The sequence below is a fragment of the Balaenoptera physalus genome (genome assembly GCF_965194825.1).
Source record: "Balaenoptera physalus genome assembly, chromosome: 15".
Classification (NCBI taxonomy): domain Eukaryota; kingdom Metazoa; phylum Chordata; class Mammalia; order Artiodactyla; family Balaenopteridae; genus Balaenoptera; species Balaenoptera physalus.
Genome location: NC_138894.1, coordinates 31,372,444 through 31,444,057, shown reverse-complemented (window position 1 = coordinate 31,444,057; position 71,614 = coordinate 31,372,444). Strand labels below are relative to the sequence as shown.

General features: G+C 42.1%; 2 protein-coding genes across 12 annotated transcripts in view; one reads left to right on the top strand and one right to left on the bottom strand.

Annotated features, from left to right (window-relative positions):
• The window catches only part of M1AP (meiosis 1 associated protein), a 96,840-nt gene extending 81,296 nt beyond the window's left edge, over nucleotides 1-15,544 (bottom strand). For 5 of the 7 annotated variants that reach the window (XM_082428059.1, XM_082428060.1, XM_082428063.1 and 2 more), the window contains exons 1-2: nucleotides 7,455-8,056; nucleotides 2,839-3,130 (exon numbers count right to left, since the gene is read on the bottom strand). In XM_082428059.1, coding sequence (XP_082284185.1) covers nucleotides 2,839-3,130; nucleotides 7,455-7,639 — 477 coding nt within the window. In that variant the 5' untranslated portion in view covers nucleotides 7,640-8,056. The other 2 variants (XM_082428064.1, XM_082428065.1) reach the window with 2 other exon arrangements.
• A 3,037-nt stretch (nucleotides 15,545-18,581) lies between these two features.
• Nucleotides 18,582-46,173, top strand: SEMA4F (ssemaphorin 4F). Of its 5 annotated transcripts, none has more exons than XM_082428048.1 (14): nucleotides 18,582-21,905; nucleotides 24,158-24,309; nucleotides 24,944-25,003; nucleotides 25,210-25,308; nucleotides 29,996-30,089; nucleotides 40,022-40,141; nucleotides 40,252-40,403; nucleotides 40,947-41,125; nucleotides 41,358-41,505; nucleotides 41,633-41,855; nucleotides 41,996-42,105; nucleotides 42,220-42,380; nucleotides 43,552-43,610; nucleotides 43,848-46,173. In XM_082428048.1, the coding sequence occupies exons 1-14, from the start codon at nucleotides 21,755-21,757 to the stop codon at nucleotides 44,456-44,458; spliced, it is 2,319 nt and encodes a 772-aa protein (XP_082284174.1). In that variant the 5' UTR covers nucleotides 18,582-21,754; the 3' UTR covers nucleotides 44,459-46,173. The 5 variants fall into 5 exon arrangements, with proteins under 5 accessions (XP_082284174.1, XP_082284176.1, XP_082284175.1 ...); XM_082428051.1 differs by lacking the exon at nucleotides 18,582-21,905 and adding an exon at nucleotides 21,921-23,579; XM_082428050.1 differs by lacking the exons at nucleotides 25,210-25,308; nucleotides 29,996-30,089 and adding an exon at nucleotides 39,276-39,366.
• The last annotated feature ends 25,441 nt before the right edge of the window (nucleotides 46,174-71,614 follow it).

Here is a 71,614-nt window from a genome sequence, read left to right as displayed (position 1 = left end):
GCATGCAGGCTCAGTAGTTGTGGCTTGCGGGCTCTAGAGCACAGGCTCAGTATTGTGGTGCATGGGCTTAGTTGCTCCGTGGCATGTGGGATCTTCCCGGACGAGGGATAGGCGCCACTAGGGAAGCCCATAAAACCATTTACATTTAATGTAATTATTGGTATGTCAGCCTGTTGATTTATTTGTTGCTTTCTGTTTGTTCCCTCAGTTTTTCATTTCTCTGTTTTCTTTTACCTATCTTCCTGTGGGTTAATTGAATATTTTCTTAGAATTCCATTTTGATTTATCTATAGTGTTTCTGAGTGTATCGCTTTATATAGATTTTTTAAGTGGTTGTTTTAAGTATTGCATTATACATATACATCCTTATCACAGTATACTGGTGTCAATATTTTACCATTTTGAATGAAGTGTAAAAACCTTAATTTCCTTTAAGTCCTTTTATCCTCCCCTGTTTATAATGTAATTATCCTAAATAGTTCCTCTATATACACTAGCACTAACAACCATATCAGACAATGTTATAATTTTTGCTTCAATTGTCAAATATAATTTAGAAGACTCTATAGAAAGTCTATTATCTTTATTCATATTTTATTCTTTCCATTCTTCTTTCTTCCTTCCGGATATTACAAGAGTCTTTCTTTTATAATTTCCTTTCTGATTCGAGAACTTCCTTTAGCCATTCTGTTAAGGTAGGTCTGTTGGTGACAAATTCTTAGTTTTCCTTCATCTGAGAATATCTTGATTTCTGATTCATTCCTTAAGGATATTTTCACTGGATACAGAGTTCTAGGTTAACAGCTCTTTTCTTTCAGCATTTGAAAAATGTGACACTTCCTCTGGCCTTCATGGTTTCTAATGAAAAGAATCTATCATTACTTGATTGTTTCTCCCTTATAGGTAAGGTGTCAGTGTCCCGCTCTCAAGAGTCTTTCTTTGTCTTTAGTTTTTAGAATTTTGATTATGATGTGTCTTAGAATGGATTTCTTTGTGTTTATTCTGTTTGGGGCTCCACCAGCCTCTTGAATCTTTAGGTTTATAACTTTTGCCAAATTTGGGAAATTTTCAGTGATTATTTCTTTAAGTATTTGTCCAGCTCCACCCTCCTGTCCCTTTCCTCTTGGACTGTGATGACATAAATGTTAGCTCTTTGTTATAGTCTCACAGATCCCTGTGGCTTTGCTAATTTTTTTTTAAAGTCTCTTTTCTCTCTGTTGCTCAGATTGGGTAATTTCTATTCTGTTTTCAAGTTCCTCTGTCCTCTCCATTTTGCCCATCCATAGTAGATTTTTGTTTTTAAAATTATGGGTATTGCATTTTTCAGCCTAAAATTTCTATTTGGTTTTTCTTTATACTTCTATTTCTTTGGTGAGACTTTATATTTTTCCATTTGTGCAAGCACGTTCATAACTGCTTGTTGGAATATTTTTATGATGGCTGCTTCAAAAGCATTTTCAGATAATTCTAACACCTGTGTCATCTCAGTGTTGGTGTCTGTTGTCTTCTCATTCAAGTTGGGATTTTCCTGGTTCTTGATAATCATGAGTGATTTTTGTGTGTGTGTGTGTGTATTCTGGACATTTTGGGTATTATGCTGTAAGACTCTGGATCTTGTTTAAATCTTCTGCTTTAGTAGGCCTATTTTGATACTGCACCAATGGGAGAAGTGAGGTTTCCTGTCACTTCTCTGTCAGGTTGGGGTGTGACTCTATTTGGCCTCTAATTACATCCCAGAAGGGAGGGTGCCTTGTTACCTCTGGGTGGGGGTAGAAGTTCAGGTTCCTCAAAGGCCCCCCCACTGACACCCTGGGGGTAGGTAAGCTTCACTACCATTAAGCGTTCCACTAGGAAAAATGTCCTAAAAGTCCTGGCTTCCTACTAGGCCTTCACTGACACCATCCTGCCTTGGAGATAAAAAGATGCCTCACTGCCACTTCCCACATGGCCTCCTGTGACACCACCTCAATAGGGAGGGGGAGAGATAGAAACCTTGTTAATGTTGGATGGGTTGGAGGGAGTCCAGGCTCCCACATGGCTTCCATGGACACTATGTGGGAGGAGGTCTTATTCACACCAGGTAGGAATCAAAGTCCTGGCTCTCCATGAGGTCTTTTCTGACTATCCCAGCAGCATGGCTGCCTCAGGAAGAGGATTTACTAGAACCTCTGAAGTCTTTCCCACCCCTGAGCTTCTGAACTTTGTAAAGGGGAGAAAGTGAAGATCTGAATTTGTTTGAGGAGGAAAAGAGATAGTTGTCTATGTGTGAGAGAGCTTTGTAAAAGCATTGCCCTTAGCCCAGCCTTTGCCTTCTGAAACCCTAGGGGGAGTTTCACCTGAGTCCTATGTGGAAGTATAGAGAAAAAATATTTTCATATTTCTGCACAGTTGGGGCTTTCTGAGCAAAAAATCCTGGAACCTGAGTTAAAGGACAAGTCTTAGAAACTTAAAGGGTGATAGAGTAGCCAGAGACCTCTAAAGAAATTTAGAGATTTACTTCCCTGTGTTTACATTTCAAAGAGGGATGAAAGAGGTCAGTTGCTTACATTCCAAAGGACTGTAAATGCCAAAGTTTCTCTTCCTCTCTCAGGAGTGGAGGTGGGGGGTAAGATGTGGCCTATATACACTCCCATATTAATAATTTTGGGGTTCCTCTTCTGCAGTACAAATCCCCCATGTGTAGGATGACATCGGGCTCTTTCTGTTGCCTGTGGGGTATGGGGTATTGGGTATGGGGAATGGGCACAGTTATTACTGTAAGAATAAAAACTGTGATCTCTGCTCCAGAAACCTCATATCTGCTCTCAGGATAAAATGAACAAATATAGATATACTCACCACAAAGGGGAGGATGCACTCATGCTGATTTTGTACAACGTATAAGCTGAAGAGGGACATGCGGCTGGGGCCCATCAAGCAGCAGGCTAGAGAGAAAAAGTTCTGCAGAGCCTCACAGAGGTTGGAGCAGAGGTCAGCCCAGGATGGTAGAGCGATATGCACAATGAGAAGCCTTGGAGGTTGCTGGTAAATCTGCGTGGAATTACACGGCCCTTTACTAGTAGTTTGCCCATGATACATGGCAGCCAGACCAGGGGTGGAACTGTAGCCACCACTTAGATATTCTCTACACCTATAGGGAAGAAAAGAGAAATCACTGGCTTTCATAAAACTGAAAGTTGAAACAATGAACACAGGTCTAGGGGACTAAGTCCAGAAAGGAGTCAAACTAGGTACTAACTCAAGCTTCTCTAGGCTATCCCATCTTAACAGCTGCCAAGGGATCTAGATGTTTGCCTATAAAGGCTGAGAATGCTTAGAGATGTTGAGTGGAACTAATCAAAAAGTCAAACTTCAGTCTCAAAGTAAGCTATTTGCCCTCATGACTTTGTTTCTTTATTGGCATTGTACTATATTATAATTTGTTTCTATGACTGCCTCTCATAATGTATTGTGAGCTTCCCAAGGACAGAGAACCTGTCTTGTCAACTCTATTTATCAAAGCTTAGCAAAGTGTTTATTTGGTACATAGTAATTCTTAAAAATGAAAATATAACCACATTTTCCCCTTCAAAACCCACTCAAGACCCTTTATGACTTGACCTTCAGCCTTATTAGAGGCTTTGTTTACCTCAAGTTTTTTACTGAAATAAAACCAAATATACCATTCACTTCAGTGCATTTGCTCTTGCTGTTTTCTCTACCTCCAACATCTTTGCTTTCTTTCTTTACTTACTACTTACACTTATCCCCAGGGCTCAGATTTGGAAAGGAGAACAAATGAGAACTTGGAACAAACATCAGGAATGAGACGGGAACATCATTATAAATCCTCAAACATGGAAAAGATTACAAGAGGATATAATGAACAACTTTATACCAGTAAGTTTAATAAAATGGACAATTCCTAGAAAACCATATTTAACCAATACTAAATCAAAAAGAAAATTTAAAAACCTAAATAGTCTATAACCACTGAAAAAATTTAATTGGTAGTCACGTATGTTCCCACAAGTAAACTACAGGGCCACATGATTCCACTGATGAGTTCCATATTACTCTCAAAGACCAAGAATTTCAATCTTAAACAAATTCTTGCAGAGAATAGGAGAGGAACACCACTCATTTAATTTTACGAGGTTAGCATGACCTTTGATACTAAAATCAGATAATTTTTTATAAGAAAAAAAATTATAGGACAATCTCATCCATGAACTTTAAATGTAAAACTTACATTTTTAGATGTAAAAATCCTAAGCAAAATAGAAGCAAATTGAAAAACAGCAACATATAAAAGGAATAACACATCATGACCAAGTTGGGTTTATCTCAAGAACATAAGGTTGGCATAGCATTAGAAAAAGTCACTGTAATTCATCACGTTAAAATATTAAATGAGAAAAATTATATGATCATCTCAATAGATGCAGAAAAACAATTCATACATGATAAAGAATCAGTCTTAGTAAACTAGGAATAGACGATAGGAATAATCTGATAAAATATGTTTACAAAAATCTAGAGCAAATATCATTCTTAATGGTGAGGCTGAAAGTGTTCCATCCAAGACAAGGAGACTGTTATCATCACTTCTATTCAACACAGTAGTGAAGGTAGCAATAAGGCAAGACAAATAAATAAAAGGCATTGCAATGGAAGAAATAAAACTGTCATTGTTTGCAGATGATATGACTGATTGTTTATATAGAAAATCTAAAAGAATCTACAGACTTTTATAATTTCATTCTTTTCCCCAAAGGTCTCATCTTTTATTTAATTTTATTCTTAGAGATCTGTTTTTTCTAATGTTAATTTATAATGACATCTTCTTAAAATCCATTTTTTGTTTTGTTGCTAATGGATAGAAATAAAATTGATTTTTGTATAATGATGTTGTATTTCACAACACTGCTGCACTCTCTTACTAGTTATAATAATTTATCTGTAGATCCTTTTTGTTCACAATCATTCATCTGTGAATAACGACATGCACCAGGATACATGAACAAAGTCAGATCATAGCAGCAAAAAGACTATTCATAATAGTCTTATTCACAATTACCCCACATTGCAAACAACACAAATTTCAATCAACATTAGAATGGATAAATTCTGCTATATTCACACAAAGATGACAATGAATGAACTAGAGTTACGTGCAACGACATGGATGGCTCTAAGAAACATAATACTGAATAAAAGAGCAAGACACAAAGAATACATATAGTATGATTCCATCTACATAGGTTTTAAAGACAAGCAAAAATATATTGTTTAGGAATGTGTACATTATGCTAAAACTATTTTTAAAGAACAAGGAAATGATTATCACAAAAATTTAGGTAGTGATTTTCTCTAGAAAGGGAGGAGGGCATTATTAGAAGGGACAAAAGGGGAGGTTCTGGAGTGTTGGCAATGTTCTATTTCTTGACCTTTATTGTGGTTACATGGGTGTTCACTTTATAATTATTAAAGTATATATTCATATCTTATGAAATTTTCTCTAAATATGTTATATTTAATAATAAAAATATTTCAAAAAGAACATTAGGACAATCATAAAAGAATATATTTTTTAGATTAAAAAAATATGTCTACACCTCTGGGAACTGAAATGATTCTGTACTATTGTGTTTTAGCTAAAGAATGCAGGGAAAATAAAAGCATCTTTGATTTCCCCTGGGTCTAAGAGAAAGATATCAATATTTATGACAATTTTCAGAAACACTTTGGAATTTAGGATTTTTATAAGTGATCCAAGAATGCATAGATAGATGTGTTTCTCAAAATGAATCTGTGAAGTTATTCCCCTTCAGACTTTCCTTCTTGGATAGTGGAAGTCAGCATTTGTTCATTCAACAATTTTTTATTGAGCTCCAGTTGTGTGCTGTGTACTGCTGAACAAATAAATAAATGAATATGCTAATCTACTGAGAGTAACCTTGAACTAGAAATTCAAATCAATGAGTAATATATTTACCAAGAAAGCACATATCATAAGTATCTCTTAACTATACTTTTAAATTAAGTACCTAAGACCAATGCAATGCTGAATTTCAGGCTGACACACAGACAGATTCACAGACAAACAAGCACCCAGACAAAGGCCTTATTTGATGTAGAATGAGCTTCTATGTCCCCGGTCCACCTTCCCTCACATCTGAAACTCTTGTCATTTTAGAGTATAGGCACTTCTTATTTTGCATGGTTCCAATATACACAAATCTCGGTTACTACAATTTAGTTAATTAAAGTCAATCCCCCATCAACATGGTTCTAATTTCAGTTACCATGGAATATTAACTATAATTACATAAAAGTACAAACCACAGCTAGCTCTTTAGCCCACAAATCACTACATAAATAAGAGATACATATCATGATCAGTGATCAATTATGTCACTTCTTTCAAATTCTGTTGGTGACTGGTCACTGCAGATCTCTTATTCAGGTTAAGTACAGACAGCAGAGTGTAGTTTTACTTCCTTGTTTCCTAGTGATAAACCCACATTGACATCTTACAAAAATAGATAATTGAAAGAGGGAATTGGCCAAAGAAGATGAAAGTGTAGCCAAGAAACAACAAGTGGTAAGGCTGAAAGTGAGAGTTGAATTGAACATAAATGAACAGAAGAAAGAGCTAGAAGAAATAGACTCTAGACAGGCAGAGAGAGGAATTTAGTGAGGTGAACTTATCAACATAAATGAGGAAAGTGGTTATGACAAAAAGTATGAAGATGTCTCAGAAAAAGTGCCATCGGCAAAAAACTTCATATAAAAGGAACTCTTGGAGATGTTTTACAAAATTGAAAGTGCAAAGGATAAAATGTTGGAAGCTCATCCAAACTTAGCAAGGAATATAACATTTTGGTAAGGCATAGAAGAGATGCTTGCTTGAGATGCTTGAGAAGAAGACAAGCACAAGCACTATTCAAACTATTCTTGATAAGTTTTTTTACAAAGAAAGAAATACTTTCTCAATGTTTCTAATGTTTTCAATGACAGTGTGCTAAACAGATTCTCGTTTTATTATTTTTCAATTCTCTGTACATTTATAACTGACAGTAAGAGAATTTCTAATGTTTTGACAACAATTTTGAGAGATCCCGGAACAGATGTAATTGTTCCCATTGATTATTAGGATCACTTTGAATGGTTTCAGCTTCCACAGTCATTTTTAGATCCCACACTTGTGTGCAATTCCAACACTGTTCTTTAAATGAGGTAAAAGGCAGCTCTCTTCCTTATACTGTCAAACATGATCAATTAATGCACCTGATGTGTCTGGGCATAGTCTTAAGCAGCACCTGACTATTTGCGATCCTATGCTCTCCACTTTTGACAAGAACGCCCACTTATTGGTGTCCCCCTTCAAACTGGTTAAATCTCGGCCTTGAACCACCAAAAACCCTTCAATGGCTTCCAATTACACTTGGAACAAAATCTGAAATCCCTACCCTGGCTCCGAAATTCTGCATGTGTCTCCTTCCCAACTCTCCATCCTCATGCCATGCCCTACCCGGCCAACCCCCCTCCCATCCTCCACCCTCCTAGCCCCTGGCACGCCCTTCAGCTCCACAAAGGCGGTTGGCCTCTTGCTGTGGAAGAGCAAGAAAGATTTTCGTGGGCCCTCCAATTTCATTTCCGCCCCCCTCACGTAAGGAAAAACATAAAACAAAACCCCTTTTCTTCGGCCCTAAGGTTTCACTGTTTTCTTTGGTCTTTACAAGTTAATATATTTCATGGGCCCCCCCAAAGTGTCGTGGGCCCTCAGCACGACGCCTACGCTGCCTGACGGATTGGCCACCCAGCCCCCAGGCCCGGGAGAGTCGGCGGAGGAGACTCGGCTCTGCCGCTCCTGTCCTCAGAACCGCTTGCGGAGGGCGGGCTCGGACGCGGCGGACCTGGGCCTCCGGGCGTCAGGCCTCCCCAGCAGCTGCCCATGTCCGCTCGCCAACACCCTCCCCGCCAGCATCCGCTTGAGGGCCGGCCCGAGATCGGCCCAAGTCCTTCCTGCGAGGCGCTGCCCGTGGCCGTCCTCCCTGCCTGCGGCCCTCAACCCTGCTCCTACCCCTTTCTTCGCGAAGGCAAAGCCGCGGCTACCTGGCCCTTCCGGCTCTCCACGTCCGCCTGCGCTGCGAGGGCGCCCCCTTCAGGCCGGGCGGCTCATTGCGGGCGCCGCCTCAAGGTCCACCTCAGACTGCACCTCAGGCCCGCCTTCTTCAAGGCCTGGGTGCCAGGGGAACAACCCTTCTTCGGTGCTAAGGCAGAGTTTTGGATTTCTGTTGAGAATATTATGCTAAACCTGACATTTCGTCAAGCTACCCCTGCCCCATGAAGCATTCCAGTGGTACCCCCATCATGTTCCTGGGCTTAACCTTTCTCTTCCACATCATTCATTCACTCATTCAGTCAGTCACTCTTTTTTTCTTCCAACTTTATTGAGATATAATTGACATACAGTACTGTATACGTTTAAGGTGTACAGCATAATGCTTTGACTTATATACATCATGAAAGTTTTACCACAATAAGTTTACTGAACATCCATCATCTCACATAGATGTGAAATTAAAGAAATAAAAAACATTTTTTTCTTGTGATGAGAGCTCTTAGGATTTACTCTCTTAACTTTCATATATAACATACAGCAGTGTTATTTATATTGTACATTACATCCCTAGCACTTATTTATCTTATAACTGGAAGTTTGTACATTTTGACTGCCTTCATCCACCACCACCCACCCCCACCCGCCTCCAGCTCTGGTAACCACTAATCTGAGCTCTTCTCTATGAGTGTGTTTCTGTGTTTTTGAAGTATAATTGACCTTCAACACTATGTTAGTTCCTGTTACCCAACATAGTTATTTGGTATTTCTATACATTTCAAACTGAACACCACAATATATCTAGTTACCATCTCTCACTGTAGATAGATATTACATAGTTATTGACTATTCCCCACACTGTGCATTTCATACCTGTAAGTCATTTATTTTGCAACTGGAAGTTTGTACCTGTTACTCACCCTCACCAATTTCTTTCCATGCCCCCCCCCCACCCCCGTCACCTCTGGCAACCACCTGTTTGTTCTCTGTATCTATAACTCTGTTTCTGTTCTGTTATGGTTGGTTGTTCATTTGTTTTGCTTTTTAGGTTCCACATATAAGTGAAATCATAAAATATTTGTAATTTTCTGTCTGACAATATTTCACTTAGCCTAATACCCTCTAGGTGCATCCATGTTGTTGCAAGTGGCAAGATTTCATTCCTTTTTATGGCTGAGTAATATTCCATTGTATATATGTGTGTGTATATCTATCTATCTATCTATATCTATATCTATATATATATCTATAGATATATATCTATATATGGCATCTTCTTTATCCAGTCATCTATTGATGGGTTCTTGGGTTGCTGCCATATCTTGGCTATTGTAAATAATGCTACAATGAACATAGAGATGCATATATCTTTTCTACTTAGTGTTTTCATTTTCTTCAGACAAATACTCAGGAGTGGAATTGCTGGATTGTATGGTAGTTCTATTTTTTATTTGTTGAGGAATCTCTATACTGTTTTCCATAGTGCCTGCCCCAATTTACATTCCCACCAACAGTGTATAAGGGTTCCCTTTTCTCCACATCCTTGCCAACACTTGTTATTTGTTGTCTTTTTGATAATAGCCATATTGATAGGTGTCAGGTGACATTTCGTTGTGATTTCTATTTGCATTTCCCTGATATTAATAATCTTTTAAAAAAAAATTTATTTATTTATTTTTGGCTGCATTGGGTCTTCGTTGCTGTGCACGGGCTTTCTCTAGTTGTGGCAAGCGGGGCCTACTCTTTGTTGTGGTGCGCGGGCTTCTCATTGTGGTGGCTTCTCTAGTTGTGGAGCACGGGCTCTAGGTGCATGGGCTTCAGTAGCTGTGGCTTGAAGGCTCTAGAGCACAGGCTCAATAGTTGTGGCGCATGGGCTTAGTTGCTCTGCAGCGTGTGGGATCTTCCTGGACCAGGGCTCGAACCCGTGTCTCCTGCATTGGCAGGCAGATTCTTAACCACTGCACCACCAGGGAAGCCCAATATTAATAATCTTGAGCATCTTTTCATGTGCCTGTTGCCCATCTGTATGTCTTCTTTGGAAAAATGTCTATTTAGGTCCTCTGCTATTTTTTTTCTCTGCCCATTTTTTAGTTGGACTGTTTTTTTGATATTGATTTGTATATTTTGAATATTAATCCCTTATCAGATATATCATTTCCAAATATCTCCCATTTAGTAGGTGCCCTTTCTGTTTTGTTAATATTTTTCTTTGCTCTGCAAAAGCTGTCAGTTTACTGTAAAAGCTTTTCAGTTTGCTGTAGTCCCATTTGTTTATTTTTGCTTTTTTTTCCCTTGCCTGAGGAGACGTATACAAAAAAATTGCTGAGATTGATGTCAAAGAGCATACTGCCTGTGTTGTCTTCTAGAAATTTTATGGTTTCATATATTACATTTAAGTCTTTAATCTATTTTGAAATTATTTTTGTGTATGGTGTAAGAGAGTAATCCACTTTGATTCTTTTGCATGTAGCTATCCAGTTTTCCCAGCACCATTTGTTGAAGAGACTGTCTTTTCCCCATCGTATATTCTTGCTTTCTTTGTCATAGATTAATTGCCCATATAAGTGTGACTTCATTTCTGGGCTCTCTATTCTGTTCCATTGATCTATGAGATTGTTTTTCTGCCAGTACCATACTGTTTTGATGACTGTAGCTTTGTAGTATAGTTTGAAATGAGGGATCATGATATCTCCAGCTTTGCTCTTTTTTCTCAAGATTGTTTTGGCTCTTCAGGGTCTTTTGTGCTTCCATACAAATTTTAGAATTATATTGGTAGGGATTGCATTGAATCTGTAGCTTGCCTTGGGTAGTGTGGTCATTTTAACAATATTAATTCTTCCAATCCATGAATATTAATTCTTCCAATCCAATTAATTCTTCCAATATATGAAAGATCCATGGTATCTTTCATATACCATGAAAGATGGTATATCTTTCCATCTGTCTGTGTAGTCTTCAATTTCTTTCATCACTGTCTAATAGTTTTCCAAGTACAGGTCTTTTACTTCCTTAGTTAGATTTATTCCTAGGTATTTTATTCTTTTTGATGTAGTTGTAAATGGGATTTTTTTCCTTAATCTCTCTTTCTGATACAGTAGTTTGTTCTTAGTGTATGGACATGCAGCTGATTTCTGTATATTAATCTTGTATCCTGAAACTTTACTGCAACAGTGATGAGCTCTAGTAGTTTTCTGGTGGCATCTTGTGGATGTTCTATATATAGCAGCATGTTATCTGCAAACAGTGACAGTTTTACTTTTTCCTTTCCAATTTGGATTACTTTAATTTCCTTTTCTTGCCTGATTGCTATTGCTAGGGTTTCCAATACTATGTTGAATAAAAGTGGCAAAAGCGGACATCCTTGTCTTGTTCCTGATCTTAGAGGAAAGGCTTTCATCTTTTCACCATTGAGAATGATGTTAGTTGTGGGCTTATCATGTATGGCCTTTATTATGTTGAGATATGTTCCCTTTATATGCACTTTGATGAGAGTTTATTTTATAATTTCTTTTTTCAGTTTATTTTATTTATTTTCTTAATTAACTTATTATTTTTCAATGAGAGTTTTTTTTATCATGAATAGATGTTTAGTTTTGTCAAACTTTTTCTGCATCTATTGAGGTGATCATATGATTTTTATTCTTCAATTTATGAATTTGGTGTTATCACATTGATTAAGTTGTGAATATTGAGTTATCCTTGCATCCCTGGTAAAATCCCACTTGATCATGGCATATGATCCTTTTAATGTATTGCTGAATTCAGTTTCCTATTATTTCGTTGAGGATTTTTGCATCTATGTTCATCAGTGATATTGGCCTGTAATTTTCTCTTTTTTTGGTGATATCTTTGTCTAGTTTTGGTATCAGGGTGATGCCTGATTTGTAGAATGAGTTTGGAAGCATTTCTTCCTCTGCAATTTTTTCGACTAGTTTGAGAAGGATAGGTGTTAACTCTTCTCTAAATGTTTGGTAGAATTCTCCTGTGAAGCTATTTGGTCCTGGACTTTTTTGGGGGGGAGTTGTTTTGTTACTGATTCAATTTCATTACTGGTAATTAGCCTGTTCATATTTTCTATTTCTTCCGGTTTACTCTTGGGAGATTGTACATTTCTAGGAATTTGTCCAATTCTTCTAGGTTGTCCATTTTATTGGTGTATAATTGTTTGTTGTAATCGCTTATGATTCTTTGTGTTTATGTGGTGTCAGTTGTATCTTCTCCTTTTTCATTTTGGATTTTATTGATTTGGGCCTTCTCTCTTTTTTTCTTGACAAGTCTGACTAAATGTTTACCAATTTTGTTTATCTTTTCAAAGAACCAGATCTTAGTTTCACTAATTTTTTTCTATTTTGTTTTTAGTTTCTATTGCATTTATTTCTGCCCTATCTTTATGATTTCCTTCTATTAACTTTGGTCTTTGTTTATACTTCTTTTTCTAGCTCCTTTAGGTGTTAGGTTAGGTTGTTTATTTGGGCTTTTGTTGTTTCCTGAGGTAGGTTTGTATCACTGTAAACTTCCCTCTTGGAACTGCTTTTGCTGCATCTCATAGATTTTGTATTGTTGTGCTTTTATTTACATTTGTCTCCAAGTTTTTAAAAATTTTCTTCAGTGATCCATTGGTTGTTTTGTAGCATATTGTTTAGCCTCCATGTGTTTACATTTTTTTCTTGTCTCATAGCATTGTGGTCAGAAAAGATGCTTGATTTGATTTCAATTTTCTTAAATTTACTGAGGCTTGTTTTGTGTCCTAGCATGTGCTATGCCCTGGAGAATGTTCCCTGTGTACTTGAAAAGAATGTGTATTTTGCTGCTTTTGGATGGAACGCTCTCTCTATATATCAATTAAGTGCATCTGATATAATGTGTCACTTAAGGTCAGTGTTTCCTTATTGATTTTTTTTGGGGGGAGGGGTCTGGATGATCTGTCCATTGATGTAACTGAGGTGTTAAAGTCCCCTACTATTATTGTGTTACTGTCAATTTCTCCCTTTATGTCTGTTAGTGTTTGCTTTATGGATTTAGGTGCTTCTATGTTGGGTGGATATATATTTACAATTTTTATATCTTCTTGGATTGATCCCTTGATCATTATGTAATGTCTTTCTTGTCTCTTGTTACAATCTGTTTTAAAGTCTGTTTTGTCTGAAATAAGTATTGCTACCCTGGTTTTCTTTCTTTCTTTTTTTTATTGAAGTATATTTGATTTACAATGTTATGCCAATCTCTGCTGTACAGCAATGTGACTCAGTTATAGACATATATACATTCTTTTTAAAATATTCTTTTCCATCATGGTTTACCCAGGAGATTGGACATACTTCCCTGTGGTATACAGTAGGACCTTGTTGTTTATCCATTCTAAATGTAATAGTTTGCATCTACCAACCCCCAAGTCCCAGAAAAATATGGAACGCTTCATGAATTTGTGTGTCATCCTTGCACAGGGGCCATGCTAATCTACTCTGTATTGTTCTAATTTTAGTATATGTGTTGCCGAAGTGAGCACTACCCTGGCTTTCCTTTAATTTCCATTTTCATGGAATACATTTTCCCATCCCCTTACTTTCAGTCTCTGTGTGTCTTTAGATCTAAAGTGAGTGTTTTGTAGGCAGCATATATATGGGTCTTGTTTTTGTATCCATTCAGGTACTGTGTTTGTTGATTGGAGCATTTAGTCCATTTACATTTAAGGTAATTATTTATGAGTATGTATTTATTGCCATTTTGTTCATTGTTTTTGTAGTTCTTATTTGTTCCTTTCTTCTTTTGTCCTCTTGTGATTTGATAACTATCTTTAGTGTTGTGTTTGGATTTCTTTCTTCTTTCCAGGTGTGCATCTATTATAGGGTTTCGGTTTGTGGTTACTGTGTGTGTGTGTGTATACACACACACACACACACATATAAACATATAATCATTTTAAGTTGCTGATCTCTTAAGTTCAAACACATTTTAACAACCCTGCATTTTTACTTCCCCCTCTATGTTTTACAGTTTTTGATATCATATTTTACATCTTTTTGTTTTGTGTATCCCTTAACTACTTATTGTGGATATAGATGACTTTACTATTTTTGTCATTTAACCTTCCTACTAGCTTTATATGTGATTGATTTACTACCTTTACTGTATATTTGCCTTTATCAATGAGATTTTTCCTTTCATAATTTTCAAGTTTCTATTTGTGGCCTTTTCTTTTTCTCTTAGAGTCCCTTTAACATTTCTTATAAAGCTGGTTTCGTGGTGCTGAACTCTTTAGCTTTTGCTTGTCTGTAAAACTTTTGATCTCTCCATTGAATCTAAATGAAAGCCTTTTTGGGTAGAGTATTCTTGGTTGTAGGTTTCCCCCTTTCATCACTTTAAATATATCATGGCACTCCCTTTTGGCCTGCAGAGTTTCTGTTGAAAAATCAGCTGATACCCCCCCTTTTTTTTGACCAGTAAAGAATTTTATTAAGGTAGAGGCCAAACAACTTGCTTCTTTGAAAATTTTCACTTAGGAGACCAAAATTTAAGAATTCTGTATATGAAAATTATTTTTAAAAAATAGGCCAAAAAGAAGAAAATGAAGAAATAGTACTTTCAAATGGAAAAGGCATTTGAAAATTGCCATTTCCCCTCTTCATATAATACAAACTCATTTAAAATATTTTTCCAAATGTTTTACTATTAAAGATGTATATAAATTGTCTAACACATTTTTAGTTTTTTTTTAACATCTTTATTGGAGTATAATTGCTTTACAATTGTGTGTTAGTTTCTGCTTTATAACAAAGTGAATTAACAATACATACACATATATCCCCATATCTCCTCCCTCTTGCATTTCCCTCCCACCCTCCCTATCCCACCCCTCTAGGTGGTCACAAAGCACCGAGCTGATCTCCCTGTGTTATGTGGCTGCTTCCTGCTAGCTATCTATTTTACATTTGGTAGTGTATATATGTCCATGCCACTCTCACTTTGTCTCAGCTTACCCTTTCCCTTCCCCGTGTCCTCAAGTCCATTCTCTAGTAGGTCTGAGTCTTTATTCCCGTCCTGCCCCTAGGTTCTTCATGACCATTTTTTTTTCTTTTAGATTCCATATATATGTGTTAGCATACGGTATTTGTTTTTCTCTTTCTGACTTACTTCACTCTGTATAACAGACTCTAGGTCCATCCACCTCACTACAAATAACTAAATTTCGTTTCTTTATATGGCTGAGTAATATTCCATTGTATATATGTGCCACATCTTCTTTATCCATTCATCTGTCAATGGACACTTAGGTTGCTTCCATGTCCTGGCTATTGTAAATAGAGCTGCAATGAACACTGTGGTACATGACTCTTTTTGAATTATGGTTTTCTCAGGGTATATGCCCAGTAGTGGGATTGCTGGGTTGTATGGTAGTTCTATTTTTAGTTTTTTAAGGAACCCATACTATTCTCCAGAGTGGCTGTATCAATTTACTTTCCCACCAACAGTGCAAGAGATTTCCCTTTTCTCCACACCCTCTCCAGCATTTATTGTTGTAGGTTTTTTTGATGATGGCCATTCTGACTGGTGTGAGGTGATACCTCATTGTAGTTTTGATTTGCATTTCTCTAATGATTAGTGATGTTGAGCATCCTTTCATGTGTTTGTTGGCAACCTGTATATCTTCTTTGGAGAAATGTCTATTTAAGTCTTCTGTCCATTTTTGGATTGGGTTGTTTGTTTTATTGATATTGAGCTGCATGAGCTGCTTGTAAATTTTGGAGATTGATCCTTTGTCAGTCGCTTCGTTTGCAAATATTTTCTCCCATTCTGAGGGTTGTCTTTTCGTCTTGTTTATGGTTTCCTTTGCTGTGCAAAAGCTTTTAAGTTTAATTAGGTCCCATTTGTTTATTTTTGTTTTTATTTCCATTTCTCTAGGAGGTGGGTCAAAAAGGATCTTGCTGTGATTTATGTCATAGAATATTCTGCCTATGTTTTCCTCTAAGAGTTTTATAGTGTCTGGCCTTATATTTAGGTCTTTAATCCATTTTGAGTTTATTTTTGTGTATGGTGTTAGGGAGTGTTCTAATTTCATACTTTTACATGTACCTGTCCAGTTTTCCCAGCACCACTTATTGAAGAGGCTGTCTTTTCTCCACTATATATTCTTGCCTCTTTTATCAAAAATAAGGTGACCATATGTGTGTGGGTTTATCTCTGGGCTTTCTATCCTGTACCATTGATCTGTATTTCTGTTTTTGTGCCAGTACCATACTGTCTTGATTACTGTAGCTTTGTAGTATAGTCTGAAGTCTGGGAGCATGATTCCTCCAGATCTGTTTTTCTTTCTCAAGAATGCTTTGGCTATACGGGGTCTTTTGTGTTTCCATACAAATTGTGAAATTTTTTGTTCTAGCTCTGTGAAAAATGCCCTTGGTAGTTTGATAGGGATTGCATTGAATCTGTAGATTGCTTTGGGTAGTAGAGTCATTTTCACAATGTTGATTCTTCCAATCTAAGAACATGGTATATCTCTCCATCTGTTTGTATCATTTTTAATTTCTTTCATCAGTGTCTTATCGTTTTCTGCATACAGGTCTTTTGTCTCCTTAGGTCGGTTTATTCCTAGGTATTTTATTCTTTTTGTTGCAATGGTAAATGGGAGTGTTTCCTGAACTTCTCTTTCAGATTTTTCATTAGTATAAAGGAATGCAAGAGATTTCTGTGCATTAATTTTGTATCCTGCTATTACCAAATTCATTGATTAGCTCTAGTAGTTTTCTGCTAGTATCTTTAGGATTCTCTATGTATAGTATCATGTCATCTGCAAACAGTGACATCAGCTGATGCCCTTATGGGTGTTCCCCCAGATGTAACTTGGTGCTTGTCCCTTGCTGCTTTTTTTTTTTAAGACTATTGTTGATGTGGACCATTTTTAAAATCTTTATTGAATTTGTTACAACCTTGCTTCTATGTTTTGGTTTTTTGGCTCCAAGGCACTTGGGATCTAGCTCCCCAACCGGGGATTGAACCCACACCCCCTGCATTGGAAGGTGAAGTCTTAACGACTGGACCACAAGGTAAGTCCCTCCCTTGCTGCTTTTAATATTCTCTCTTTATCTTTAATTTTTGCCATTTTAATTACAATGTTTCTTGGTGTAATCCTCTTTGAGCTGATCCTGTTTGGGAGTCTTTGTGCTTCCTGGACCTAGATGTCTGTTTCCTTTCCCAGGAAGGGAAATTTTCAGCTATTAGGTCTTCAGATATGTTATCTGCCCTTTTCTCCCTCTCTTCTCCTTCTGGGACCCCTAAAATGTGAATGTTACTATCCTTGATGTTGTCTTAGAGGTCTCTTAAACTGTCCTGACTTATTTTTATTCTTTTTTTCTGTTCAGCCTCAGTGATTTCTACTACTCTGTCTTCCAGCTCACTGATCCATTTTTCTGTATCACCTATTTACTGTTGATTACTTCTAGTGTATTTTTCATTTCAGTTATTGTATTCTTCATGTATATTTGGTTGTTGTTTATATTTGCTAACTCTTTGTTTAAAACTTTTAACTTCTCATACTGTTCATCCAATCTTTTCCTGAGTTCTTTGAACATATTTATGATCATTACCTTGAACTCTTTATTGGGTAGATTGTCTCTCTTCACTTCACTTAGTTCTTCTTCTGGGGTTTTATCTTGTTCCTTTGTTTGGAACATATTCCTCTGTCATCTCATTTTGCCTAGTTTGCTGTTTTTATTTCTGTGTATGTGGTAGGTTGGTTATATTTCCCAACCTTGGAGAAGTGACTTTTTGTAGAGACATCCTATGCATCCCAGCAGCAACTGCCCTCTGGTCACCAGAGTTATGCTGTGGGGTGCCCCCTATTTGTGCTGCATGGGTCCTTCTGTTGGGCAGACTACTGTGGGCATTCTGGTAGGTGTGGCTGGCCCCCCACTCTGGTTGGTTGCCAGGCTTGCATTGTGCAGAGGCTGCTGGCCACTGGTGGGTGAGGCCAGTTTCTGGAGTGGGTGGTTGCAGGGCTGGGGGTGGGTCCTGGATCTAGTGTCAGCCTGCTGGTGGGTGGGGCTGGGCCTCAGGGGGTCCCAGGTCTAGTGCTGTGTCACTGGTTGGTGGAACCAGGTTCCTGGGTCTCTGACTGCAGGGCCCTTGGGGTGTGTCCCAGAGCTGGTGTTGGGCTGCTCATGGGTGGGGCTGGATCCTGGAGTGGCTGACAAAAGAGCCCATGATGTCCCAGTGCTTGTGTTGGCCTGCTGATGGGCAGGGCTCGAGTCCAGAGTCCTGGGGCTGGTGCCTGCCTACTGGTGCATGCGCTTGGTCCTGATATGGCAGGCTGAGAGGCTGAGTTCCTGCACTGTGGTGGGTGAAGCCAGGTCCTGGGGTCTCTGGGTTCAGGGCTTTGGGTCCTGGAATTGGTATCAGCCCGCTGGTGGGCAGGGCCAAGGCCAAGGGGTCCTGGGGTTGGTGCCTACCCACTGGTGGGTGAGGCTGGCCACCGGGCTAGTGCCAGCCCACTGATAGACAGAGCCATGTCCCAGGGTCTCTGGCTGCAGGGCCTTGGGGGGTTCTGGGGCTAGTGACTGCACACTCGTGTTCAGGGCCTGGTCCTGGGCCCTCTAGTGGACAGAACCGTGTCCAGGGGTGGCTGCAGGCTCAAAGGGTCTTAAGGCAGCAGGCCTGCTGGTGGATGGGGCTGTATCTCCACCTGGCTAATTGCTTGGCCTGACACATCCTAGTACTGGTGCCAAAAGGCTGGTGGGTGGGGCAGGATCTTGGTGCTAATAAATTAGAGGGCAGATTCCAAAATGGCACTTGCCAGCACCAGTGTCCACATGGTAGAATGAGCTCCACAAAATGGCTGCTGCCAGTGTCTATGTCTCTAGTTGCCTCCAGCATCTCAGGGAGGCTCTCCAAGATCAGCAGGTGGGTCTGACTCAGGATACTTTCTTTTTTAAAAAAATTAATTTATTAATTTATTTTTGGCTACATTGGGTCTTCATTGCTGTGTGTGGGCTTTCTTTAGTTGCAGCGAGCAGGGGCTACTCTTTGTTGCGGAGCACGGGTTCTAGGCGTGAGCACTTCAGTAGTTGTGGCATGCGGGCTCTAGAGCGCAGGCTCAGTAGTTGCAGTGCACGGGCTTAGTTGTTCCATGGCATGTGGGATCTTCCCAGACCAGGGCTTGAACCTGTGTCCCCTGCATTGGCAGGCGTATTCTTAACCACTGTGCCACCAGGGAAGTCCCAGCATACTTTCAAATTACTACTTCTGCCCTGGGTCCCAGAGCACGTGAGATTTTGTGTGCATCCTTTAAGAATAGAGTCTCTATTTCCCACAGCCCTCTGGCTGTCCTGAAAGTAAGCCCTGCTAGCCTTCAAAGCCAAATGTTTTGGGGGTTCATCTTCCCAGTGCAGGACCCCTGGGCTGGTGAGCCTGATGCGGGGCTTGGACCACTTGCTACTTGGGCAGGACCTGAGAACCTCTGCTATTGTAATTATCCTCCTGTTTGTGGGTCACCCACCCAGCAATATGGGTCTTGACTATACTGCATCTCCGCCCCTTCTACATGTCTTGTTGTGGTTCCTTCTTTATATCTTTAGTTGTAGAAGATCTTTTACACTAGTCTTCTGGTTTTTCTCATCAATAGTTGCTCTGTAAATAGTTGTAATCTTGGTGTGCCCAGGGGAGAAGGTGAGCTCAGAGTCTTCCTACTCCACCATCTTTGCCACTCCCCTAGTATAAGTCAGTCACTCTTTTATTCAATAAATATCTGTTGAGGGCAAACTGTGTGTCAGGCACTGTGCTAGGACTGGGATATAGTGGACACACAAACAATGGTCCTTGCCTTCATGGAAGTTAGAGTCTGCCCTCAGAAAGCTCTTTTAAGTCTTTTCAAACTTCTACATTCCAAGAGGATCTGCCCCTTCTCTACTCATACTCATTTTCATTTACTTGCTGTTGATTCCTATAGTACCTCTGACAAAATCCAGTAGGGATAGGAGCCTCATGGTCCTCATCAGTTGTCTGGTCTGGGTCTTCAACTCTATCTGGTTGAATGAGAATTCTTCTCTGAATTAGCCCACAGGAGAGGAAAAGATAATGCTAGTACCAAACCAGAAATGGGCAAACACTTTCTCCTGTTTCCATCTTGATTATTGTTTCTTTACTCCTCTCAAGTTATTTGTTTGAGTTGCAGGCTGGGGAAGAGGAGGTCAGCTTACCAATGAGTGGTTCAGGATAGGTTAGAACCAATAGGAAAAGAGTTACTTGCTTATGTTCTAGTCTCATAACCACTTTTCTCCCCTCAACTGCTCCTCATTGTAAAACCAGAAATATTTAACCCAGGTGTCCCAGGTATTGTAATCTAATGTCCAACAGACTTCCTGTGTTTCAGTATAAAGGATAGCTTCTCAACAGGTCTTCTTTCATAAACAGTCCAAATTTATATTCTTGTCTCTAATCTCCAGATTAGACACTTATGTTGGAAATATCTTTGAAAAAATATATTTGGTCATGCCATCCTTTGACTTAAAAACTGTTTGTGTTTCCTTTTTGGTTACAAGGTCTATTATAACTGACACCACCTTCAACAATATGCTTGCTAACTCCACACCATCCATTGCTCCTAGTTACAATAAATTTCTCTATGTCTCTCTATAAGTTGTTTTATCTATCTGAAGTAGCATTCATTGGAAAATGTGCCAAGGACTCTTCCATACGTGGGGGAGTATGACTTGATTCCTTGAAGACCCCACTAAAGTCTAATCATACTTATAAGCTTTTGCACAGTGAAGGAAACCGTAAACAAAATGAAGAGACAACCTACGGAATAGGAGAAAATGTTTGCTAACAATGCAAGCGACAAGGGCTTAATTTCCCAAATACACAAACAGTTCAACATCAAGAAAACAAACACCCAATCAAAAAATGGGCAGAAGACCTAAACAGACATTTCTCCAAAGAAGACATACAGATGGCCAACAGGCACGTGACAAGATGCTCAACACCACTAATTATTAGTGAAATGCAAATAACTACAATGAGGCATCACCTCACACCAGTCAGAATGGCCATCATCAAAAAATCTACAAACAATAAATGCTGGAGAGAGTTTGGAGAAAAGGGAACCCTCTTGCACTGTTGGTTAGAATGTAAGTTGGTGCAGCCACTAAAGAGAATAGTATGGAGGTTCCTTAAAAAACTAAAAATACACCTACCATATGATCCTGCAATCACACTCTTGGGTATATATCCAGAAAAAAACTCTAATTTGAAAAGATAATGCACCCCAATGTTCATAGCACTGTTTACAATAGCCAAGACATACAAATTGGAGTTTTTGGAGCGACCTTTGCAAACCTGTCACTCGGGGTCCTGGAGTGACACGTCCAGCCCATTTTCGAGGTAGAACGCCCCACCTTCCCCTGGGTCTAGCTCCCTCTCTCTCTGGCCTGGGCTTTTTCTCTCCTTAGTCCGACCTCCACGCAACCCCTACGGCTGAGGAGAAAACCAGCCCCATCATTGGTCCCTTCTTGAAGGGGTGGAGCCAGGTTGCGCTCTAACCCGCCGCCGCAAGCCCAGCCGCACCGAGGAGAGCAGAGTGGGGCCGAAGCTGGCGGCGCCGAGGCTCTGAGGAGGCTGCGGGGCGTGTCACACCCCGGCGGGCAGGCGGTGGCAAAAATGCCGTCCTCTGTTGCGTGGCCCCGCCCGCGCCCGGGGCCGTCCCCGGCCTCGCCCTTACCCCTGCTGCTGCTGCTGCTGGAGGTGCTAAGCGGCCCGGTGTGTGGCCGCATCTCGCCTTCGGTGCCCAGGATCTCGCTTCCTATCTCCGGTAAGGCGCGTGCGCCCTGGCCCTTATTCCTTCGCGCCGCGCCCAGACCCCGCCCGCAGGTACCCGAACCCACTTGCCCTCCCCACCCGGGAAGCCGCACCCGGGCCCCCACAGCTCAGCCCACTGCGTCCAGCGCCGCCCAAGCCCCGCCCGGTTGCGGGCGGGACCCCCACTTCGTGCTGCTCCAGCGGGCCGGGCGACTCGGCTCCTACTACCAGACCAGGAGGCTCCCGCGGCCCTTTATTAAGGCAACCGCCCCTCACCGTGCAGACGCGGACCCTGAGGCCCAGGGAGGGGAATGGGGGTTGCCGGAAACCCTCTATTTCGAAGTTTCCTCTCCCTTATTCCTCTCTTCCCTCACATGCACCTGTGTCTGTCACGCCAGCCTGACGCCCATCCTGCTCTCAAACCCATCGGTCTTTCATACTACTCCAAACACCCATCCTTCTGATTACCAGCTCAGCATTTCCATCTGCCCACTTCACAAATTCATTTGGTTATCATCAGTTCTAACCTCCTCCGAGCCTTTTGCCCCTCTCACAACCCTGATTTCCCTAACCCACTTACCGGGCCTCTCATCTCTGACACGAACTCCCATTTTCCGATCCACCATAACCCTCCTAACTTCCTCAACGTTCCCTACTCCCTCTACGCATTCCCTATATTGAGTAGCTGGGAAACGATTCAATGAGTTGATTTAAGATTCTGTTTAAATGATTTTCAAAGTCTTCAGAAGGAAAAAAGGAGGAGGGAGATGTCCTTTTAAAAGATGTGAAAGAAGCCAGGGGATGCCACAAGGTTAAAAGTGATCATTGGAGTGATTCACACTTTAAAGGCTCTTTGTTGAGGTGGGCATGAGTGTAGCTATGAACCTTGTGTTTTTCTCAGTGGGCAGTGAGTGTTAGCAGCTTGGGCAAACAGACCCAGTGAAGCCAAGAGTACATCCTGTTGGGAAAAACTCACAACTGGGTAATAGTAATTTAGAGTCTTCTAAATTACTTCTGTCATTTCAGACCAGTGACATATAGGGATGCTCTGAATCCAGAAGACAAAGTTGTGGTCAGAGCCTGGGTTTCAGTTTGTGTTGGAGCAATAGCCACAACATGGAGTTGAGGTTGCCAGTCTGGGTTCATATCCAGGAATCCAGAGAGGTCTATATGACAAGGCGAGGCAGAGGTGGGGATATGAAGGGTGGTTGGGTGATCCGGGGCTTATACTAAGCATGGGATAGTAGTCAGGATACAGCACAGACATGAGTATGGGTGTGGGAGGATTGGGTGGGTGGGGCTCCATACATCAGCACGTCTAAGAATCCATGGCCATTCTACTAGTCTTGAAGGTAGCTGAGCAGATGAAGCAGGTAGAGCAGAACTGTATTAATTCAGGTCCCCAGAGCCAGAGACTGAGCTAAGAAGGTAAATTCATCCTAACTTATTTGTTACAATCTTTAAATAGATCAGAGTTTTGAATGCTGATATGGGTTTAGATTTGGCCCAAACAGAGCACATGCTTAAAGATGGAAGAAAGGAACCATTTGTGAAATATGTAGTATGTGTCAGATGCTTCCACATATGTTATCTCATTTAATTCTCAACAACCCTGGATGGTGGTGTTTACAGATGAGGAAAGTGATGCTCGGTGAGGGCAAGTAACTAACTCAAGATCATACATCTGGTAAGTGAAAGAGCCACCTTCAAACTTGGGCTGATCCATTTCCAAAGCACATACTCTTCTTGCCCCCTCTACTCTCTTACCTCTGGGTAGAATTAGGGTGAGATCAAGGGTGGTGGGAGAGAGAGGAGATGATCTCTTAATGTGTTGGTGAAAAGAGTGAGACATTTCCCTTCTAAGTAAAAAGGAGTTACTATTAAGTAGTGATTTAAAAAAGAGGATATTTAGAGAGAAAAGTACTTGTACCTTTTACAGGTATTTTCAAATTATGTATCATGTTGCTATGAATAGAAATACATATTAAATAGACTTAATATTTATGCTATTTTAATGAAGTGTTCTGTTTTTATAGAAAAAGCATACTTTATTGTGTGCTAAATACTCTGGCCTCATCAGTTATCTTTCCCTGGGGAAGTTAAATGGTTGGCCTGTCAAGGCTTTGTGTTTGCCCTTAAGGCTGCTAAATAAATGATACTTGGAAGAAAACAAAAATTGGCCCCTTTGGCTTTGCCCTTGTGGACCCAACTCTTATGAAATGATGGCTGATATCACTCTTCACTTTCACCCTCTCTTCCTGCCAGAGGCTGACTCCTATCTCACCCGGTTCACCATCCCTCAGACATACAATTACTCCGTTCTCCTTGTGGATCCTGCTTCCCATGTGCTTTATGTCGGCGCCCGGGACACCATCTTCGCTTTATCCCTGCCCTTTTCAGGGGAGAGACCTCGCAGGGTGAGAGATGAGAGTGGGGAGGAGCTCAGATTCTAGAGCATGTGATTAGCTCCTTGGTTTTATGGCATATGAGGGGGGGTGTTGTGGTAGGAGGGGGAATGTTGGTAAAAAGGAATAAGGGTAGATCGTCAACCTCATTGTCTCAGCTGAGGGTGATGGGGGTGGGTCATGGTGACTGGGGAGGCTATGAGGGAGGTTCATGATGATGGGGAGGAGGCCACAGTGACCAGGGTTCAGGTAGCAGTGGGCAGAGGAATCATTAAAATCACATTAGTCTAGGGCAATAGCTTTCAAACTTTTTTGACCACCCCTTAGTAAGAGATATATGGTACATTTTGACATAGTACACAAAGTATGTACTGAAAAAAAACTTTCTTGAAACAATATCTACTCTCCTATATGTGATACATTCTGATATGTTCTATTTCATTAAAAATAATGGTTGAGATTTCACAATTGATTTCATTACTCATTAATGGGTAGCGACCTCCAGTATGAAAAACAGTGCTCTGTGGTCGGGAGGTTGTCTCTGAAGTTTCCAAATTGATGGAGGTTGTAGAACTGTGTCACCTAGCCTGACTTGGGAGGAATTTGGGTGAGAATCTGGGAGAAATGGTCACTCTTCCTTTCTTAGATTGACTGGATGGTGCCTGAGGCCCACAGACAGAACTGTAGGAAGAAAGGCAAGAAGGAGGTAGGTATAAATCTGGGCCCTGGCCTGAATGTCAGTTGAGGCCTTGGCCCAGCCCTGACTCTGTGTCAGTCCCCTGCAATGCTCCCATCCCAATGGGCCCAGGCAGGGGCTCTAACACCATACCCAGAGCTGCATATAACTGTCCTAACACTACTTTTCCTTGTACCTGCTGCTTCTGATTCTCTCTAACCATCTCTGACCCTTAGGAAGAATGTCACAATTTTGTCCAGATTCTCGCCATTGCCAATGCCTCTCACCTCCTCATTTGTGGCACCTTCGCTTTTGATCCGAAGTGCGGGGTTATTGTGAGTGACAGGGGTGGAAGGACGGGAGGGGTCTTCTGTGAGCGACTATGACAGGGGTCATGCTTAAGGGAACCCTTGTGCATGATAAGCATTGGGGGTGAGGGATGTCCTCATAGGGTAGAGGCTTTGTCTACTGAAGGAGGGTATTAAAGGGAGGGGGAGGGAGGTTGTCTGTAGAAGGTAAGAAATACAAAGTGAAAAGAGGGACGTAGTGGGATGGTGAAGGAAGTGAAGATGCTAGCTGGGCTGTGGGGAGGAACTTCAGAGGCCAGTGGCTCATGTTTTCCTTGTCCTGTGTATGCTTTGTCCAGGGAGCCTGGGTCCATTTCTTAGTCAGCACTGTCCATACCTGTTTCTTCCTCCCATGGCATGTGATTGTCTTTTACCACCTCCTCCCACCTCCTCTGTCAGCCTCATTCTGTGTGGGCTGTGACCCTTTGCTCTCAACAGCTTCTGAGGTCACTGCACACTAACGTAGTACCTGTTGGCCCCATACTCTGGATCTTGCCTTCAAGGTGGGCACTCTGTCAACCATGTTTTCTTCTTGGTCCTGTTCATTGCTGCTAAAGCCCTGGACATCTACAACCTCACACCCAGGCAGGCTTGGGACATGAATACTCCTAATCACATCTAGGTTGGTCATGACCTCAAAAGTCCCTGGGATTGGTGACATCTTAGGAAGGGTGTTAATGTTTTGACTCCTCACCTTTTCTCATCAGTTATCCAGTAGTCAATTACTGTTCCTCTGGCTGCACACATTTGTGACCAGGCCCTGGGATGAGTCAAAAGCCTCACATGTCCTTCATATCACTGGACACTTTTTATCCCTTCCTGCTAGGGGTAGGGGGGAGTGCAACAACTCCCTTTCCTGACCCTGATCCTTAATGGTAGATCTTGACTTGATCCTTCTGCAGCCTGCAGTAGTCCTTGCCACATGGATCTAGTCAGTGTGTAGCTCCAAACCTCTTTGTTAAACATCATCCTTATATTTCTGACTTAAGAATGCTATAATTGTATATGCTTGATTGCCTTAGTCAGTCCCTCTGGGCTCTCCTTGGAGTTAGTTGCGTCTATGTTGAGTTATTTTCATAATGCTGGTGATAGACTCCCTTTTGAGGTGTGAATAGCTCCCTCATCCTGGGAAGGTTTCCCAGTTCAGGGTGGTGTTGAAAATCTCTATATCCCTTCAGGTAACGCTGAGGGCCTAGTTTCCCTACAGTTCTCACAAAGCTCACAGAAGTAGCAGTGGAACTGCAATTGACATATTTGTCCTTTCCTAGTATACATAGGATCAGGGAGCCCATGGGTGTGGATACCAGAGCCATGGTTTACAGATGATGTGATTACTCCAAGTTAGTTCCCCAGGGCCTTCTATTCTTCTTTGGCTCTCTGAGGTGGGACCCTAATGGTTGTTAGATAAGTATCTGGACAGAAAATAATCTGGACATACCTGTCAGGAGTGGTGTGACTTGGACCCCTATCCATTTTTGAGGAATATCAGCAAACAAGAAAGAAGCCAGGGGCCTGTGTACTGCACTCCTACGACTTTCAGCTCTTTTTCTGAACCCTCCTATCCCGCAGGCTCATGAAATGAAGGACCATCCTTTGATCAAGGCTTGTTTGTAGGGGAATATAAGGTACAGCTAACAACTGTGTTAACCCTTTAAGCATCCTGAGACTGCTCTCTAGACTTCCTGAATGTTCTTTTCTACCTTTGTCTTATCCTGCTACCTGGCAATCCCCATCTGCTTGAGCAAGTCCTTGCCTTATCCTTAGTGCTGAACTTCTCATGTCCCAGACTGATGACTTTGAGACTGTGTGTAACAACCTGAGAGCTTTGACTAGCTGATCCAGATATAACAACTTGCTCAGAGTTGATTGCTCAGAGAAATGAAGGTTCTCACAAAAGGAAGTTTAAGCATAGGACCTACCAGTTGCAACAATGTGGAGTGTTGCCCTTCAGTGACAGCTCATCAGACACTGGGGGAAGATATTTTAATTTGTTTTTTTGAGGGAGCTCCAGCAGTTAACAGAAAAAATGTTAGACTTACAACAACAGCAACAGCAACAATGAGAAGACTTCCCATTCAATTGAGTGTCTACTCTGTTGCAGGCTTGGTGCTTGATACTTTACATTCACAATTGAGTTTAATTCTTATCACCATATCATGATATTTATTTATTATGATAATGATGACACATCATGATAGTATTTATTTCCAATTTACATGAATGAAACAGAAGTTCTGAAAAGTTAGGTAAAAGTCTGAGATATATAGCTGGCCGAGGCAGAGCCAAGATTCAAACCCAGGTTTGTCTGGCTCTGCTCTACTACCTTGTCCCTCTAGTCCAGCCTGCACCCTAGAAGAAGACCTTAGCTGGCTTCAATTTCTTGTGACATTTGATTTGTTTCATGTTAACAAGGACCATCTCCCCCTACCCCTCACCCCCAACCTCTTAGGAAAGGTCCTTTATATGCCTTGCACTCTTCTTGGCCAAAGTCAAAGGATGGGTTCTAACCCCACAGCTCAGTGAGAGCCTGCCTACATAGCTCTGGCTTTCAACTTGAGGGACTTGCCTTCACTACAACTCATGCTGATAGGACTGTGCTGACACAATGATGATATAATGAAAAATCTCAACATTCAGATAATGTGGTGTTGTGGTCTTATCCTTTCAGACCTTAATTAAATGTCACTTTGACCGTACAGTAATCATAACCTATGTAGTTAATCGGCTCCCTTGTTCAAAGGCTATAAACCTACATAATGTGATGATGCCATTTGGGGAAACTGGAAGAGGATGAGTTTCAACATGTTCAGTTTTAATAGATCATCTCTGTGAGGAAAGGAAGTCCAGCAGTCAAGTGCAAACATGGACTAGAGTTTGGAAGACATCAGGCTTTAGAGAGTTTGGGGAATGATTTGCATAGAAAGTCTGGGCAGAAATGTGAAAATTGATGAGATCTTTATATGTGAAAAAGACTAAGGATACATGGTTAGAGGCTGGAAAGGAGAAGAGAAACAACCAAAGGAGATAGAGAAGCAACAGATAGGAGGAGGGGCTCCAGGAGGGTAGAATTTCAAGAGTCAAGAAGTAGACTATTTCAAGGAGGGGAGTGAATCAAAAATATCCAATGGTGGGAAAAGATCAAAGAGAATGAGAACTGAGAAAAGGCTCATCCTTTATAAGTCCTTGATGAAATGTAACGGAATAGTTTCAGGCATAATTTGTTTTCTAGGAATAACAGGTGATCCAGGTTTGGTTAGAAGAAGTAGTAGTTTGGGATAAAGAGGCAATGGTGAGCCATTTTTGTCATTCTGTGGCTCAAACATTTATTAAGTCAGTGACTAATAGTCTAGGAATATAAATCTGGGGTGGGTGTAGAGAGTTAATTGCGGGCAAGGCGAGGCAGTGTGGAGAAAAGGAGGCGATAAGACAGGCCACAGCAGCAGGTAATAACCCCATGTTCAGAGTGCCCAAACATCTTGGTAATCTCTCACTGAACTGTCATCTTTCTCCTCTGGCTACAATGTGCCCACCACCACACAGGGCAGATGATTGTGTTTCCATGGGGTCCTCCATCCTGGAAGATTCTTGACCCAGTATTCCCTTTGAGGGGACATCAGATCACATCTCATTTTAACAGGCCTTCTTCAAGGCTCTCTCAGTAAAATAAAACCCTGTTTGCCAACTACAGCAAATAAGTGAGCAGTCAGAATGGGCCAGTGGTACACTTACGCTCAGGGGACATAGACCTATGTTGGTTCTCCAATTACCATCACAGCAATAAGGCTCCAGCAACACCATATGTCCATCCTAGTTTGTGAACTAGAGATATCATGCCTGGTACTTCTTGTCATAACTGATTCCTAACTGGCCATAGTTAACTTCCCTGTCAGTCCAGGTTGAAATCATCCCTGATTTTCATTTTTAGATGTTATCTTGAAGGCTCTCTTAGTGCTGGATGCTCAGCTAAGGTAATGTCTGGCTGGCTCTGTGGAACTCTTACACCACTTGCCCACCCCCGCACCCCAGGTTAGTCCCTCTGGAGTCCCTGGATGAGGAAGACACTTACCAAATTCTCAGATTCTGACCTCAGCTTCAGGTCTTCACTGACTTTGTAGATTCCCTTCCCTCCTTCTGTGTATCCTTGACTCTGGTTCAGTCTTTTATTCGTGGGGTGGGATTAGGTGAAGGATGGCCCTTCTCTCTAGACCCCTGGGCTTCAGATGGTCCTATATCAGCCTGTACTTTTCTTTACCCTTCCTAAGTGCTCCAGCCCTCAGGAGGCCTGCTTTCTTCCCTGGTCCTCCTTATCCTGTAGCATATTCTCCAGCCAGTTGCAAAGCTGGCAGTTCAGCAGCATTTCAGAGGAAAGATCTGCCTTTCAGCCTCTCGGTGTCTTCTAGTGCCATCCTAGGTGTTCCTTCATCAGAGCATGTGGGTGTTGGGTACTAGGGGAATTGAGGGAAGAGGAATAAACTGATGAAAAGAGGGATGGCAGAGGTGGGAAATGCAGGAATGGGTGGTGGAATCAGGAATAGCAGACTGGGAATATGGGGATGGTAGTGGGGGAATGGGAGATGAATGGGAATTGGGTTTTTTCTTCATCTGACCATCTTTGTAATTCTCACCATGAACTTCCCCATGACCTCTAAACCAATTGCCCCCTTCTGGTCTGTAGGATGTGTCCAGTTTCCAGCAGGTTGAAAGACCTGAGAGTGGCCGGGGGAAATGTCCTTTTGAGCCAGCTCAGCGGTCAGCAGCTGTAATAGCTGGTGAGTGGGGAGAGATAAGAACCTGTGACTTCTTGCTGTAATTGCCTCCTTCCCCGCCCTGCTGTTGGAATTTCTGTGTCCTTTCTTTTCTTTCATCAGAATGTCTATTATTCCCACATCTCTTTCTGGCCTTTCCTATTCTTCCCAGAGTGCTTGTGTTCTCCTGCTTTTACCCACAGAATATCATTTCTCTTGCTTTTCTCTAGAGAATGTCACTGTTCACAGTAGACTGTGAATGTTTCCTTTGTTAACCTCATCTCTTTTAGTCATTTTTTCCTGTTTGTAAGAGGAATCTACTACAATGCATATTATAATAAATTTGCAAAAAGTATAAAGAAGAACATAAGAAATCTTTTAGAACAGCACAGTCCAAAAGAACTTTGTGTGATGATGGAATTGTTCTGTATCTTCACTGTCTAATACGGTAGCCACTGGTTACATGTGGCTATTGAGCCCTTGAAATGTGACTAGTGCGAATGAAGGGAAGAATATTAAATTTCATGTAATTTTAATTTAAATATAAATAGCCATTCATACCTAGTGACTACCATATTAGCACAGTTTTAGAGTATTCCTACTCTGAAAACCACTGCTAGTATTTTAGAATATTTCCTTCTAGCCTTTTTAATGTGTGTGTCCACATGCATATATACTCATGCACATATATTTGGCTGGCCAGTCCTTCGTTGCTCAGAAAAATCAGTAATGACTATTAAAGAAATTCTTTCTGTTACTTCCTTCGAACAAACTATATATACATGTAGAGCTGCTCAAGTGTTCAATGGTTCTATCACAGATTATGCCTAAATCTTTTCTGGGGAATGATTGACTAATTCTTTGGTAGCCACTGACTAATTCTTTGGTAGCCACAAAGTGAACTGTTTGTGTGCTACATAGCCTGTATTTTAGGTTAGACTACTCCACATACACTCTCCAAATTCAGTGAGAACCCAGCGATTTTTCTCATGAGTGTAAAACAGGCAGGTGAACAGAAATTTTATGAGTGTGTGTTTTATGAAACTTCTAAATGTCATGCTACATGGATATAATTTTGAATATTGTCATGTGACTTTATATCATAGGCATTTCTATATAATTTAAAAATTCTTTATGAAGAAAAATTTTAATGACATTATGCTACTCAACCTGTGAGCATACCATAATTTAATTAAAGAATTCCAAATTATTTATGTAAATTTATTTTCAAGTTTATTTAGTTCACTTCAAAGTTTTTGCTATTGTCTCTAATACTGTAATGAACATTTTTGTACATAAATTTTTATCCTCATTTTAGATTGTCTCCTTAAGACTCCTGGAAGTGGATTACTATATTAAAGGATGTGAATATTTTACAGCTCATTATCTGTTGCTAATTGAGTTTTTAGAAAGGGTATACCAATTTACACCCTAAATCAGCAGTAAATGAGAGTTTTTCTCACATAAATTTCACCACACTGTTTTGTTGTCATTAAACTTTTTTGTGTGTGTGTGTGCTAATTCAAGGCTAAAAATAGCACCTTTTTAAAAAAATATTTATTTATTTGGCTGTGTCAGGTCTTAGTTGTGACATGCAGGCTCTTCGTTGTGGCTGCAGGCTTCTCTCTACTTGTGATGCGCAGGCTCTAGAGCGCATGGACTCAGTAGTTGCAGCACACGGGCTTAGTTGCCCCGTGGCATGTGAGATCTTAGTTCCCTGACCAGGGATCGAACCCGCTTCCCCTGCATTGGAAGGCGGAGTCTTAACCACTGGATCACCAGGGAAGTCCCAGCACCTTGTTTTAATTTGTATTTTTTTGAATATTAGTGAAGTTGAACATTTTTCATGTTTTAGTACTTATTTTTATTTCTGCTTTGGTCAATCCTCTGCTTATGTTCTTGGGCCAATTATCAGGTAGGATATTAGTATTCCAATCTACACCTTTTCCTTTGTGATTATATTTTTTAAGCTAAATCCTTCTTCAGTTAGAGAGCAGATAAAAATTTTCTTAAAATTTTTTTCCCAAACATTTTAACTCTGATTTATTTGAAACTTATTTTGACAAATGGCATGAGAAGGGAATCAAAATTGATTTTTCCCAACTAACTAATCAGTTGACTTAGCATCATTTATCACACTGTGTTTTTCTTCCTTCACTAAAGTTGCTGTGAACCTTATTATAAAATATCGGACAATATAAATTTTAATTTAAATATTGCACAATATTTTATGAAAAACAAAAATTGGGATATAAGATCTAACATTAAACATTTTTTGTTGTCGTTGTTATGGACCATTTTTAAAGTCTTTATTGAATTTGTTACAGTATTGCTTTCAGTTTTATGCTTTGGCCTTTTGGCCGAGAGGCATGTGGGATCCTAGCTCCCCGACCAGGGATTGAATTGCACCCCCTGCATTGGAAGACAAAGCCTCAACCACTGGACGCTAAACTCTTTTCTTATGCATGACTTTATTTGTAGGAAAAGTCTTAAAAGCTGTACAAATTAAATCACTCTTGGGCTTCCCTGGTGGCGCAGTGGTCAAGAATCTGCCTGCCAAGGCAGGGGACGTGGGTTCGAGTCCTGGTCCGGGAAGATCCCACATGCTGCGGAGCAACTAAGCCTGTGCGCCACAACTACTGAGCCCTAGAGCCCACGAGCCACAACTGCTGAAGCCCGTGCACTTAGAGCCTGTGCTCCTCAACAAGAGAAGCCACCGCAATGAGAAGCCCGCACACCACAACGAAGAGCAGCTCCCGCTCGCCTCAACTAGAGAAAGTCCGCACGCAGCAACGAAGACCCAATGCAGCCAAAAATAAATATAAATAAAATAAATTTATATATAAAAAAGTCACTCTTAGTCATTCAGTTAATGATTTACCTTTTCTGAAACAATGAAATAACAAAAGTTTTTGAAAATGAACATAAAGTATATATCCAGTAAATATATTTGAGTTGTCATTTTTTTCTTTTTTAAATAAGAGTTACAAATTATTTATTTATTTATTTATTTATGGCTGTGTTGGGTCTTCATTTCTGTGCGAGGGCTTTCTCTAGTTGCGGCAAGTGGGGGCCACTCTTCATTGCAGTGCGCGGGCCTCTCACTGTTGCGGCCTCTCTTGTTGCGGAGCACGGGCTCCAGACGCGCAGGCTCAGTAATTGTGGCTCACGGGCCTAGTTGCTCCGCGGCATGTGGGATCTTCCCAGACCAGGGCTCGAACCCATGTCCCCTGCATTGGCAGGCAGATTCTCAACCACTGTGCCACCAGGGAAGCCCCTGAGTTGTCATTTTTATCATTCATCTACAGTTGAAATCAGTGAGACCTTGTTTATATGCATACATATTTGAATAAAAGTTTAGTCAATAGTTTACTTTTCTTAGCTTTATATCAAGCATCTTTGGCAAAACGCTGAGCCAGTCATTAAGATCATTAAGAAAGATTTCACAGGTTTAGCAGTTATGAATGTCTCTTGATTCTACATAATTGTTTATCAACAAAATGACTTCCAATTGCAACAATCTGAAATAATTAAAATACTTTGTTTCAAGCAGTATCTTTAAGTACATTTAACGATCTGTGTGTAATTTCTCTGTGTTCTACTCAGCAAGTGGAACACAGCATGTAGTTTAAGAATACAAATTTCATAGATAAGGTAATTGTATAACAAAGAACATTTTCAAGCAGGTTAAGTCTTTTTTTCCCCCAGGTAATGAAATTCAGTGTTGCCGTTCAGCTGATAATTGATGGAGGTGTCAGAAATCACTTTCTAACAGTTTAGAATGGCTAGCTCAAGACATAGAACCTCCATGGCTTTTTCTGTCTCAGATCCAAGTCATAGTCAATATCAATATTATAAGTTTTCCTCTGAAGTTCTTTATAGGGCTATAATTTAAATTTTTTCTTGGTCTGACATAACACCAATATTTAGTTGGAACTTTTAATGTTGATCCATTGTGTCCTACTGCCCCTTTGTTTTGAAAATAGCAGTATAGAAGATAGTGGCAATATTATTTAAGAATTAGAACCAGAATTCCCAGTTAGGAGCTATACAAATGTCCTTAAGGATAATAGACATATTTTGAAAGAAAAGAGTTTTAGTAATGAAAATATTAGAATATAATGGCAGGAGTATTTCTTATTTTAAATTATAAAAATTGCAATGTGCATTGTGGAAAATTGAGAAAATATAGAAATGTATAAAGAAGAAAGTGAAAAGTTTATTGTAATTCAGTCATCACCAAGTAGCCACTATTATTATTTCGGAGTATTTTCTCATACTCTGTGTGTGTGTGTGCGTGTGCACACACGTGTGCGTATTTATAATAAATTGGAATTGTCATGCATATTTCACTTATTGTATACTGAACATTTTCTCATCATAGAATTTGTTTAATTATTCAAAACTTGATTTTTAGTGATTGTATACTTTTTTATCATATGAATGTAGCACACTTATTTAATTATTCCCATATAATTATACATTCAGATTTTAAAATAAATTATTGCTTTTATAAATAATGCTGCATAAGGAATCCTTTTACATAAATTTTTATGTAAATCCTTTACATGAATCTAATTAATCGCATGAGTCAATCCAAAAAGTAGGATTGCTGGGCCAAAGGATATAAAAGATTTTTATAGTACTTTATGGATTTGGCCAAATTTCTCTCCAGTGAGTCCTACCAGCAGTGATGAGAAGGCCTGTTTCATTACAGCCAGTTAGCCCCAAAAATATAGTTAATAAACATAAAACAGTGACTTTCTCCAGAGTCCAATTTGATGTTTTTGATTTGCATTTCTATTAGTGAGGTCGAACAGCTTTTCATGTGTTTACTGGCACTTGTATTTCTTTAGGAAAAGGTCTCAGATATCTTGTCTTCAAATTTGACATTTATCTGTACTCCACTGAGATAAAATTAACAAAAATGATCTCAGTGTCTCTATTTGCACTATTCCAATTCGGAAAAATGCAGATATTTTGACAGTAATGTTCACATTAGCCTAAGAACATCCGCAACTCCTTCTCAGTCTTCTTTGCAGCATCTTTGTCTTCTGCTCATCCTTTAAATATTCCTTAGACTTAGACTTCCACCTAAGATCCTCTTCTCTTGCATTCTTTGTAATTGTGATCTCAGCCAGCCCCATGGATTCTGTTTCCACTGCATTCTGATGTCTCCCAAATCTGACGCCTTCCAGATCTCCCAAAACTAGCCCCATGGATTCTGTTTCTACCAGATTCTGATGCCTCCCATACATTATCTGGAGCTACAGACCACATATCCAGCTACCTTCCAGACATCTCCACTTAGATGTCCCACAGGAATCTCAAAGTCAGCATGTCCCAAACTGAGCTCATTATCTTCACTCACCTCCCCCAAACCTTCTCCTCGACCAGTGTCCCCTTCTCTGAGTGCATAGTGCCATTACCCACCAAGGTGCCCAAGCTAGAGGCAGTGATTTGTCATCTTTGGTCCTCCCTATCACATTCAATAATAAATAGGGCTCTTATAAAGAAGAGCAGAAGAATGGAGCTTTTGCTTTCTCTTTGGGAACTCATCTTGTGTTTTTCTTGTCTCCTTTTGGTCTCATTGCATCTTGTGATTACTGCATCTGCCAAGGAGCCCTGTATGTGTTCCAGGTTCACTGGGTGCTGCCAGCATTTTGGAGTCAAGCTTATTGCTTAAATCCGTGAGTGTGTACCCCAAGACTAGCATTCACACATCGAAACAAGACAGTTATAGAAATCCTATATGCCAGGAGAGGAAAAGGTAAACACTGCATCTCCAATGATCTGTAATTATGTCCTGATAATAGGCTGTTTAAAAAAAAAAAGAAAAAAAAAAAGGTATCCAGCTGGCATAAACCTTAGATAAGGAAATAGAGAATATTAGGTCAGGAGCTGTCTATCCTGCAAAGCTCTGACCATGAGAAGAAAAGAGAGTGGAAGAAGGCAGGCCAGGGCATGATTAAAACCCTCCTTTTAAAGATAATGAGTGATAATTCCTATTATAAACCTTCTTTAAAAGTGAGCATTTTGATACCAGAGTGAAAATTTGAACCCCTCCACCTCCAGGGTGTAGTGAAATATTCACTGCCATGGCTTATATCCTAGTCTGTCAGTGTTGGGTTGCTAACATATCTGGGAGGTCTATGTTCACAGGCTTTACATCTGAGCAAGTAGAGATCTATTTCTGCACATAATTGTCATTTTTCTTTGGCTGTGATTCTTCATCTTTGTGGCTTTCAATCTTGTTTTTCCTCATATTTCCAAAATGACAGTATCTTAATTTTTGGGGTTATAAAAGTAAAAGGTGCTAACTACAAAAAACATTCAGTGAATACAGAAAAGTAGAGAGGAGAAAATAAAAATTACTTGTAATTTCATTAGTCAGAAACAAACATGAGTAACACTGTCCAGTTGTAGCTCCTTCAATCTTGCCTGCACCTACAGACATATATACATATTTTTTAAAAATAGGGTTGAATTATACCGTGTGTTTTTTTCTAACCACCTTGCTCACTAAACTCAGCAACGTGGGCATCGGTCTCTTTGGCATATCATCTTTTGCCAATAGCAGATGTATGTTTTCATGTTTGCTAGCTTGATCTAGTCAGTAATAACTTGCCAAACAACTGCACATACAGGGATATTTTATTGTATGAACAGTGCAACAGAATATTTGAAATTGACTGTTCTGGAAAATTCAGGGCATGTGGTGATCTTGTGTCCTCCTGTGGACTTCTGCCCTCGTGACTGTGATGGCTGTTGTTCCTTTTCCTCTGTGTGTGTGTGAAGATTGTGTTGTAAGCCCCTTAGTACTCGTGGAACACCTGAAGCCCTGCTACTCCCTCCCAAAGTGTCTGATCCCTCCTGCTGTCCCTTTGTGACCCTCTGCTCTCTCCGCTGAGTGAGTGTGCTCTTCAGCAATCCTAGGCTCCAGAGTTGCTGACTGCCCCCATTTAACCCCTTAGAAAGTTTTGGGACTTTACCTCCGTCCACCACTGGGTCCTTGCATTGTTGTCTGTGGTCCTTTACCGTTTCCAGAATATTTATGAGTGTTCCCCCTCAAACACATCAAGTCATGCTTCCAAAATATTCATAACTGTCTCTTCCACCACATCTCGCCCATTCTCAGGGTATCCATGACACAGCTTCTGTCAAGAGTTTTGGTTTTAGAGTGTTTTGTGTATAATGCTTTTAGGAAAATTTTCATTTCAATTCTGGCTTCTGTGTCATGTTTTTCCCCCTGGAACTACTGAGGATTGGCTTATTTGCTGCTCCATTAGCTGCCAGAACCTTTGCCCAAAATCTGATTTTCTCCCTCATGAAATACTCTGGAAGGGAATGGGATGCCATTTTATAGTTGTGGCCCCCCTACCTTATGGCAACAAATCAAGCATATGGCCCCCTGAGGTTCCTAAGGAGCTGCACCTAACACATATTGAATACCAGCCGTGCACCAGGCCCTACCTGGGGCTCTCTTTTTATCTCATTTAACCCTCAGCACTGCTCTGGGTGGAAGGTGGTATTATCCCCATTCTACATTTGAGGAACCTGAGGCTTAGGAAGGGTAATTGCCTAAGATCATACTACTAATAAGTATTCAGAGTTCAAACCCAAGCCTTCCTGACTCCAAAGTGCTTGGATTCTTTTCACAAACTCGAGTGATAGTATAGTCTTCCCTCCCACCCAGTAAGGAAGGGGGTTTCTAATTCTCTACTATTGCCCTCAGAGGGCTCCTGACCCTTTTTTTGCTCTGCATTAAGTGTTTTTAAGTGTTAGTGGTTATCATTTCAATGCCTGAGACATGCAGCTTCACAGGAGCATCTATGAGTCCAGGACGTAGTGCTTCCTTCAAGGTGGCCCTGCCCTCTGCTGCCTCCCTCGGTGCACATGACCCCGCGGCTCTTGCTGGGGTTTCTGGGCACCAGCCTCCAGCACTCCAGCCTTGCTTGCTTCTCCAGCCTCTCTGACTCTTCTGAGTTAGTGCTCTTCTGAGTTTCCTTCAAATGATGGTGCCCCAGGGCTCTCTCTCGCTTTCCTTTTCTCCCTGGCTTTCACGTTCCTGTCGTAACTTAAGCATGACTCCCAGGTTGCCTGACTCTGGCCCTTTCGTCCACACCCTTCTGTTCGATTGCCTTCCAGCGACTCCAACCAGGTGTCCCGAAGGCGCTTCAACCTTAGTGGGTCCAACAAATGAACTCACCTCCTCTCCAGCCACCTCCTTTATGAGCCTTATGTCATTTCTTTGCTTGGTTCATAATATCATAATCTACTATTATCCGTCTTATAAACGGAAACCTTAGAGACATTATTTTACTCCATTCTTTCACATCTCATACTCAGCTGATGTTCAAATCTTGTTAATGGGATCTACCTCAGAAATATCTCCCAAATCCAGCCCCTTTCTTTCCTCTGCCAGTGCCTTAGTCCTTCTCTGTTCTTGCCAGGACTGTGTGAAGGCCCTTTTAACTAGCATTTTCTTCCTAAAAAACAAAACTAATTATGTCATGCCTCCTCAAGAAAATCTCTGCAGTTTTGCCCTCACCTTTAGGATAAAGTCCACATTTTCCTGGCATGGAAGAGCAGATTCATCACAATTGGGTGCCTATCTCTGCACCTCTAGCTCATCTCTGCTCACTTGCCCAGCAGCCCCTGTGCCCCGCTGGAGCTCCAGCCATGGGGAGTGCCCCCATATCCCTGAACATGGCTCCCCTCTTCCCCACTTGCCTGTCTTCCCCCTGAAGTCCTTCTACCTGGCAAATGGCTCATTCTTCAGAGCCAGCTCAGATGTGACCTCTGAGATGCTGCTCCCCCAGTTAGATGTGGCTGGGTCCTCCTCTGTGCTCCTACACACATCTGTGAGTCCACGCCTCTTGGTATCTGATTACGTTTGTCTTCTGGACTCAAATGGGAATTCTTGGGGGGCAGAGTGACGTGCTTAGCACCCAGCGCAGTGCCTCTTACGTAGTAGGTGGTGAAGGAATGCTTCTCTGTTCTCTCCACAGTCCCTGTGATACTCAAAACTCCACCAGGGGTTTGTGACCTTCTTGTTCCCTGAGTCATTGTCTCCACTCATGTCCGAGCCCTTGGCAGTGTTGCTCAGAGTGGCTATAGTTCTCTCACATTCAGCCCACAGAACTGCACCTCCCCTTCCTTCCCAGAATGCCTGTGATTTCTCTCTTTTCCAATCCCCACCATCCCTAGAGCACCTCTGCACCTCCACTGAACCAGGAGGGAGGATCTGATTCCTCATTGTTTCCTCTGGCTGGCTGTGAAATATCCAGAAATCCCCTAGGTTGGTGTTTCTCAAAGTGAGGTCTTTATCACCCACATCAGAGTAACTCTGACTGCTTGTTTGAAACGTAGTTCTTGGGCCAACCCCCAACCGTACTGAGTGAGAATTGCTGGGCCCAAGGCCCAGGAATCTGCATTTTGATCAATTCCCTAAATGATGCTAGTATACCCTAAAGTTGTGACTTGTTCCAGGGCAGTATACACCCCCTAATGCTCAGAAAGAACAGTAGTTCCCTCAGACATTTACCATAGTGGGAGAACTTAAGTAAGATGGGAACATGCTGCAAAGCAAACCTCTTCCTGGAAAGTTACCTTGTAATTATAGGGTAGAAAAGTCCTTAAAAATGACAACAGCAAGAAACAGACCAACGAAAAATATCTTGCTTTCCACAGGGATAGCTTCTATTCTTCCTTCATATACATGAACATTCCAGCAGTTTTTCCTTAACACTGGTTCCCGTTACTGCCCCGGAGCACTTTATTTCTGTTTATTTTAAGTGAGGTAATGCCTGTCGTGCTTAGCATTGCCTGGCACTTAATGGGTGCTCAGCCCCTGAGGGTTCTGGCACCTGCTTTGCTCCCCGCTCTGCCTGTGACCCTTTCTGAAAGCTTCCTCAGTGCGTCTGACAGTCCACCTCCTCCCTGTTGCCCTGCAGGGGGCGTCCTCTACGTTGCCACTGTGAAAAACTACCTGGGGACGGAGCCGATTATCTCCCGGGCTGTGGGTCGTGCTGAGGACTGGATTCGGACAGAGACCTTGCCATCCTGGCTTAACGGTGGGGAGAGGGCAGAGGGGGTGTGGTGCTGCTCTGGGGACAGAGTGGGTGGAGGCTGGGTGGTGGCCCCAGGCTATGTCTGTGGGATCTGAGGCCACGGGTCTCCCCAGCCCCAGCCTTTGTTGCAGCAGTGGCCTTGAGCCCAGCCGAGTGGGGGGATGAAGACGGAGACGATGAAATCTACTTCTTCTTTACGGAGATTTCCCGAGCTTTTGATTCATACGAACGCGTTAAGGTCCCGAGGGTGGCCCGTGTGTGTGCGGTGAGACCTTGATCCCAGCTGTCTGTCTTGTTTTCTGCTCTGCCTGTCCTCCTGTCTTTTCCTCTGGTCTCTGTATTTCTCCTCTGTCTCCTGTTTTGATGGGCAGTGACTACTTTTCTGGGAACTTGAGGAATGTGGCAAAAGGGCTCTGGCCTCTTTTACCCGCTTATTATCCCGTATGACACTGTAGTGTAGAGGTTAAAGGAAGGAACTGTTGACAGACCTGGGTTCAAGTCCCTGCTACACTGCTTACTGCCTGTGTGACTCTGGCAGTGTCGATTTGAGGACTAAATGAGGTAACTTATGTAAAGCACGTAGTGCAGAACTTTATAAGTGCACAATAAACACAATAAACATCATTGTTGTGATCCTGCCCACCCCATACCTCATTGTCCTTCTCAGTTACTCTGTATCTCTGTCCTTGCATTTCTATGCATCTGTCTCCCTATCTGTCTGTGTCTGGGGGAAACTTGTATTGGTCTCCACAGTCCTCCCCTAATGTTGGTCTTCTAAAGAGAACTTCCTATGTGCTTGTCACCCCAGGGGGACCTTGGGGGCCGGAAGACCCTCCAGCAGAGGTGGACGACCTTTCTGAAGGCTGACCTGCTGTGTCCAGGGCCTGAGCATGGCCGGGCCTCCAGTGTCCTGCAGGACATGGTCATTCTTCGACCTGAGCATGGAGCGGGGACGCCCATCTTTTACGGCATCTTTTCCTCCCAGTGGTGAGGGGGTCCTGATGTGGAGAGTTACAGGGTGGGAGATACCTGGGGTTGGTGCAGGTCAGTGCGGTCTCCTCCAGAGGGGGTGGACTCTCCATGGAGCCCTGCTCCTTCTGCTGTGAAGCAGGCTGCATAGCTCCCTGTGCGTTTCTCATGGGTCATCTCATTTGACAGGGGATGAGTTGCCTCCCCTAGTTCCCTCTAAATATCCAGCTCCAACCTGTGACTCTTCCAGGGAAGGGGCTGCCATCTCTGCTGTCTGTTCCTTCCTACCACAAGACTTTCGGACAGTGCTGAATGGTCCCTTCAGAGAGCTTAAACATGACTGCAACAGGGGACTGCCTGTCATGGACAATGATGTACCCCAGCCCAGACCTGGAGAGGTGAGGGGGCTGGGGCAGTTCTTCACCTCACGCTCGAATTGCCCCATTAGGACAAGGGCCCAACTAAGCATCACAGACGCTTCCTGGCCCCTGGGAAGCTTTGTCACTCATCCTGTGTTTCCTTTAGTGCATCACCAACAACATGAAGCTCCAACAGTTTGGCTCGTCGCTCTTCCTGCCTGACCGTGTGCTCACCTTCATCCGGGACCACCCACTCATGGACAGGCCAGTGTTTCCGGCTGATGGCCACCCCCTACTGGTCACTACAGATACAGCCTACCTCAGAGTCGTAGCCCACAGGGTGCCCAGCCTCTCAGGGAAAGAGTATGATGTGCTCTATCTGGGGACAGGTATGTTTAATAGCCAAGCAAGTTGCCCATCCAGTGCACACAGGTTGTCGCCATAGAGAGGGTCCCATGCATACAGGTATCAGAGTCCCAGGCACAGGTACAGTTATGTTATTATGTCTTGCCCCTTGCTTGCTTCCTAGAGGATGGACACCTCCACCGAGCAGTGCAAATTGGAGCCCAGCTCAGTGTTCTTGAGGATCTGGCCTTATTCCCAGAGCCACAGCCAGTTGAGAATATGAAATTGTATCAAGTGAGTTGTAGATTTTGGCGAGTCTGGTGGGGAGACATCTGAGTCCAGAGCCAATCTGTGACATTGAAGTCTGGGAGATCCAGCGTGTTTCTCTTCCTCACTCCCTTTCTGTAGAGCTGGCTCCTGGTTGGCTCCCGTACTGAGGTGACACAAGTGAACACAACCAACTGTGGCCGTCTACAGAGCTGCTCAGAGTGCGTTCTGGCCCGAGACCCTGTCTGTGCCTGGAGCGTTCGGCTAGCTGCGTGTGTGGCCCACACTGGAGAGCATGAAGGGTGAGGGTGGCTGCACTGGTTCCTTGCCTGATGTCCCCAGGCTCTGGCCTATCCATATGTCTGTGTCTGTTTCCCATGGGTTAATGCTGCCCTCTCTCTCTCTCTCTCTCTCTCTCTGTGTGTTTCTTAGTGTCACTTGTGTGTCCGTCTGTCAGTCCATACTAACCATCTCTCTGTCCTCATCAATGTCCCTGCCTCCCTGCTGGACCTGCCCTGACTGTGTGGTTGATTTCCACGTTGCCATACGCTTCTCAGTTTTCATTTTTTTTTTTTTTGGCCGCACCACACGGCATGTGGGATCTTAGTTCCCCGACCAGGGATCGAACCCGCACCCCCTGCGTTGGAAACGTGGAGTCTTAATTAACCACTGGACTGCCAGGGAAGTCCCTCAGTTTTCATTTTACAAGTGCTCTTAGAAGTGTTTTCACAGTTGACAACTCCCCTCCTTCCTTCCTTGAAAAACTATCCTGTTGCTTTCTATGACTCTGCATTCTCCTGGTTTTTCTCCCTACCTCACTCTCCAGTCTGTCTCCCTTACTGATTCCTTTTCCATCCAGCTTCTGAATGTTGATATTCCTCAGGGTTCAGTCCTTCTCTTTACACTTTCATGCACTTTCTAGGTGATTTCATTCTCATTGTATTCAGTACCAACTGAGTGCTGGTGACAACCACAGATGTATCTTTAGCTGAGCTATTTTGTGAAACAGAAAGCCATCTCACTGACCCTCACAGAAATTTCATTAGCTTTGATAGAAAAGAAGTTTTCTCTTTCTCTTAACAGAGAAATCTTTTAACAGAGATTTCCAGAGAAATCTTGTGGTTGTGGACCACCAGCTATACTTCTTGGAAGGTTCCTGTGTTTCTTCCAAAGTACCCCACCAAACATCTTTCTGACAGACCTAGTGCAAATTTAATTCTCTGTAGTCTGCTAGAAATATTTGTAGAATTTGACATGGCAAATGTCATGAGTATAAGAGGTATTGGGGAAAAATTTAGTGATGAAGAGAATGTTGACTGGTAATTCTAGAGGTGATTTATGAGATGATGGGAGGTGCAATTGGCGAGTGAATATTCAGTACTGAGGAGGGTAAGGGGGTGTTTTTTTTTTTTTTTTTTTTTTTTGGTAAGGGGGTGTTGACACTGGATTTATCAAGTATTCTCTTCTTTATAGGCTGGTTCAAGACATAGAGTCAGCGGATGTCTCTTCTTTGTGTCCTAAAGAGCCTGGAGGTCTGTATGGTTTAGGGAATGTGGGTAGAGTGGATGTAAAGGACCTAGAAAGTTATGTTTTTGGACCTAGTTTAAAACTTGTATCCTGGAAGTTATGGCAGCCTTACTCTCTTTGGGAATCCCCTTTTTAGCTTTGTGTACCATGGCCCCTTCTCATATCTTGTATCACCCCACATTTCTCTCTAACACCTCCAACCTACAGCCTCACCACCTTTTGTGCTTTTGCTGTCTCTGCAGAACACCCCGTGGTGTTTGAAGTTCCTGTGGCTACAGCTGCACATGTGGTCTTGCCATGTTCCCCGAGCTCAGCCTGGGCATCCTGTGTGTGGCACCAGCCCAGCGGAGTGACTGCACTCACCCCCCGGCGGGATGGGCTAGAAGTGGTGATATCCCCAGGGGCCATGGGTGCTTATGCCTGTGAATGTCAGGAAGGTGGGGCCGCTCGTGTGGTAGCTGCTTACAGCTTGGTATGGGGCAGCCAGCGGGGCGCTCCAAGCCGGGCTCACATAGTGGGGGCTGGACTGGCAGGCTTCTTCCTGGGAGTTTTTGCAGCATCCCTGACTCTCCTCCTGATTGGTTGGCGTCAGCAGCGACAACGACAGAGGGAACTTCTGGCTAGAGACAAGGTGGGCTTGGACCTGGGGGTCCTACCATCTGGGACCACAAGCTACAGCCAGGACCCTCCCTCTCCCTCTCCTGAAGATGAGCGGCTGCCCCTGGCCCTGGCCAAGAGGGGCAGTGGCTTTGGTGGCTTCCCTCCACCCTTTCTGCTTGATCCTTGCCCAAGCCCAGCCCACATTCGGTTAACTGGGGCTCCTCTAGCCACGTGTGATGAAACATCCATCTAGGGCTGGGCACATAACCACTCGTGCATGAGTGACGACTGGATGGAATGACCATTGGGACGCTGGGGGTCGATGGTCATGGAAGATCGTTATGGCCTCTGAGTTTTCTTTGGCTTTTTGAATGATCACTTCGAATTCCCTGTCTGCCTTTTCTGGGCCTGGGTGGGCTCAGGGCCAGGGCTTTGCCTGATTCCCATAAGAGATCAGAATTGCTCTTGCACTGAATCAGGACTTTTCCTGCCCCTGCCCTCTCAACCCCTATGACCCCTTCAGCCCACTATCTTGGGCCCATTAGTTTGGGGCTAGGCCCCAGGACATTGCTGTGACTTTGCTTTCCGGTTGGGCCCTGGCCAGAAGGAGGAGCCGTGGAAGTGCTAGGGGCCTAATGTGTACTGACTCCTTTTGCTGGTTCTCCCAGTTTATCTCATTCTCTGTGGAGAGTGCATGATTCCCAAACTGCAACATGCAATCTCTGCCCTGAGATCTACCCCATCCCAGTTTCCCTTCTTCCATGAAAGAGCATGTGTAAATACACGGATGTTCATAGGTGACCTGGACACATGTGCATGGATGACTAGGCCAATGCTCTGGTGTATTCATGGGAGGTTGAGAGGGTCAGGTTGGAATGAGGGCAATACCTACAGGACTTGAGACCCTGTAGCCAGTGAGGGAATGGCTCTCCTTTCTAAAAGGAGAAAACCACTTCCCTGTCTCCATCACCTCTCACAGCCCTTCTGTTGAGTAGAGAAAAACTCCCAAAGTGACCTTCTGGGTGGGAAAGGCAATGGTACATCTGACCCCATCTTTCTCTTTGTTTTTGCCTCCTGGCTGCCACCAGTGCCATGCACAGCTGCTCTTTCTCTGGCTAGAACCCTTTCCTTGGCTTCTATTGAAACTTTACAACATTCTAAATATCAGGGGATGAAAAAAGTGGAACAATCATGGGAAATACAAGCCGCACAAAGATAGGTTTGTATCAGTGACTTTATGACTTTACTCAGGTTGATACCCTTGCTCTAAAGCAGGAGTTCACCTGGGGTCCATGGCCTCCCTGAAATCGCATGCAAGATGCTGTCTGTATATGTGTGTCTGTATTTTTCTGGTGGTGGTGGGGCTTGGTTTGTGACTCTCATTAGATTCTCAAGCCTTAACAAAGTTAAAGGACCACTGCCCCAAGGTCACCACATGTTGGCCAAGCTGAGGTGGTGCCAGGCAGGGGCAGCTCTTCCTGCCCTTTGGCCAGCCCCTGGACTGGCAGCCGCTGGATACCTTCTTGTTGCTCCGTTTCCTGGAAGGTGGGCTCTGTGCATATTTGAAGACACTGTCAGCTCTCACCAAATTTAAAGACCTCTTCCTGCTTCACAACTCTCAGATGCTCTGGGCTTCTCCTGCTCAGTTCCTGTCTTGGCCTGTGAATGTGCCTCATTCATCCCTGCTGAGGGACTCCCTTGGGATCCAGTGAATGGTCCAGCCTTTCCCAGTTGAAGTTTTCAGCTCTACTTTCCTTGGCAGCAGCCTGTGAACTACTCAAGAGTCCCCTTGGGTTTTGAATTATCAATGGTTTTGCCATTAATAAGTGTATGTTCCTCAGCAAGTAATCTAACCTTGGAACTATGGCTTACTCATCTGTAAAGTGGGGATAATAATACCTACCTCAGGGTTGCTGCAAGGATTAAATGAGAGAACATGTAAACAATAAAGCACTCTCTATACCAGTAGAGGTTGTTATTATAAAATTTGGCCTATTCTGCCATAATCATATAGCTTAACCATCTGATAAGCATGACACATGCAGTCACTTTAAGCCTCATTTGGTGGGAGGAGAGTCATTGCCTCACACAGACATCCTGTCCTGGGTCATCTCTGGTGAGATCTTAGCTGCCAGTGTCTAGGTTTTGGGAGGCAGGGCCTGTCATTTTCATAATCTTCAGATGTCTTGGAGACCTTATTGGTCTTTCTATATGGGAATGGAGGGGGGGCTCTGTATTCTTTGGTTTATCCTCACTCACTCTGCTCTCTTGAGGTTATGGGTTAGTTTCATTTCGAGGGATGAAGGGAAATGGGAGATTTCAGTAGGATCTGGGGTCTCTGTGAAAAGGGGAGAAGAGTTTCCCAAGGAGGGGGAACCAGATCACAGTGGATTTGGAGCATTTGGTCCTTGGGTAGTGGCTCTGGTTGGAGGAAGATGGGATGAGGAATGTAGGAAAACTGAGGAAGGATGGAAATAGGCATGAAGGGAGGAGAGCCACGTCTTAGGCTGTGGAAAGTTCAAGCCCCAAGAGTGAGTGAGAGCATGGAAATGTGAAACCAGCTCCCAAAGAGATAGTGTGAATAACTGATTGCATTATCTTTGGACTGTGGGGGTGTGGGATGGGAGAGGATCCAATGATAAGGGAGGTGAAGAAGGGTGCAGGGTTCCTGCAGGTAGAATTGTGAGGATTCTGGCAACCAGAAACCTGACTGGCTTTTGCGCATAAAAGCAGCCAGGGAGAGGGTTGGGGATGGGGCTTGTGTTTGTGTTTACCTCCAAACTCTAAAGATTGCCCACTTTCTGGTCTTCACTCTGAAATTCCCCTCTGTTTTTGGTTCTGGTCCCTGGTCCATAAATTGTGACTCTCAGCTTGTCACCCCTAACCAGTGGTCTGCTGCTACCCACGTGACCTTACTGAAAGTAGAGCCAGAAAGAGATGCTCCCTGTTCACTCTCATGAACCAAGTGAATTCCAGCATACCACTGGCCCTAATCCAACAGGAGGCAGACTCACATCTTTTCCCAGGGTCTCCTGGCTCCCTACCTTTCCCCAGTAGCCCCACAAGTGATGGCAGGAGAGGGCTCCTTTAGGTATTGGCTGGGCCTTGTCCCTCCTGGCTACTCTGCCCCTGTCAGAGGGGGGTGGTCATGGCTACAACAGACTGTTCTTGGTCAACTGCACAGAGATCCTATCTCACAGGTGTGGGGATTGAACTTGCCTTTTTGGTTGTAGTAGAGCCAAGGTTGGAATTTTTAAAGATCATTTTCACCAATTGGAGGAAAAACTAGCAATCAAAGCAGTAAGAAATATTTCTGCAATTTAAAAATTCTGTCTGATGGGTCCCAGGGACAGACCTTGCTGTGACATGGCAATTTGTATGACCAGTAGAGAGACGGTGTGGTCCCAGAGAGGTCCATCTGGAGTGATGTAAAATACCAGGTCCTGGTTGAGGTAGGGAGGGACAAGCAACAGAGAGAATGACCTAGCTCCCTGAGGATGTTAGGTGGAGTCAGGGGTGTTTGAAAGAGCCAAGATGAGGGGTCAGTTTCAGAGGGCTGCTTCAGGTCCTGTGGAGAAATAAATGCAAGCCAGGAACTGTCTTCCTCTCTTTTTTCCAAGGGTTCCCAGCCCATGGGACTAGCTTTTCCCTAGACACACTGGGCCTAGGGTTTAGGGCTACAGATGAATCTGCTGCCTGCTGGTGGGTATGGCATCCATCTCATGGACTCCAGGGCTTGGCAGTGCTGAACCACAGGCTAAAGGCTTTCACCACCTGCAGCTGGAGCCATGGTTGAGGCAGGAGGAGTCAGCAACTGATGCTGGATCCAAAGACCAACATCACGCCCTCAGCTTCAAGCAAGTCCTTTGGGTTGAGGAGGCTGGGAATACAGTCCTCCCAGGGCTGCGGTTCACTCCAGGGACTCTCTGAGGGTTATGTGTCGAGGAGGCTGATCAGACCTCTCTGATCAGAGGCTGAGGAAGAGAGCTCATGGGAAAAGCTCAGGCTTCGGGCCTTGGTAGGCGTACTTCATATCTGTCAGGTAAGGGGTTCTAATCAGCCTCAGGTGGATTCACTGGAATTCTCTCCTGCAAGCCCAAGAGTGCACAGACTTGGCACCCGCTCTCGACACTCTCCTTTCAAGATACACCAAATTGTGTGTGGTAGGTAAGCTATTCCTTCCTTTATAAGAAGTGAGGAAGCAGAAGTGGCCCTTCCCTGAAGTGAGGATGAAGATGGATGTTTTGTCCTTTAAGTGATGTAGAACTGTGTCCTGCTTCCATGCAGCTTCTCCAGCGCTCTGGTGGGATAGAAGGTGTGGATGCTGGAGACAGTCATGGCCTTGAGGGTTATGGGGAGGTGTCCCCATGCTTTGGTGTGGAAGGATGGATCTGCCTATCCTTTGTGTGAGGTCGGATGATGAGCTTCTCAGCAGCAATCATAGGAACCAGAGGCTCTTCTTCCCTTTGCTGGGAGCCACACAAGTCCCCTGAATTCTTGTTCAGTTCTAGGGAGAAGGGTGACCATCCCCAAGATGGCTGAGATAGAATATTTTCCCCCTGAAGTGACTGGGAGTTCAGAACCAGGTTAATTTGATTTATAGAAATAAAGTAATATTTTTGTACCTATAAGTTTGTGGAGAAAAATCCATGAGCACTATAACTAATACCAGCATTTCTAAAACTAGCTGAGTCCAGAGTGCCTGCATTATGAACTGTCCTATAGATTGAGAGAACAGAACTGACTGTAGATAGATTAGAGCTGAATGACCACTAGTTGTCTGAAATGAGGATGAAGGCCTTCTTCCAACCCTTTGCAGGAGCCATTCCCCCTAGTGTAGCTTGTCTACATACATATCCACTAAATTAATTTTTTATCAGACTCAAAACCCATCACCTCTCAGATTTACTGGATTTTGGCAATTTGTCTGTGGTCTCTTCGTAATACTATAGCTCATTGTATTGTGATCACCTTGTAATTCCCAGGTAAACATCCTTAGAAGGGAACGTGAACCTGCGCCTAGTTGACAAACCAAGGTGTCCACATGCTACTGCTACAAAGGTTTATGACAAAGCTGTCCTTGGAAGAGTTGCTAGATAAGTTCTTATTCTTTTAGGTATTTATTGCTGTACTAGTCAGGACAGGCTTTGTTATGACACAATAACATACAACCCCATATTCTTAGTGGTTTAAAGCAACATGTTTCTTATACTACTTAGAAAGGAAGGAAGTTCTGACATATACTACAACATGGATGAATCTTGAGGACATTATGATAAGTGAAATAAACCAGTCACAAAAATACTGTATGATTCCACTTCTGTGAGGTACTTAGAGTAATCAGATTCACAGAGACAGCAAGTAGAATGGTGGTGGCCACGGGCTGGGGCTCAGAGGAATGGGGGTTATTGTTTAATTCATATAGGGCTTCAGTTTTACAAGGTGGAAGGAGGTCTGGAGATGGATGGTGGTGATGGTTGCACAATATTATGAAAGTATTTAATACCTCTGAACTGTACACTTAAAAATGGTTAGGATGGTAAGTTTTATGTGATTTTACCACAATTTAAAAAATTGGAAAAAATGAGTAAGACACAGTCTCTGCCCCTTTGAAGCTCTTAATTCAGTGGGGAGGCAGATATACACTATGAAAAGCACTATTGTGAAGGTATGTCCCAATCCCAAGCAACCCATAGACACCTCATTCGTCTTACATCTCTCTCTTTTTTTTAACTTTTTATTTTATATCGGAGTATAGTTGATTAACAATGTTGTGTTAGTTTCAGGTATACAGCAAAGTGATTCAGTTATACATATACATGTATCTATTCTTTTTCAAATTCTTTTCCCATTTAGGTTGTTACACAATGTTGAGCAGAGTTCCCTGTGCTATACAGTAGGTCCTTGTTGGTTATCCGTTTTAAACATAGCAGTGTGTATATGTCAATCCCAAACTCCCTAACTATCCCTCCCCCCACCAATCACCCCTACTAACCATAAGTTTGTTCTCTACGTCTGTGAGTCTGTTTCTGTTTTGTAAATAAGTTCATTTGTATCATTTTTTTTTAGATTCCATGTATAAGTGATATCATATGATATTTGTCTTTGTCTGACTTACTTCAGTCAATATGACAATCTCTAGGTCCATCCCTGTTGCTGCAAATGGCATTATTTCATTCTTTTTAATGGCTAAGTACTATTCCATTGTATATATGTACCACATCTTCTTTATCCATTCATCTGTTGATGGACGTTTAGGTTGCTTCCATGTCTTCGCTATTGTAAACAGTGCTGCAATGAACATTGGGTGCATGTATCCTTTTGGAGCATAGTTTTCTCTGGATATATGCCCAGGAGTGGGATTGCAGGATCAAATGCTAGCTCTATTTTTAGTTTTTTAAGGAACCTCCATACTGTTCTCCACAGTGGCTATACCAATTTACATTCCCACCAACAGTGTAGGAGAGTTCCCTTTTCTCTACACCCTCTCCAGCATTTATTATTTCTAGGTTTTTTTGATAATGGCCATTCTGACTGGTGTGAGGTGATATCTCATTGTAGTTTTGAGTTGCATTTCTCTAATTAGCTACATTGAGCCTCTTTTCATGTGCCTCTTGGCCATCTGTATGTCTTCTTTGGAGAAATGTCTCATTAGGTCTTCTGGCCATTTTTTGATTGTGTTGTTTGTTTTTTTGATATTGAGCTGCATGAGCTGTTTGTAAATTTTGGAGACTAATCCCTTATCTGTCACATCATTTGCAAACATTTTCTCCCATTCTGTGGGTTGTCTTTTTGTTTTGTTTATGGTTTCCTTTGCTGTGCAAAAGCTTTTGAGTTTAATTAGGCCCGATTTATTTATTTTTGTTTTTATTTCCATTACTCTAGGAGGTGGATCAAAAAAGATCTTGCTGCGATTTATGTCAGAGACTGTTCTGCCTGTGTTTTCCTCTAAGAGTTTTATAGTGTCCGGTCTTACATTTAGGTCTTTAATCCATTTTGAGTTTATTTTTGTGTGTGGTGTTAAAGAGTGTTCTAATTTCATTTTTTACATGTAGCTGTCCAGTTTTCCCAGCACCACTTATTGAAGAGGCTGTCTTTCCTCCATTGTATAGTCTTGCCTCCTTTGTCATAGATTAATTGACCGTAGGTGCGTGGGCTTATTTCTGGGCTTTCTATCCTGTTCCATTGAGCTATATTTCTGTCTTTGTGCCAGTACCATACTCTTTTGATGACTATAGCTTTGTAGTATAGTCTGGTCAGGGAGCCTAATTCCTCTAGCTCCATTTTGCATTCTCAAGATTTCTTTGGCTATTTGGGGTCTTTTGTGTCTCCATACAAATTTTAAGATATTTTTTTCTAGTTCTATGAAAAATGCCATTGGTAATTTGATAGGGATTGCATTGAATCTTTAGATTGCCTTGGGTAGTATAATCATTTTGACATTATTGATTCTTCCAATGCAAGAACATGGTGTATCTTTCCATCTGTGTGTGTCATCTTTGATTTCTTTCATCAGCGTCTTATAGTTTTTGGAGTACAGGCAGGTCTTTTGTCTCCTTAGGTAGGTTTATTCCAGGTATTTTATTCTTTTTGATGCAATGGTAAATGAGATTGTTTCTTGAATTTCTCTTTCTGATCTTTCGTTTTTAGTGTATAGAAATGCAACAGATTTCGGTGTATTAATTTTGTGACCTGCAACTTTACCGAATTCACTGATGAGCTCTAGTAGTTTTCTGGTAGCGTCTTCAGGATTTTCTATGTATAGTATCATGTCATCTGCAAACAGTGACAGTTTAACTTCTTATTTTCCAATTTGGATTCCTTTTATTTCTTTCTCTTCTCTGATTGCCATAGCTAGGACTTTCAAAACTATGTTGAATAAAAGTGGCAAGAGTAGACATCCTTGTCTTAATCCTGGTCTTAGAGGAAATGCTTTCAGCTTTTCTCTGTTGAGTATAATGTTAGCTGTAGGTTTGTCATATGTGGCCTTTATTATGTTGAGGTATGTTCCCTTTATGCCCACTTTCTGGAGAGTTTTTATCATAAGTGGTGTTGAATTTTGTCAAAAGCTTTTCCTGCATCTATTGAGGTGATCATATGGTTTTTATTCTTCAATTTGTTGATGTAGTGTATCACACTGATTGATTTACAGATATTGAAAAATCCTTGCATCCCTGGGATAAATCCCACTTGATCATAGTATATGATCCTTTTAATGTATTGTTGGATTTGGATTGCTAGTATTTTGTTGAGGATTTTTGTGTGTATGTCCACCAGTGATGTTGGCCTGCAATTGTAACTGTGATTTAAAAACCCCCAACAAACAAAAGTCCAGGACCAGATGGCTTCACAGGCGAATTCTATCAAACATTTAGAGAAGAGTTAACACCTATCCTTCTGAAACTGTTCCAAAAAATTGCAGAGGAAGGAAAACTCCCAAACTCATTCTTTGAGGCCACAATTACCCTGATAGCAAAACCAGACAAAGATACCGCAAAAAAAGAAAATTACATCTGGTCTAATGTGTCATTTAAGGCCTGTGTTTCCTTACTGATTTTCCTTCTGGATGATCTGTCCATTGATGAAAGTGGGGTGTTAAAGTCCCCCATTATTATTGTGTAGCTGTCAATTTCTCCCTTTATGGCTCTTAGTATTTGCCTTATATATTGAGGTGCTCCTATGTTGGGTGCATATATATTTACAATTGTTATATCTTCTTCTTGGATCGATCCCTTATCATTATATAGTGTCCTTCTTTGTCTCTTATAACAGTCTTTATTTTAAAGTCTATTTTGTCTGATATGAGTATTGCTACTCCAGCTTTCTTTTGATTTCCATTTGTGTGGAATACCTTTTTCCATCCCCTCACTTTCAGTCTGTATGTATCCCTAGGTCTGAAGTGGATCTCTTGTAGACAGCATATATACGGGTCTTGTTTTTGTATCCATTCAGTCAGTCTATGTCTTTTGGTTGGCGCATTTAATCCATTTACTTTTAAGGTAATTATTGATATGTATGTTCCTATTGCCATTTTGTTAATTGTTTTGGGTTTGTTTTTGTAGGTCTTTTTTCCTCCCTTCCTCTCTTGTTCTCTTCTCTTGTAGTCTGTGACCATCTTTAGTGTTGTGTTTGGGTTTCTTTTTCTTTTTTGTGTCTGTATCTATTGTAGTTTTGGGGTTTGCTGTTCCTATGAGGTTTTGTTATAGCAGTCTATATATGTACAAGGTTGTTTTAAGTTGCTGGTCTCTTTCCTGCCTAGAGAAGTTCCTTTAGCGTTTGTTGCAAAGCTGCTCTGGTGGTGCTGAATTCTCTTAGCTTTTGCTTGTCTGTAAAGCTTTTGATTTCTCTGTCGAATCTGAATGAGAGCCTTGCTGTGTAGAGTATTCTTGGTTGTAGGTTCCTCCCTTTCATCACTTTAAATATATTGTGCCACTCCCTTCTGGCCTGCAGAGATTCTGCTGAGAAATAAGCTGATAACATTTTGGGAGTTCCCTTGTATGTTATTTGTCGTTTTTCCATTGTTGCTTTTAATATTTTTTCTTTGTCTTTAATTTTTGTCAGTTTGGTTACTATGTGTCTTGGTGTGTTCCTCCTTGGATTTCTCCTGCCTGGGACTCTCTGCACTTCCTCGACTTTTCTTTCCCACATTGGGGAAGTTTTCAGCTATTATCTCTTCAAATATTTTCTCAGGTCCTTTCTCTCTCTCTTCTTCTTCTTCTGGGACCCCTATAATGCAAATGTTGGTGCATTTAATGTTGCCCCAGAAGTCTCTTAGACTGTCTTCATTTCTTTTTTTTTCTTTATTCTGTTCTGTAGTGGTGATTTCTACCATTCTGTCTTCCAGCTCACTTATCCGTTCTTCTGCCTCACTTCTTCTGCTATTGATTCCTTCTAGTGTATTTTTCCTTTCAGTTATTGTATTGTTCATCTGTGTTTGTTTGTTCTTTAGTTCTTCTAGGTCTTTGTTAAACATTTCTTGCATCTTCTTGATCCTTGCCTCCATTCTTTTTCTGAGATCTTGGATCATGTTCACTATCATTATTCTGAACTCTTTCTGGTAAGTTGGCTAGCTCCGCTTCACTTAGTTGTTCTTCTGGGGTTTCGTCTTGTTCCTTCATCTGGGACAAATTCCTCTGCCTTCTCATTTTGACTAACTTTCTGTGATTGTGGTTTCTGTTCTGCAGGCTGCAGGATTGTCATTCTTGCTTCTGCTGTCTGCCTTCTGATGGATGAGGCTGTCTAAGAGGTTTGTGCAGGCTTCCTGATGGGAGGGTCTGGTTCCTTCTCAGTAGTGGGTGGAGCTGGGTCTTGTTCCTCTGGTGGGCAGGACTGTTCTCAGGGAGATTTTAAGCCACTTTTCTACTGATGGGTGGGGCTGTGTTCCTGCCTTGTTGGTTGTTTGGCCTGAGGCATCCCAGCGTTGGAGCCTACAGGCTGTTTGGTGGGGCTAATGGCAGTCTCTGGGAGGACTCACGCCAATGAGTACTTCCCAGAACTGCTGCTGCCTGTGTCTTTGTCCCCGCAGTGAGCCACAGCTGCTCCCCACCTCTGCAGGAGACCCTCCCATACTAGCAGGTAGGTCTGGCCCTGTCTCTTATGAGGTCACTGCTTTTTACCCCTGGGTCCTGGTGTGCATGAGACTTTGTGTGCCCTCCAAGAGTGGAGTTTCTCTTTCCCCCAGTCCTGTGGAAGTCCTGCAATCAAACCCTGTTGGCCTTCAAAGCCAGATTCTCTGGGGACTCCTTCTGTTGCCAGACCCCCAGGCTGGGAAGCATGACGTGGGGCTCAGAACTTTCACTCCTATGGGAGAACTTCTGTGGTATAATTGTTTTCCAGTTTATGTGTTGCGCACCTGGTGGGTATGGGATTTGATCTTATCACGATTGTGCCCTACCTACCAGCTCGTTGTGGCTTCTTCTTTGTCTTTGGATGTAGGGTATCTTTTTTGGTACGTTCCAGCATATTTTTGTCGGTGGTTGTTCAGCAGTTAGTTGTGATTTTGGTGTTTTCGTAAGAAGGGGGTGAACTCATGTCCTTCTACTCCACCATCTTGAGCTAATCTACTCTTACATCTCTTCTTAACTGGCAGCTAGACAAACAGACTTGAGACACCAGCAAAAACTTTGTACCTCTAAGTGGACACCCCTGAAGATACTGAGACAGTCTAGACATATATATGCCTTATATGGTCTTTTTTGTGTATCCAGTTTTACATAATAAAACTTTAAAAAAACAAGATGTTTTTCTGTCTGTGAAACTAGCAAAGATTTAAAAAAGGTGGATGATACTTTGTGCTGACAAGGGTTTGTGGGGAATTGGGTATTCTCCTATCCTATTGTTGGATGTGAAATTAGTACAAATTCTGTGGAAGGCATTCTGGCAATATCTGTTAAAAACATTAAAATGTATGTATCATTTGACCTAATAATTACACTTCTGGATATTTATTATTTTTAGGAACTAATGGCATAAGTGTGCAAAGATGTATTTCTAAAGGTTTTCATTTTAGTATTTTATATGCCTAAAATATTAGAAAAATCCAATTATTCAATAAGAGAAACTTGGTTAAATTAGACCCAATATTGACTTGAAAAAAGGTCCACAACATTGTTAAGTTAAAACAAAGAGAAAACCATAAGAAAGAGAGGAGCAGCCCCTGACAGCCAGGATCTGGCCTGACATCACTGTGGGGACCTGGAGTTCTCCTGTTTCATAGAACACCAACATCAAGTAAGGCCACTCAGCAATGTGATGGATGGGACAAAAACAAGACCACTCTGTAATCGTGTCTGCACAGAGACAAAACTGGAATATTGTGCAAATCACAAATATGACCAAACATCTACCTGTCCCTGCTAAAAGAAGTGACTGCAACTTCTTTACCTGTTCTTCACCAGCTTTAGCCTAGTTCCAGTCATCTCTCCTTCTGGGTGAGATTTATAAAAGGTACCCAAGCATAGAATTATGCTGCTTCCTGGCAACACCCAATCTAGAGCAAAGCCCTGCTTCCTTAAACCCTCCTGCAAGCCACTTAGCACAAGCGTGAATGCTGTTAAGTTCTTCCTAACAGCCTCTTACTGAAACACCCCACAGTTCCCTGTGCTGTGCATTCTCCCTCACTGCAGAGTGGTAAACCTAGATACAGCTGTGTTCCTGGTGGTCTTTGGCTGGAGATCAATGACAATCAGTTCAGTCCATTATTGTTTGTAATAGATACTTACTTCCATTGTCACAAAAATGTGTGGAATAATACACACCAAGCTGTTGGCAATGGTAACCTGATGAGGGATTTTACTTTTGATTTACTATATTTTTTGGAGGGTGGGAAGAGACGAAAGGAAAGAAGAAGGAGAAGAATGAGGAGAGAATGATGACGATGATGTGATGGCAGTGGCTCTAAATGAAGTATTAAGTGTTGATAATGATGTTATTGGACTATCTTTATTCTTTAAATTTTCTACAATTAATATGCATTACATTTGAATGAAAAATTATAGAAGTTACTTTTAAATGGAAGAAAATTGTGATTTTTTCCACAGAAAATACTATATGGTCATTTAAAAATTTTTAAATAATTAAAAAAAATTGAAGTATAGTTAATTTACAATGTTGTGTTAGTTTCAGGTGTACAGCAAAGTGATTCAGTTATACATATACATACATGTATATATATTTTTGGATTCTTTTCCATTATAGTTTATTACAAGATATTGAATATGGGTCCCTTGTTGTTTATGGTCCTTGTTGTTTATCTATTTTATATATAGTAGTATGTATATGTTAATCCCAAATTCCTAATTTATCCCTCCCTACCCGCTATCCCCTTTGGTAACCATAAGTTTGTTTTCTATGTCTGTGAGTCTATTTCTGTTTTGCAATAAGTTCATTTGTATCATTTTTTAGATTCCACATATAAGTGATATCATGATATTTGTCTCTATCGGTATGACTTGCTTCACTTAGTATGATAATCTCTAGGTCCATCCATGTTGCTGCAAATGGCATTATTTCGTTCTTTTTTATGGCTGAGTAATGTGTGTGTGTGTGTGTGTGTGTGTGTGTGTACACCACATCTTCTTTATCCATTCATTTGTTGATGGACACTTGGGTTGCTTCCATGTCTTGGCTATTGTAAATAGTGCTGTTATGAAAAATGTTTATTTTTGCAATGGTATCTTGTGCCTGACTAAAATTATACACAAGTCATGATTAAAGTTTGAAGGCTTCCGGTATTCCAGGTCAGTTGCAGTACCAGGCAGGGTACAGTAGGTGTCGCTATTGCTCAGAGAACTGCATATTGCTAATGAAGTCCTCTCGGAGCAGTGCCCAATTCTAAACCAATTATCTGTCTGCCAGATACACCTAATCTCTAACTTTGAGTATTATGTACTTGTAATTTTCCTTCCTCTTGTCATTTTAATGCATGACTCAATCTCGATAAGATAAATTACTACAGTAAAGCACACTCCTTATTCCTTTCCATAGAATTTTCACGTACACATCCTATCTTCACAGTAATCTTGTGAAGTACTTCAGGCAGGTATTACATACTCCATTGTACAGATGAGGAAAGTAAAGTTAACCAGAAAACTTAAGTCATTAACAGTTCATTGGTTCAGCTTTCTTTCCCCTCCATTGGCTAGTTCTAGAAACTTGCACATATACAGCAAAACAACACTATATTTGCCTTAAATATATCAGTATATAAATGTATCAACAGTAAAAAATAGATTTGAATCAGTTTCTGAGAACTGCCATCCGAATGATGAAAATTGGCCCATGTTGCTTGTGCAGTGTGGTTGTGCAAAAGCTCCTGATGGATGCACTGCAAGGAGGAGCCCTGAAATTTGGGCAGGTAGGCAGCCTTCAGAAGTCTGAGAGTTCTTTGCAAACACCTAGGCATCCTTGGGGAGCATGCTGAATGTGACTCATGTTTGTGTGTGACTAGGAGTTATGTTATAAACATCCGTTATTGTGCTTTGTGGTAATACCAGATGCATAGGGTTTTTTTGCTTCTTCCTTCTGAGGTTTCACATTTTTCCAGCCCTTACATGTGATCATTATCCGGTTATCACTTCCTGATGCCTGCCTTGTAGTTGCTGCTTTCCCCTTTTCTAGTCTGCTTTTGCTCAATGTTATGGAGTTAGAAACCAAATAACCAAGCTCGGTAGAAATGACTATAAAGTAAAGTTAACCAGGTTAAAAGCAAATCTATTTGAAGGCATTTGTATGTTACTTCCTGGTTCAGACTGATAGGGAGCTGGTTCTGGAGAGATGAGGATTGACTATGCCAATCTTTTTTAAAATCCCAAGATAATCAACACCAGTCTTGATGTCAGTCTACTGAGGCACCCTGGGACTTGGTCATTCACTCCAGTGTTGAAACAATTTGAAGGGTATACTCCAGACTGGGGTGAGGATGTCCAGCCTTATAGAGCTGGCCTGATCACCTCTGATGGCATGGTGGGTTCTGGACCAAGAGGAAAGCTGGTGGAGTGTGGGGTGAGTATGAGGTAAAAGAAGAGGCTCAAGGGAGGGGCTGCTAGATTACGACTCGGGTTGAAACAGGGAGTTGGCAAATCCAGTCCTCTTTCTAGCAGGCATTGAGACCCAGTAGGGGCCTTCTTACAACCTCCAGGGCACAGAGTGGAGACTCGGGAAGAGGACCAGATGCACCACATATAGCAGCAACCTATGTCAGGCAATGTGTCTATGTATGATGAGGTGGCCAATGGCAGATGCAGGGTTCAGACACAAAATTGTGGCCCGTAGGAATGAGGTAGCAGAATGGACCCAACCAGCTATCTGAGGTACAAGGCTGGGGCACAGTTGAGGAACATTTAAGGTCCCCAATAAACCTGGGATGAAGTTACTGGACCTGGCATGCTCTGCCCATGACCTTCAGCCCAGAAGTGGGGCAAAGAAGCCTGGTATATGGAGGCTTGAGATTGCCAGAATGATTTCCAAATCCACCTACTGAGGAGGCAAAGACTTCTGCTGGATGACTGCAGGGAAGAGCCCTCTCAACTTTGAGCAAGGTGAGCAGACTTAGAGGGTTGGGAATTCTTTGCAAACAGCTAGGATGGGGCTAGGACTATGTGTAGGTGCTGATACCAGGGGCCATAGTCACCTGGGGAATCAGACCCAGGACTAGGCCTTTCTGGAACTCATGGATCTGGGGCTCTCCTTCAGAGGGGAAGAGACCAGACAGAACAGACCAATCTAGTTTTTTCAGGGAGGTGAGGGTGAGCTGGGAAGTGGCCTTAGGTCACAAACACTAATCACTTCAGGAGAAAAACAGCTCACCCTAATGATCTTGAAATGAGTTTTACATGCACGCCCAATGTGTACGTGTTTGTGGGGAAAAGGAGGAAAGGAGTTTTATTGGTTTTTTTCCCATTATATAAATATGCTTATTATAAAACATTCAGAAAATACAGAAAAGTGTAGAAAAGAAGAATCACCTGGAACCCCACAGGCCAGAGATATAATCTCTAAATATATTTTGGTGAATTTCCTTCCAGACTTCTCTTTATATATATATTCTATATATATATATATATATATATATATGTGTGTGTGTATATATATATATATATATATATATATATATATATATATATATACACACACACACACACATATTCAACATAAGTATATAAATATATATTTAAATTAAGTCATAATAGTCTTTTGTAGCCTGTTTCTTCCATTAGGTACTATATCTGGGACACTTTTCCACAATAACATGTAGTTCTACACCATTATTTTTGATAGCTGCATAAGATTCTTTTGCCTGATATTTCTTGTTTTAATGAGTCCTCTATTGATTAACATCATATCATCTGAGGATAATGATAAATTTGTTTTTCTTTTTCTTATTTCAGCATATTGACTAGAACTTCCAGAACAAGCTCAGATACAGCTCATTCTTGACCTGAACCTAATTTTAATAGCAGTGCCTTTAAGATTTCACCACTGTTTTTCATGCTTCCTGTTGGTTTCTAATACACTTATAGTATTAAGGGAGTCTCCTTCTATATCTCAGACACTAACAGGGCTTTGTATTTTTCTTTTAAGAGAATCAGGATGGATGTTGAATTGGATCAAACACCTTTCTAGCATCCATTAAGATGATGGTACAGACTTTCCCCTTTAGCCTGCTAATGTCCTGGTGCTGAGTCTGCCTTGGTTTCTTGGAATGAATCCTGTGTTAGTGATTTTGCAACCTGGGAAGGGGAAGTTGCTGCTCTTGGAAATCTCACAAAAAGGCAGCATGCTTCAAGCCCTGTGCAAAACCCACTCTTTTCACGGACTGCTGTGTGTGTGTTAGAATGAATTGGGAAACATTCAGCCTTTTAGTGATAGATAACTAGATCGATAAAATCTGACTCAGTTAAACAGAATTTAGATAACTTGGCAACAGTCTATTCTAGGTTTGATAAAACAGTCCTAGCAAAGACAGTTGGGGCTGGAACTCTTGCATGTGTATGTGTGGGGGGGGGAGGAGGGGGAGGTGAGGGGAAGTGGTTGTTGGATACCTTTCACATTTCTTGCTTGATACTCAAGCTTTCCCATAGCTGTGCACATCCTTCAGTGCTTAGATTTTCTAAGACACGATGGAGGCAAGGAAGATGGTAATCATTAACACTCACTGAGCACCTTTCCAGAGCCAGGCTTATTTCTAATCCTTCTTTCAGCCATACCAGGAGCTCTTCTGTGCCTTTTTTACAAATGAGGAAAGCAGAGCTCAGTTTGCTCAAGGTCCCCAGCTGGGAAGTTGTAGAGGCAGGATTTGAAGCCAAGTGTGTCTGCTCCTCAGTCATGCCCAGTTAGCCTTGCCCACGCCCACGTTCCGCTGGGAAAGGCTGACTGGTGGGGATATGTCCTGGTAATTAAAAACAGTACCCTTCAGCTTCTGGATTATTATTTAATTTATTTATTTAAAAATTATTTATTTTTTATTTATTTGGCTGCATTGGGTCTTAGTTTTGTCATGCAGACTTCTTAGTTGTGGCATGTGGGATCTAGTTCCCTGACTAGGGATCGAACCCGGGCCCCCTGCATCAGGAGCACGGAGTCTTAGCCACTGGACCACCAGGGAAGTCCCTGGATTATTCTTTTAGATAACAGCTCTGTGCTGCTAGCTCTATTTTTTTTGTTGAATCAGGTCAAATTAACAAATGTTTATGGACCGTTTACCATGTGGGAAGGCATAAGGCTAGGTGCTGTAGGAAATATTGAAGTGTAAATCAAGGCTCATATCTGGACAAATTGAAGTCCAGTCTTGCAAAGCAATATGTAAGTAGGTTGACTGTAACCTTAAACTACTCCACCAGGTAATATTGCCAAACTGACTTTCTAGGAGTGGGACTGTGTATGTTAGAAAATATATGCAATCAGACTGATCTCCTTTTTGGGGCCCTCACACCACACACCAATGTCAACTCCAGGTCTATAAGCTTATTAAAAAATCTAACTCAAGTCATGGAAAAGCTAGCAAAGACTAGAGTGTTCATTTCTATCGCGGAGGAATAGCCTTATAAGAATTGATGCTACAGAAAAAAATGAAAGAATGATAGATAACAATGGAGAATTTCAGAAAGAGTTTAAATAAGAATAAAATAAGATTATATGGGTCATGTACACACTACTACATATAAAATAGGTAACTAATAAGCACCTACTGTATAACACAGGAAACTCTTCTCAATACTCTGTAATGACCTATGTGGGAAAAGAATCTAAAAAAGAGTGGCTATATCTGTATGTATAACTGATTCACTTTGCTGTACACCTGAAACTAATACAACACTGTAAATCAACTATACTCCAATACAAATTTTAAAAAAAGGATTATATGGGTCAATATGATAGATTATACAAAAATTTATAAAAGACATTCAAAGTTTTACAATGAGCAAGCATTACTTTTAAAATAAAAATAATGGTTTCAGTAACTTAAACCCAGGTTTAAAAAAGCTTATTCAAATACATAAAAAACAATACCTCACTTTCAAATACTGGCAACAAACATAAACAGATAATCTGCCTGATTGTATTAGTAAACTTCATGGCTGGAGATAGGATAAAGTCAAGAAAGGAAAAAAAAGTAAGAAAGTAGTGAAAATGTCCAACATGTTCATATCCTTTAACCTAGTTTCCTCTTCCTGAGAATTTATTCTAAGGAAAATGTTCTATGGATGGGGAATCTAAATGTACAAGGAGCTCCACCATAATAGGGAAGTGGTTAACCAAACCATAGTGTATCTATGCAGTGGGATATCATTTAGTCATTAAAATAATCACATTGTGAAGACTTTGAGGCCACAGGCTAATAGAGTAAAGTTAAACGAAAACAGCAGAAATTTACATACACAATTATTCCACTTCTGGAAAAGTAAGTTCTTATGATCAGGGTTGGGAAGCAAACATGGAGAAATCAAAAGAATTGTGTTTGCATGAAGGTAATTAGGATTTTTTTTAATTTAAAAATTTAAAGTTTCTGGTCAAAAATGATTTTTAAAGGAAAAAAACAAAGAAAATTGTGGTGCTGGGCTCTCTGGGCATCTCAGTGGGTTATACCAACACTGTCTACACCAGCATTAGGCAGTTGTCCAGCTGGGACAGTGGAGCCGCCTCCTCTGTAGCTGGGCCCAGAACAAACTTTGGAGCTGATGCCTTACATTCACAGAGTGCCGCTCCTCCAGCAGCCTATAGCCTAGCCCCTCTCCCTGACCTCGTGCAGGGCATCTCCATAGCACAGCCCTCAGCTCACATCAGTGCTCTGTCCTGCATGCAGCTCCGAAAGCCCCTGGGTACACCGCACTCCCCTGTCCAGCTCCTGCTCCTTCATTCCCATAACCCTTAGCAGAAGTAGCTCCAAATGAATGAACAAAACAGAACTGGACTTTGTCATATAGAACAGTGGTCCCCAACCTTTTTGGCACCAGGGACTGGTTTCATGGAAGACAGTTTTTCCATGGACTGGGGGTGGGGGTGTAGGGGGGATGGTTCAGGTGGTAATGTGAGTGAAGGGGGAGAGATGGAGCAGCAGGTAAAAGTGCCCGCCAGCCCACTGCTCACCTCCTGCTGTGCGGCCCGGTTCCTAACAGGCCGTGGACCAGTACTGGTCCATGGCCCTGGGGTTGGGGACACCTGGTATGGAGGGTAATTACCCAAGAAACAGGATGCTATATTAAACTTTTATGATTCATCTTTTATATGACCAACTTGCTTTCTAGAAGGATTAATCCAAGTTAAAGTGCAAATTTAAAAGCCTCTGAATAAAGCTTAAGAGAGAAGCAGAGGGGCATGGACAACTGACAAATATAATCCAAGAATGAGGAATAACCAAATATGGATTGTAAGATTCTGGAATTCTCTGGAAAATGGTGCTAAACGTACTCAGTTAACTTGCAATTGTCTATACAAGTGGAAGGGCACAGAAGGTAGCCATCATAAAAAACAGGGCATGATCCAGGAAAGGATCTTATTTATAGAAGAGTGGGCTGGAAGGACAGAGAGCAGACAGGGCCACCCTGTCTTGTCTTTCAGCTGAAGAAATTCAGGGTGGCCAGAGGCCCAACCAGAATCAAATCTCATCTTCTGCTGCTTAGTCCAGTACTCTTTGTCCTTTGCCTTCTAGACGGTTTTTTTCCCCTTTATTAATTTCTGTTTTGCAAAGTTAAAATATTCACATGATTTAGAAATGAAAAATTATCAAAAGATGTACATTGAAAAGCCTCCCTCCCACCTCTTTTATTAATTTCTTATACATCCTTCTAGTGTCTCTTTGTGAAAATATAAGCAAATCTAAAAATATTAAAATGCTTTCTTATTTCCCACTCTTTCTAACACAATGTATCAAGGAGATCTTTCCACAGCAATGCATAGAAAGCTCCCTTGTTTAAGATATTGCACTGTAAGGATGTACCATAGTATATTTAACTAGTCTCTATTTATGGACCCTTAGGTTATTTCTAATCTTTTGCTTTTACAACCTGTGCTGCCATAAATAATTTTGTACATATGTCATCTTGTAGGAATGTAGGTGTATCTGTAGAATAATTCCCAGAAGTGGGTTTACGAGGACAAAGGATAACTGCATGTGTAGTTTTGATAGATTGCCAAACTGCCTTCCACGGGGCCTGTACCATTTTGCATTCCAATTAGCAGAGTAGAAATATGCCTGTTTCCCCACAGCCAGAGTTGGTCCTTGCTGGAGATCTGTCTTCCCAAGTTATATTCTGCTTGAACTAATATAGAATTTTGTTTCATCTTTTGAGTAAATATCAGTTGACATCAATTGAGGGGCATTAGTCCTGAGGCATGTTGGATAACCTAAGTTCCTAAGTTGGAACCAGCTTAGACTTAAAAACTTGGCATAGCTAATACATAATATGTAGTCTCGTGAGTGTCAGTGTTTCTTGCCCCAAATAAGCTCTTCACTGCACTTCTCTTTGAGAGGCCCTTGCTCAGAATAACCTTGGATGTTGGGCAATCATATGGGCAATTTTAATTTTATCCTCAAAGTGATCTTGTGGGATGTGAGGAGTAGTTATTACAATTTCTACTTGTCAGATGAAGAAACTGAGGGACAGAGGGGTGAGATAGCCCTCTCTTACTGCCTGCTCCTCTCCTAGGGTGGGGCTCAGATGTAAGATTGAGGTCTTCGATTTGAGATGGGGGCATTTTGAGCTGGGGCTGCCTCCTGCTGAGGAGATGCAGGTCATGCAGAGAGAGCAGAGAGTAGCACATTGAAGGATGGCTCTAGGCTCCAGGCTTAAGAGAGAAGAAAGAAACACTCTTTAGTTCAAGTACTACATTGAAACCTGGTTTGCTTGCATCCTTGGTGTTCCTTGGGACCAGGGACTGGGCCTACTCCACCTTCATACCTGGCACCTCTAGGATTTGCAGGGCCCAGGGCAAGAGTACAAAAGGAAGATGTCAGCCTCCAGCTGCCCCTTCTCATCCTTGCCCTGGCTCCACCCCTGATTCCCAAGAAGCCCTGTGCACTGGCCTCAGCCACCCTCTCAGGCCTAGAAGTTCAAACACAGGCAGTAAGATCCACCCTCCAGACCCAAGGAGGAGGCCTGTGCAGGCCCTAGAAGCAGGCTTGGGGCTGTATGGACAGGGAATTCCATCGTCTCAGTTACCTGGAGGATGGCCTAGAGGGAGGTTAAGACTCCAGGTGAGCACATCCCTTTGGGCCCATAGGTTCCTTGCCAGAGCAGAACCCTCTAAAATATAGGGCCTATGGGAGGTACTATGGGAAATAGTCCAGTCAAATTATCAATCCGAAGGCATCAGGTAGAGCTGGACAATCCAGGTATGAAAAAGCCAGATGGAAGTCAGTGAAATCTATTCATAGTAAAAGGGTCTAAAGAGGCAGAAGGGAGGCAGAGGTTGTAGAAGCCCAGGAAACAGGAAAGCACAAGTACAATACATGTTATGGAATAGGATGGCCCAGGGATGGGCAGGGAGGGAACTGTCTTCGAGCTGGGGTATCTTGTCACATGAAGGTACATGGAACTGGCTGTAAGTAGGAACCATTCTTTTTCAGACAGTAATTCAAGCCTTCTGTCCTCTACTCAGGAGGCAGAGACATCTGTAGACTCAGGGACAAAAGTCCTCTCCAGCCTGGTTGTCAGGCCGTCGTGTTCCACCCAGATTCAAAGGCTTCTGCTTCAAGCAATGTGTGGTTAGGTTTGTTGAAACAGAACTTTAACTCAAAGGTCCCTCTGCAATATGGGTAATGCAAAATCTCAATCAACTGAGTGGTTCCATAAAAATATAACTAAGCAAAAAAACCTCCAAGAAAATCACGCCATGGTGAGTTTTCTTTGACTATCAGTCCTTCCGCCTTTGAGAGTTTATCCAAATTCTTTTGTCCCTTCAGCTATCCTAAAACGTCCCTACTGTTATTTCCATTTCAGGCAATTAGAGAATCCAGCCAGCAAGCCAATGCCTAATTGGCACCAGCACCAGTATTACCAGGTTTTACTGCATTTGGTCAAATCTTCATAAGCTGTTTTGCTTTCTCACAAAATTATAGATTCCTGGAGTTGGAAGGAATTTAAAGCCTGGTGCTTGAATGCTCTTAGTAACCAAGTTCCCACAACCTTGTAAGGTAGTGAAGTCCACATTTGAGTCACTGACTTCCAAAGGTCTTCTTTAGGTTTAGCTGAAATCTATCTTCTCCAATTTTCCAATCACTAGTCTGGATCTTACCACTTGGGGTCCATACAGAATATTTCCAGTTCCTTTCCCAGTTTACCACCATGGCCCAGTTTACCACTGTAATCTATCTGAGACACCTCTGTGGATTAGACACCTCTAGTGTCTACAACTATTTTCCATATGATGTAGTTTTAGGAACTGTCCCCTAAACCCACATGCTGAGTATGTAATGTTTCAGGGGACCTCCAAGTGAAGATGCTGCAGTGGCTGTTGGATGGATAATCAGACATTCAGGAGAAAGAACTAAGTTAATGGATATAGATTTGAGAATCATTAGCTTGTGTAGGGGGTGATTGAAACTTTGAGAGTAGATAAGCTCACCCAGGGAGGCTGTGAGGTGAAGAGAGATGGATTGTTCAAGGATGGGTGGACAAGGAGGGAAGAACACATGAAGGACATGGAGAAAGAGTGGTTGGAGAGGCAGGGGAATGACCAGGGAGAGCGTTACTATAGAAACCCAGGGAGGAGAAAGTCTAAAGTAGGGGTAACAATGATGCCTAATGTAGCAGAGGCCCAGGCTTTTGGTAGTTGGGGGAGATGTCAGTTTCTTAGGAGAAGTGAGAGCTAGAAAACAGAGAATTGAGAATGGGAGGGGAGGAAGTAGAGTCAAGTGAATGGAGATGACTTTTTGAGATGCTAGGCTGGGAGGGGAAGTGGAGATATAAGGAAGGGGGAGTCTAGGGAAATCTATTTATCTTTAGAGTGGGAGAGACCTGAGCTTGTTTCAATGTTAATGGGAAGGGGCCGGGAGAGAGTGAGAGATAAGACTGGGGGGATATTAAAGACATTAGGAGGGATTCTTCTTGGATAGGAATGGGCACCTCATTCACAGAGATGGAGGAAAGACAATGTGGTTGGGTTTCAAAGCAGATAAATCTGAATATAGGGGACTTGACATAGTAGGTATGGTCCTCTACTGATGATCAAAGGGAGCAATGGTAGAGTAGGGATCTGAGAGTAATTACCAAGGTTTGGAATATATTGCCCTGCTCCTAACAAAACGGTATGTCTCCTGCCTGGCTCTGAGTAGCACCACAGCTCCTGCTGCCCCTCCACCCCATCCACAAGATTGGATCCCTGTAGATCCCACTACTGGCTTGAATGGGACCCCAGTTTATTACCTTCAATCTTGAAGGCAAATATCTGATTAACTCCTTGGTGTCCAAACTCTTCTCTTGGATGAGAAAGAACCTGGAGGGTCAAGGACTCTTCCAAGTGCTTTAAGAGTATTAAATTATTTACTCCTCAAGCAACACTATGAGGTAAGCACTATTATTATCTCCATGAGGAAACTGAGGCACATTGAGGGCAAGTAACTTGCTTAAGGTCATTCAGCTGGGAAATGGATGAACAGCATTAGGGTTAGAATATCAGGTAGCTGGTTCCACAGCCCAAGCTCTTAAGTTTCTTCAGTGAGAGAGAATGAAGATACCTTGCAGAGCAAAGGAGAGAAAGAATCTAAAGAGAGAAGGGTCTAAATAGTTCTGAGTCCCTGGTTCTAGTCCTTGAGGTCCAGGCTTTCCTGGTTGCTGTTTTCTTTAGACTTAATTCTTCAGCTATGCTTTTGATGCTGTGAGATATCCCAGTGTCATAATAAAAGGTGAAACTGGAGAGATTCAGCTGGAGGGGCTGAGTTGTTCCTGGGAGGCTAAGGCTTCACTTAGCCCTGATATCTGGGGATCTCTGATGGGGAGGGTATGTCATGGCCGCAGGGGATTGTGTAGGATTTCTGCTGCCTTGCTTGTGAGAGGAGATGGGGCTACGGAGGTTACTGAGCCAGACTGGGCAATGGAGTGTCAGTTGCATTAGTTTCCTCTGTCCTCAACTTGTCTTTCCTGGTCCCCCCATGCTTCATCCCTTTGAGCTCCTCACAGGTTCACCCACAGCCTGTCTAGCTGGGACACTCTGAGCATCCGTTCCTCCCAGCTTTACCTTCCTCCCTTCTCCAGCCTGGGACCCAGTGGCAATTGTTTCAGCTACATTCTCATCAACAACCCACCGCTTGCTTTCCCTATTCACCTGTCAGGTCATTTCCCAACCCTGAAGGCATCCTACTATTTGTTTTCTCTGCTGGAGTTCAGCTACAGAAAATTCCACAACCAGGCTGACTGGTTCCAGAACAAATTTATGATTTCCAACTTCAGCTGCGTTCTCAATGTTGCTAAAAAATCTTTTTATTCCTCCCTCTGTCAGTACTTTTCAGATACCTCAAGCCAACAGCTCTGAGCTCTGGCCATGCTTCTTGAGCCCTCTCGCCCCTCATTCTCTGTAATCTCCATCTTCATGGCAGGGGGAAGGGGTGGGATGCATTTTAACTGAGTAGTTAGTGGGGATGGTACAGGTTATGCCCAGAATATGAGAAGAAAGGAAATTAGAAGGTCCTCAAATCACACTATGGCGCCTGTGCTTCATATCAGAGGTATGCAAAGTCACTGAAAAGAGACAAGTTGGATCCCAGGCCTGGATTATGATTTTAACCACATATGTCCATTTACAAGTGCCTTGGTCAGCCATGGAAGCCCAGGGAAAAGGGAGTCTCAGAGGCACTCTCTAGGGGTTAACCATTTCAGTCCTTGAACAATTGCAATTGAACACACACACACACTCGAACCCCAGTGGGACTCTAATGAGAAGTGAAATATGGCAACCTTGAACTTTGTAATGCAACAGCAGGGAGCAAAGAATCTTCAGGACTGGGGCTCTGACAGTTAGGAAGCAAGTTTGACAGCCCTGAGGCATTTGCTTTACACAAAGGTCCATGATATAGTTGGCTCCCTAATTCATATCTCTAATGCTTGAACTTCAAACTTGTGTATGTAACTGTTTATGCAACATCTGCTCTTGAGTATTGAAAAGGTATCTCAAGTTCAAGATGACCAAAACTTAACTCCTTCCTCTGCCTGAAACCCACTTTATCTATAGTCATCTCCACCTCGGTTAATGTTTATGGAGCAGCTAAAATTGCTCATCAACATCTAATGAAGAAATCTTGGTGATCATGAACTGTTTTTTTTTTTCTTTTCTTCAGTTATGTTTCCTATCAAAAACGTACCCTACTTTAGTTCTCTTGGGTGGTAGCTGGCTTTCAACCCTTCCTGAGCATCCCCAAAATTTGGTCTCTCATCCTGAATGAGAAGACTGGGCTGGGCTGGCCAGGACCTGAACATCTTAGGGAAGGAAGCTCAAGGGTCATCCTGGAAGTTTGAATTCTATTAAGGCAGGAAAGCAGAACAGTGATCAACCACAATGGGCTGGGTTCAAGTCCTGGCTTCACCACTTACTAGCTGTGAGACCAGGCAAGTTATTTGCCTTCTAGAAGATTCAGATTCTCATCAGTAAAGTGATTAATTTTAATAATATCAACCTAAGGGAGAGAAGTGTTGATTAAATTAGAATATATATAGTTACTGGTGCATAGTGAAAACTCAGTTAAGTACTGGTGGTTATTCTTAGGATTTCCTGAGCTAGAAATAAATGAAATATATAAGAGAGCCTCCCCCTGAAATTCATAAAGAGCAACACATAAAATACTCACTGAAGAGCTGAAATGGAAAAAAGATCATCTTCCCATAAATATTGGCATTTCACTTCATAGTTTTTTGCATTATTTATCCCTTAATTCATCTATTAATCCAACACACATTTATTGAATGTTTACTATGGGGCACTCTTCTAAATGCTGGGGGAAAAAATCAGTGAACAAAACAGACAAAAATCCCTGTCTTTCTGGAGTTTACCTTCGAATTGGGGTCAGATATTAAACAAAATAAATAAGTTATATTCCAGGTTGGAAGGGAGGCATGATTCATTTGAAGTTTTAAATAGGGTGATCAGGGAAGGCACATGGCACCATGTTCTGAGCTGGTGGAAGGTATAAAAATATCTTAAAATATAGTTCCAGCCCTCCCAATATGGTTAAGGAAACCAGGCAGCATTCACATGTCAATTGGTGATGAAACAAACAAGGCATTATATAAATGGCTAATGGAGACAAGCAATGTTCTAGAAGCCTAGAGAGCTGGAGAGCAGGGGAGGGATGCAGCCCAAGGACTTGTTGGCAGGAGTGGTCTGGAAAAGTCTCATGAAAGAAGTGGAATTTAGCTGGGAAATAGTGAAGCAAGTTTTCCTTTCACCCTCTCAACCCTCCCATTAGTTGCTAGGAAGCAGCTTGTGTGCAATGCGTTGAAATGAAATGCTAATCTTGGCCTTTTCCAGGAAGATGCTGTGATGAGAAGACACTAACAGGAACAGAAAACCATCACAGTGGCTTCAGTGGATCCCCATGTGGCTGGTCAGAATCGGCTGGAGGGAGAACATAACATTTATGTTAAGGCCAGGCTTTGGACTCAGTAGGAACCAAACTCCTCTGTCTTGAAGTGGTTCCAAACCTTTGTAGCATGAGAAGCCAAGGGGGCCACAGGCTGCCCTGGGTTAACATCAGGAGCTGCCAGCAAAAGGGTTCTTCTGCATCTCTTTTCTAAGTCTTTGAGCTTGCACCTGTTCTCTATAGATGTGTCCAGGTCCCACTTATGGGTTTGTGTTAGAGGCCCCAACAAGTACAGACACAAGCCTTGGGGGTGGTAGGCAGGTGCAAAATGAGGCTTGAGAAGTGTGAGTTCCTGGTACCCACTTTAGATTGGATTGCGAAGGGAGAAAGAGGACAGGATGTGTGAGTCAGGACAGAGACTGGTTCTCTAAGGCCTAAGGAGAGTGTCAAATCTCCAAGGAGTCAAGTACATTAAATTCACCCCTGCTTGGTGAGGCAGACACTGAGTTGCTCTAATGAAGTAGACAGGGGAAAAAACAAATCAGACACTTGGATAATTGGGGTCTTAGATGAGCCATCAGAGTGGACTGAGGATGGAGTGAGGAAGAATTCTTGACCTCCTTCTCCCCATTCTCCGTGTAGAATTGCCATTGGAGTCTTTTTTTTTTTTTTAAGGGGATAAAAGGCTTATTTTATTTTATTTTAACAACTTTATTGGTGTATAATTGCTTTACAATGGTGTGTTAGTTTCTGCTGTATAACAAAGTGAATCAGCTATACATATACATGTATCCCCATATATGCGTCTCCCTCCCTTTTGCGTCTCCCTCCCACCCTCCCTATCCCACCCCTCTAGGTGGTCACAAAGCACTGAGCTGATCTCCCTGTGCTATGTGGCTG

Coding starts and splice junctions, on each gene's coding strand:
- SEMA4F (XM_082428048.1), top strand. CDS start 21,755: ATGCCGTCCTCTGTTGCGTGGCCCCGCCCGCGCCCGGGGCCGTCCCCG. Junction 41,506..41,632: donor CCCAGCCCAGACCTGGAGAG/GTGAGGGGGCTG, acceptor TGTTTCCTTTAG/TGCATCACCAACAACATGAA. Junction 43,611..43,847: donor GTGTCCTAAAGAGCCTGGAG/GTCTGTATGGTT, acceptor CTGTCTCTGCAG/AACACCCCGTGGTGTTTGAA.